We start from the raw sequence: 52399 nt of genomic DNA on the forward strand, positions 1-52399 counted from the left end.
CAAAGACTAGGCATCGGCCCAAAGTACACAAATCAGACCAAAAAACGTATGGGTAGAAGAGAAAGGAGATGAAGTCCAAAATGTTTGAAATAGCACACGTCTGAGCGCAAGCTTGAGAAAATCTTTTTGAGCGAGTAGCTGGCTGTGAGGAAGAAAGGCTGTGTGTTTTAGCTTCTTTAAGTCTCTCCACCACTCTCCATCTGTTGCTCTACCGATACAAAAGGAATACAGCAGAGTACACAAAAACCCATATTGCTTTGTGGAGAGGCAACACTATCCACCAAACTACATCGCAAACACGGATCGAAAGCAAGACATCCCGGCTCTGTGCACATCAGTGTTTACTGAAAAGATGATCCGTGCAAGTCAGGGAGACACACATGAATTCATGATGCCTCCTCATCCTCATCATGAATATTCCCAAAAAGGCTCTTCCCTGATCTGTGGGAGATTCTTTTCTTTTTGGGACAAGCGAGGACCCCCTTCCCTTTTTCACCGTCCCCCTTAAATCCACCCATTCACTGCCTGTAGGCCCTGATCTCCACATGAAATGATACCCCTCTTTCTCCTCCACTCTCGCGCCTTTAAGCGCCCATATGCCAGGCAGCGAGGAGGCTGGGAAAGCCCATAATTGATCAGTAAGTCTTGGCTGAAAAAGTGTGACCAGGGTCAGCCCCCCAACGAAGCACGCAAGAGTGGCTTAATATACAGATTTATTGGGAAATGTAACGGGAGTTCTGCAGAGCAAACACAGGGATATTTGTTGCCAAACACTGAAACATTTTGTGGAAATAAGAAAAGTACAAATACTGTATTGCAATTTTCAAAAACTTATTCCCTTAGTAAATGTTATTTCTTATGGTAATAAAGAGGAAATGTAGGTGACTAATTGTCATATTTCACATTTATTTCATTTTTAGTTACATAAACATCTATACAAATCAAACGTTAAAATCAACTGTTATAAAACACAGCAGCAAGTGTCTCATTGATTCATTATATTGCTTTAATAATCAAAACATTATCAGTCATGTACAGTACCTTAGTGATGTTAGACACTGTAATTATGTTTCCTTGCAAACAAAGAAAGTCGTATTTTGAGGAAAAGAGCATAAAGGTTTTATAATAATAATCAACGGACAAATTATTTAGATTTTCTTATGAACTAACGCACTCTCTTGCTCTGTCTTTCAGGCAACCACACACACACACACACACACACACACACACACACACACACACAATTTCTGCTTCTCTCTTCCACAGGAAGAATTTCAACCGAAGCAACTCTAAGACAGAAATGCAGCAGTGGAATGTTTTCTGTCTTAGAAATACAACAGAACCAGTTATGTTCATAAAATTGCTAAAATGTGTAAGTGTTTCATGTTTCTAAGAATCCATATGACATAAAACTGTTTTACAACTTTTAGATTTTAGCAGCAGCTAAAGATAGTGGAGGAATGTATGTTTGTATTTTCAGTGAAGCAGAAATAATTATCCAGTGCTTTCAGGCATTAAATGGACGTGGTTCAAATATTTAAAATGTAGTAATGGGTCACGTAATTAAAAATGTTTAAAACTAGAGACCATGTGGTGATGGGATCACAGCAGTCACGACGCCAAATTGAGCCAGGGGCGTAAAGTGTGTGTGTGTGGGGGGGGGGGGCTTAACCCACTTCACACCTACCCTTCTTTGAACTTGACCTTTATTTTGATGTTAACTACACACCTGTAAAGTTTCATGTCTGCTTCTTGCCGTCGGTTGTGACGCCATCGTGTTGATAAGATCTGTCCTACGACAGAGGCAAAGTTCTCAAAACTGCCTCTGTGGCAGTTTCTGCTACAGTAGGTCTGCGGTCGAAAAATCAAAAAGTTAACTCCTAACGTCTATTCCTAACCACTTTTCCTTGACCTCGATGGAAAACATCATAAGGTCAAGGAAAGATGTGAAGGAGAATTTATAAGGATTTAGGAAAAGAGAAAGAAAAAACGACTCCACTTTCACTAAACTACATCATTATTATGTAACGGTGGATGTCACTGACGTAGGTTTACGATGGCGAAACTACAACGAAGGAGGACTACAAAAAGCACAACATGACCGGATTCAACTGTTTGGTTAGTTTTGTCTTTTTAATAGTTTTTCATAGGCCGAGCTTGTTTTCTTTACTGATGCTTCTTGTTATTGAGAATGAGAATTTGTTGATTGACAGTTTGCTATATTTACTGTTCATTATATTTTGTATTCTTGTTTTGTTTTCTTACTTATTTGTTAAATGTTCGAAGTAAATAAATACATATGAAATGAAACGTAAGGATTGTCACCGTCTATTCATATTCATCAACATGAATCCCATTACTTTATGACTATATGATAATAATTGTTAAACCTTTGCAAGATAGACAAGATGTGCAAAGAAGTTTGTTTTCACGGACAGCCGAATGGTGAGTCACTTTAAATGTTGCCACCGCAAGGAATTGGGGGGAGGCTTTATCTACTTTCCTTTGGTAAAGGATGGTCCAGGGTTTCCTAAAGGAGCTAAGTAAGGAAGCATTGAAGCACCTTTCCTCAGCATTTAGAGACATCGAACAGCTCTTATCATGGCGGCCACTTAGATACTTCCGGGTCATTCCACTCAGTTAGGAACCTTCAAGCAAAAAGGACTTTTCGACCGCAGCCCTGGTGTCTCCAGGACCACATTTTGCCACGACGAGACACACAAGGAGAAAACAATACCTTGTGTTGCCGTCACGGCTGGTGACAATTAAAAGACTGATTTGATGTCATGTGTTGTTTTAGCATTTTGTATGGCACTGGTAGTAACATTTGACTTAGTAAGACATCAGGTCATCTTAAAGTAATACTTTAACATTTTGGGATATATGCTAATTTTCTTCTCTTCTCAGCAAGAGAGCGAAGAGGTGTTCCATATTTCCAAAAGTGTTGAACTATTCCTTTAACAGAAGCCTCTGGCTCCAGTTTCAGCAGTGCGACAAGTGCAGAGTGTCTGTTCATTCTGATGAAGTTAATCAAAACAAAAGAGAACTTCATGTATGAGGAGCTCACAATGTTGGTCATTCGTTGCAATAGGAAGCCTCACCTTTATGAGGCTCCCGGATTGGTCGCTGGCATCCTGCGGGTTCCACGTCCCGCACACATCATCTGAGCGTCCGTCACATCTCTGAGCTCAACTCAAGCTAAGGCTTTAGGTTTAGTCTGTGCAGTAGTTTGCTTGTTGGTCACGTTGGTGTCAGAGGGGGGCAGAGATGTGGGATTGTAGATCGCTGGCGTAGGTGACAGTGGAGTGTCTGGGAGGCCAGTCGGCGGCGTCCTGCAGCTCCAGGGCCAGGTGCATGTAGCGCACCCTCGGGGGCTTGTTTCTCAGACAGAACAACCAGGAGACGAAGGACGAGCCCCAGCGATCATTGGCCTCCTGGGAACACGTAAAGTATGAGAAACCAGGCAGCAAGTCAGCAATATGCATGTCTTTACATTATCTCTGCTGAACGCATGAGTGAGGCAGTTTTGTGACCAAAGCACCTAATGTGTTAGATTTTATTCAAGTTGCAGTAACAGATTCCTGCACTAGTGATTCCTGAAAAGACCGCTGATTGATTCAAGAGATCAGCCGAAATACATTTTTAACACAAAGACCAAATGAAATAGTCGTAGACTGAAAGATGAGCTATTGGATTATAACATTTAATATTCATTTTTTTAGATTTAGTTTTTGATTATTTATACAGCATGTAACAGGACATCGGAGAAAAAAATGAAGCAAGAGAATTTAGAGAGTTAAAAGTTAATGTACCGAAATCTTTCATTAAAGTGAAACCAGACAAAACAAAAGTGAAGTCAAAAGCTTCCCAACCTGAGGAGCGTCAGCAGAGGGGGGCTCTGCGGGGCGATTTACCCCCTGATTGCATCTGAAAACTAGCCTCCGCAAGATGATGTCAAGGATCAAAATCTACGGGAGAGTTCAGTGGGAACTTCAGAATACGCTGGTCATGAAGATTGGGTTACAGCCACAGAAACGCACAGAGAAAGAACTCAAAAGCAAACTTGAAAAAAAGAAATATGATTCATTGATTTCATTCATTAGGCAGGAAAAAAAAAAAAAATCAATGCATGCCAATGCAGTCACAGTATTCTAATCAAAAGAGGAGATCAGTCACAGAGAGCGTGCAGGGTGTGATGTCTTGTACCTCCAGCATGAAAGACACCGCCGCATTCACTATGACAATGATGACCAGTGTAACGCGCCAGTCATGGGGAACACACACGATCTGAGTGGAGGCAGAGCAGTGAATGCAAAACCACACACACACACACACACACCATCAACGTCATGCACCTTCCCGGCAGCCATTGTTACACCTTCACTCTTCTTCCAAAACGTTTCTCTACTTTCACGTATCTTGCTGTTCAAATCTACAACCGGGACATGTGTTGTATATTTCACAGCAGGCAGCGCAACAAAAACAAAACATTAGAAAAAGCAAGCTCACCTCCAGGAAGCTGTCGATGGCAGGAACAGGGTACAGCATGATGAGGAGGACAAACGTATACAGACTGATACAGGACAGCATGAACGGCCCTGATAAACAAAATGAAGTGACGCCAGCTTGAATGGTTGTTTTCAATTTGCAAGAATACCAAACATAAGTGATTAGTGCCAGTAGAGATTGTAATACATTTGTTTGTCATACTCATATTGAAGTGATAAATAAATGGCTTTAAAACAGGAATGGATGCATTTATCAAATTAATTCAAATTTGAAAAACTGAATTTAAAATTAGAGTTTAAAATTACAGTTTACTTTTCAATCAATCTTTATCATCTTTATTAATTCAAATCATACCTCTTCTAATTGTAATGCTTTTTCAGCATTGTAAAAAATACGTTCTGTGCCGATTATAATCTCTTTCCATGCGCATCGCACTGACGATCAATCATCGCTACGAATAAATAAGTCTCACAGTTCTTGTAGCTCGGCTGTCTGAAGGGCTTTCCTTTGGAGAAAATGATGGCTACAGCCAAATACTGGAAGGAGGAGACGTAGAAGAGGGTGGTGTTCTCGTAGTTCTTGATGTTTTTGTGGTCGTGGGGGCTCGTTACATTTCGGCTGTGAGAGAGACCGGAGCTGGAAACATTACAGGCACTAAAGGAGGACAGAAGCAGATAGTTATTGCAAACCTCTGGAAGGTTTTGCATTCATAAATTAGAAAACAATAAGACAAAAGATGTCAGACTTTTTGGGCTTTCTGTACTACTGTTTTTCTTGTTTGTCTACTGACCAGCTTACTTTATTTAAAATCTGTTACTGTATCTAACCACAATTTCCCCGGCAGATACTATATGAATAAAAACAAGGCAGTAGACCAGTCAGTCTAGTAATAAAACAAATGAGATGGACAGTGTATTTATTTTGCTTGCCTCTACCCCATTATGTTCATTAGCCAAGTGAACCACCCAGACAGAAGAATAACCACTATGTGAACAAAGCCTGAAAATCAGACCGAATTGTTTGTTTCACCTCATTATTTTGTTTTGATTTTTTTCTTTATTGGGGAAGTGTGCAGCAATAACAGTTTGGAACCAGCGTGAAGTGTGCAGCTGGGATAATATGTAATCATTTATTTTAAAGCTGGAGAGAAGGCCGAGACAAAAGTCTGTATATAGTAGCATTTACATATATTTAACAACCAGTGATTTACTGATTCATAATTTTTGCTGGAGCTAATTTCAGGTATGTTACTCACTCTGACTGAGGCGTCCATGTCTCATACCAGCTCTGCTGTCGTACTAGGAGGAAAGCCAGGACCTGGAAGACCAGGCAGGTGAGGATCTGGGTCAGAACTGAGCAGAGCAGCCGGCCGGATATCAGACTGGAGGGCGGGCGGTGCCACACCAGCTCCTTCCATGCCGGGTTCAGACTCACTGAAGACAGAAGTTACTGCGTGTTAATACTGCAAGTGAAAATAATCGATTGCTGTTTGTCGAACCCCACCAAATTCAAACGTTGATTAAAAGCTTTTTATTTTCATGCTGCTCACTTGTGAAGGCAATGATGAGAATGATGGCGATGTCAATGAAGAGGAACTGGAAGTCTCCCAAGTTGCTGAGAATCTACAATATCAGGAAATAAAGCATGATGAACCTTCTGTCTGTCACGTGGGAACCGTACCAGTGTTTGTAACTCAATGGCACAAACCTCGCAAGTTAACAGATGCAGGACCTTCAATAACATGTAACAAAAACATGTTGCTTTCACCTTATCACATTTAAAGCACCAAGGACATGAATAAACACCAAGCATTATGCAGCTGGAAACATCAAACATATTACATTCTCAAAGAGGAAGAATAAATTGTTACAACAAAAAGTGTTGGTTTTTTTGCGTTTACCGAATAGAGCAAAGAGACACTGAGGTACTGGATGATGCTGTAGAGAGCCATGAACTTGAACACGCAGAATGATGTTATGAGGGCAGCTCGGCCCTCTCTTATGAAGAAAAGAAATTCAGAGATAATCAGAATCAATAGAAAAAGGTTAAAAGGACAATTATCACAGTTGGCACCAAAATGTAAACGTAAAACTGAGAATGTTATTAAGTGTGTACCCTGTGTCTGTATCGTTACACCCCTGGTGGTTACTGACAGAACTGATGCGACGATGATCATACTTTGTCGTGTATTTCTGAAATGTCAAATTCTGTAATCCGTATGTTTTTTGCGAGTTGCTACCTGATAAGGTTGGGGACACAGGAGATGTTTGAGGTGGTGGAGGTGAACGGTGAAGCAACAGAAGCCTCTAGCTCAGACAGAGAGATCCCACAGTGAGCTCTCTTCAAAGCCTGAGAAAAAGTTGGTGTCACTGTTTATTACAATATTACCAATAAGAAGAGGGGGGAGTTTCAATGTGACACACCTCTATTTGTGTAATTAGATTTTTCAGACCTTTACTACATTTCCGGCGGAAATATTTTACATTTTTGATACTACTTACTAGTATCATACTAGTAACTTTGAAATATAAGGTTTTACATTAGAAACATTACATTATATTATATATGGATATATGTGGGTCTGGATATACCACTTACAACTTTTAAATTGTAAAAATATTTCAACACAAAATAATTGTTGGATAGTTGACTATTTTTCAAATGTGATAATGGATTTGTTTTTCGTAAAGGAGCAACAAACCACTGCCTTCACACTCATTTGCTTTTACAAAGTTTCAAGTGTTCTGTCAATTTTTCTGCAGATCCTGAGAGCCAATCAGACACCGGCATGTAAGCTGCTTTACAAAGGTGTCATCAGTCTTGTAATGTGATAAAGTACATTGATGTCATGATTTGAAAAAAAATAATGAATAAGCCACACTTACTCCACAGTCATTTGCACCATCACCACACATCCCAACAGTGTAGCTGGAAGGAGAACAGCGGGTGAAAGTTGTACATTTGCCAGTGGTGATGAATCTTTTTAATCACATGAACGTCAACAGATGAAAATCAAGCTCATCAACAGATTAACAGCTGAAGCCACAAACGCATGAGAGACTCACTCAATGCTCTGCAAGACTTCCACCAGCTGAGTCTTCTGGTCTGGGGCCATGCGGGCAAACACAGTGGCTTTGAGCACGAGCTGCAGCGCCCCCGTGTGGAGAGACAACGAATTACAGCAGAATCCAAACGACAGGATATCGGCGTGGTAAGACAGAAACGAAAACTGCCCCTGATGTAAACCGAATACCAAATCTGAACAGGTGTTTGTGTCTGAAGATGAACCTGTACCTTTTGGACGAGTTGAGGGAAGTGCTCAGTGATAACAGCGAAGGCTCTGCCAGTCACAGCAAAGTGATAGCTTTGTTCCTGCTCAGTAACTCTCTTGTCATATACCCCGTCCTCCAGGTTTATCTCCACAGTCTGAAGGACAAACGATGAGTCAATACCCCTCGAACACCAGAAAACTATATTATCTTACATGACTTGTGGAAGATTCAATGGGACACCTTTTGGGCATGAAAACAAAAGCCTATTGTGATCAGCTCAAATTATTTTTGGAGCAGTTTTAACTTTCCCAGGCTAATAAAGATAGAGAATACAAATATTCTCTACCATGAACAGGCTTCTGTTTTTTTGTGTTTTAACATATATTGATTTTATTTATTACTCAGTGGCCCGGAGGCTTTTTGTCTCACCTGATTGTCCTTGTTGGTCTGAGCTGGGTTGTCAGTGTCATGCCATGTGATACTGGCAGGGTGGAAATCCTTCGGAGGTGCAGCATCTGCAATAATGACCCGCTCATGTGCGCGCACCATCCCACAATCTCGAGCCACAGATATCGCTGTCAACATGTTGTCGCCTAACATAAAAGAGAGAAAAAGAGTGAAATAAGAGAACGTACTGATGTTGAAATTCAGAATGATGTCCTTTACATATCAGCTGTCGATGCAATGATGACATTAAAACAAATGTAATTAGTGGATAAAGTGACAAAACTGATTCACCTGTGACCATCAAAGTGCGGATGTTAGCTTGCCGTAATTCAAGTAAAACCCCAGCTGTCTCCTCTTTTATTTTGTTCTGCATGATGACCAAACCAAGGAACTCCATGTTGGTTTCTATCAGGTCCCTAAAAGCAACAAATATAAACAATAACAATAAGTCATAGACACCATATATTGACAACTACCGTACAAAATTCATGCTTCAAGTCACTTTATAGAATCTGAGAACAATTATTTTTCTATCTTGCCTTTCTGCTAACCTTTCCTGTCCTTTCTATGGAAGTTAAAAATGTCCTACATTGAGCAGAATGATTTAAAACATCCACAATCAGAAATTAATGTGTTGTTTTCAATGAAATGGTCACATGGGTTTGTTATCTAGCAATATAACCAAACAGCTAAATAGCATTTTACGCCCGAGTTACGCCCTTTAACATAAGATGGATTTTTCCCCGCAGGTTGTTGAGAGTACAAAATTGTAAGTCCAGCAAGCAGCAAGTCCAGCAAGCAGAAACAAGAGTTTGTTTCAGAGATAACACCACGACCTGACATTTCCGCATGTTTTAGTGCAAGTAGCACTGTAAATATTTGGACAGATTTTTAACAGTTACAGTGATTTGGGGTCTCTGCCAGTAGCTACGTGCAGTGTTATCTGTGGAGGGAAGAGTACCTGCTGAGGCTCTGGACTTTGTGCCAGGAGAGTTTTGACTCCAGCTGTCGATGTGCCAGGGCAATAACCCTGAAGCCCTGCCTGGTGTAGGTCTCCAGAGTCTCTGTGAAGCTCTGAGGGACTGAAGAGAGCGACAGAGCCATGTCAGTCTGGCCTTTGTTAAGACGAGTGCAGTATGTGGAAGAGATATAGAGGCCGTAATCAAAGACACTGAAATCCTTGTTTTATTTACTGTTCATTACTTTGTGTATCTTCATAGTGATGCCAAATGAAGGGAGGAAATATCCACCCAAACCTTTAACATAGAGAGGAAGTGTCAAACCTGTGTGCTGTTTGCAGAGGCTGGCCACAACCTCCGGTGCTCCTTTCAAGTAAGCATTCATGTGTTTTTCACCCAGCCTCCTGACCACCACACTCATCCTCTGCAGGGTGGAGGAGAAGGGGAACTGACGCACAATACCAATCTCACAGGACTGGGGAGAAGAAGACACGATGTATACATGTTCAGTGCAAAAAAAACAACAACTTCAAATCAGTTTATATTTCACCTTCAGTGTAAAACGAATAAGAAGATCGTCCTCTCATGTCTGCACGTTAAATATGGAGCAACAGCAAAGAGATTCTTAGCTTAGCTTAGCATAAAGGCTTGAAACAAGGGGAAACAGCTAGCCTGGCTCTGAAGAACCATCTGTCAACCAGGACCTGGAGTCACATCATCGCTTCGAGGTTGCCAGGCAATCTGCATGTAACCCCCCCTGTAAAACCACAATTTACAGTTTTTACACGTACAGATTGACCGAACATGACATAGCGTGTTAATTAGTGAGTCCCTGTTTCCAGTCTTTATGTTATGCTAAGCTAACCAGTCGCTGGCAGTAGCTTCATATTTAACATAAAAACATGAGATTAGTATCAATCTTTTCATGTAACTCTCGTTAAGAAAGTGAATAAGGGTATTTTCCAAAATGTCGACGTATTTGCTGTAAGAAATATGACTTACTGATAATGCAGACAGCTCCTGGGAAAAGGATTTAATAATGGTATAATTTGAGGTCAGGCAACTACAACTACATTATCTTTACAGCTATAGAAAAATATACTGAACACAAAATAATGACACGGAGAGTTACTGTACCATGTTGTGAGTTAGTGGATTGTTCTGGTTGGCTTCAGGGACGGAGTGCTTTGGAGGTCGCACCACTGTGGGCATTATGGGATTGTGGAGTGTAGTCTCTTCCTCTGTGGGCTCCTCTAGGATCTAACAAAAATGAGATCATATGATATCTTAATAACATGTTGAGCTTGTAGACTCCTTCACACTTAGTCTAACCTTAGTCCATGCTTCCTCTTGAAAGGAAGAGGCATTTTCTGCTGTTGATGCTGAAGTATCCATGGAACCAGACCGTAACCACTTTAGCCAAGAAGAGCTTTCTCTGCCAATGCGATGAGCGTGGTGCTGCATAATTCATGTACAGACCGGTATCCCAGCTAGTTGCGGTGCCGGTGACTAAGCTCATTGGGTGTAAACATTGAAAATCTTTGCTTACCCAGCCTGTAGCGCTGAACATCTTGAGGTCTAGAGGGTCTCCGGAGAGCTCGCCCTCGATCTTGGTCAGTGAGTGGCAGGCAGCCATGCAGGCCACAAATGCAGTGTTGACCAGACTTTCTTTAGCTGCATCAGCCTCTGGGGGAGAAAATCTGTGATAGGAAGGGAGGAGAGAAGGATGATACTGTTTTAAATGGCTGATGCTGAATCAAATTGAAGGGAATTTAAAAACTATCCTTTTTTCCCGGAGAGTTAAGAATCAAAACGTCCTGTGAGAAATGTTAATGGAAACTCCACATAAAAACATAGTGCTCTTTTACCGATTTAAGTAAACAAAGGTTTTGTTTTTCTTTCTCTAATGTACTAGGAAGGTACAGTCGGTGTACTGAAGGCCAAAGCAGGCACAAGTCTTTCTTTCAGATCTCTCAGGTGCGTAAACTGAACAATCAACTGAGAAACTGTTCAGAGATAGAATAGATAGAAAATGAAATACCCGATAGAAACGTCATCTCATCTCATCTGTTTTGTGGTTACTCTCAGAGAAACTCATACAGATGTTTCTGCAAAAAAGACAACAAATACAAGAGGCTCTCTTTTACCTGCCACCTTCAGCCGACTGAACACCCCACAGGTCCAAACCATCTTCTGTCAGAGTACCAGTCTGAAGGAAAACATACAGACATTTAATGCACCAACACAAACCGTATTAATCACGCCTCAGAGTAGGAAATAAATGCTAATAAGCCTCAATTCTAAGAGGTACAGAAATGTACTTTGTCTTATGTTTGAATCATGAAAGTAAAATAAATAATTGAACTTTCTTAATCTCTTTTCGTAATGTACAACATATATAGAAATATAACATTGAAGAATTAAAACTGTGAGCTTCTTAAAATAAATTTTCTGACTGCAACACTTGGCTGCTGGTTTATGCCGGAATGTTGTTGTTCTATCCAAAAAAATTAAAATGAAATAAACAGTTAAAAGACACTTTCAGGCAGTATGACACCACAGCTATGGAAGTGCTTTGGACCATCTGCACAATCACAAACCAAACTTTGATTTCAGGCTGCGACTAATTATTGTTTTCAGTAAATTAATGAATCCGTTTGTTTCAATTCATTTCTCAATTGTTAAAGATGCTGAAAAATGCCAAAGCTGACAATTTGCATGTTTAATGTGACCAACAGTGCAAAACCAAAAGACATAAATTCACATTTCACTTAAAAAGTGACAAACGATTAATCGGTTGCCAGAATGAATAATCGTTTCAGCTCTACTTTGATTGATCCTTTTGCACCAACAGTATCAAACGTATCTCCATACTCACTCAATGTGACGTAATGAGGAATGTTTCACACTATAGGAAGTTTATTTTTTAGATATTGCAAGGTCACATTATAGATTGAGATGCTTTCCAAGTGAATCGATACCATTAACATAATTTAAGAAGCATTGTGCTTGGTGCTGTGGCCAAATGGAATCAATGTTCAACTGCATCACTGCCTCAAGACATCATGACTCATCGTAAGTTGTGATTTTGACGGTCGTAAAAACACGAAGTCCTTCTCCTTGTACTTGAACTGGAAGTGGGTTTGGATGCCTCATAACTAACTTTCCCGCATTCTAAATTAGGAATTTAGTCAGTCTAAGTTAAGCAATCCTAGAAAAGATGATAGTATAGCAACATATGATGGTTCAGACTACCTTGTCAAAACAAACCAGGTTCAGTTGACCGCACATGTTGATCCTCTGAGGACTGATGCAAAAGATGCCGACTCTCTTCAGACGACGCTGCGCGTACACGATACCAGCTGTCATGGCTGCCGGTAGAGCGGGCGGCACGGTGATGGTGATGATGTCCAGAGACTCGATGATGATGGTTTTAGCTGGAACCTGGATGAGATCGATGAGGAACCATCAATGACTGACAAAGACGGATTTCTATAGGACGATAGAATCCTAAAGTCTCTTTGAGATACAGCATCCAAATGTGAGCTTCTCCTCTGGTGTCCCAGAAGAACAGGTTACCTTGTTCATGATACTGAGGACGATGGTGTAGATGAAGCCGATGCCTGCCACTCCCACCAGACACAACAAGAAAAGGTAAGCGTCACGGTACAGCTTGAAGTCTGTGGGTTTAGGGTGGAGGATGGAGCGTACAAGTTGGCCTTTCTCTGTACTGAAGCCTGTGGCAACACATAAGTGATGACATTTGATTATTTTCATCTTCTTGTGAATACGTTCAACCCTGAGGGCGATCAGTCTACAGCGAAAGCTAAATTATCAAAGCTATTTTCATAATGAAGGCCGCAAGCTGTTATTCCCACTGCGTTTTTTTTCCTCCGTCTCACCTGTTCTGACTACAACAGCCTCCACCAGCTCTCCGGCGTAGAAGCGCGTCTGAATGACGTGGGTACCACAGAACAGGGTGTATCTCTTATGCTCCTCCATGTTGAAGCTGCTGGACGCCTCCTCGCCTGAACTGGGCAGACTTGTCTTGGTAACTGGCACGCTCTCTCCTGAAGATGGACGGAGGATTAAAATCAAATAAAACACCTTAAAACAGAACAAAAGCTGCAGAGTTGTGCGCTATTTAAAATAATGCATCAACCAAAATATTGCACCAAACCAAGAAAGTTGCCCACGGAATGTGATAAAACTATTTTTTTGCTGACTTTCATGAATTCATAGTTGTGTGGATGGCACAGAGAGATAAACCACGATTGATTTCATAACATAGTTACCTTTGTTGTATTATTATTTGTGACAGATATTCATATTAGTGAAGGTCGCCAAAGTTGTAGGTCTCAAGACCACATTGTGAAGGTCTTTCTCCGTCCCCTCTCAGAATCTACCGCAGCTTTAGTAGGTTTTGTGTCAAGAACTCTGGATTATTTTTCAAGACCACAACTGTGGGGCTGTCGCTAAATTGCCTGTGAATTGTCTGATTTATTTGTTGACATCATAAACTGTGATTATTCATTGACAACAAAGGAATATTCACACACATTTAATTCACCTCTGCAATGCCTTTTGATTATTTGATCAAGATATTTGTCATGTACATGTATGGCAATAAAGAGGTGAATGTAGAGGAATCTTCATTTGTTTTCTGTGGGAATGTGAATTTTTCAGATCAATTTGAGAATTGCCTCTGGTTTGCATGTTCCACATTTTATCGTAACTGTGTCAGTGTGGGACTCGCCCTGACTTGGTCTTAGTCTGGACTTGGTCTTGACCCCTCAACGCCTTTGTCTTGTCTCGTGACTTAGGTCTCGGTTTAGGTGGTCTTGACTACAACGCTGTTAGTAGCAGCAGTGGAAGCACTAAAACACATCAGCTGGCTGTATCAGTAGTACCAATAGTACAAGCTGAGCAGCATGATCTTTCAAAAACAGCGGTAATCACTTTTGTCAAGACAATAAAAATGAAGGCCAGTTCTCTCGTGTGTGTCTAAATAATAAAACAAACGAAAATAAGACACCTTGGAAATAGTAGTTTGACAAAAAAAATCTTAACTCAAAGTCCATTTGCTAGCTTTTCCCAGGATGTACAACAGGAAAACTCCATGAAAACTGAGTAAGCTCCGTCTGCTAATGAAGACCTTGAGATGCAGTGAAAAGCTAACAAGTACACATTGGGTTAAGATTTTTTTTTGTGTGATAGTATAAGTATATACTATAAGTATAAGGATATACTACCTGTCAACATGCTCTCATTTACAATGCAGGTCCCATGTATGAGCACAGCGTCGCAGGGCATGATCATCCCATTGGCTGGAATAATGATGACATCACCGGGCACAAGATCTGTTGACATGGCCTGTTCAATATCTAGGAACAACGTTGAGCGGGAATGAGACACACTCTCTCTGCAGGGAATCATGAGGATGCTACAAGAGATCAATAACGTGTAATTCATGCATTACGGAATAACAGAAAAAAAAAAAGAATAGTACTTAAATACAATACTACATCAAATGTAAACACTATAACACCTTCAAAACATAAAGACATCAACATTAGTCATTCCTGAATAATTGACAGTCTTGTTTTCACTAATAGCCAGAAAGTAAAACATACCTTTACTGCCTCTGCACACTGAAACACGGACCACGCTGTGTGCTGCCACCATGTCATGCAGCATCACATATTGCTGGAATAAGAGAGACACAGTATCATAGAAGGCTTCTGGAGACACACAAGACGCTGAATAGAGACTTCTCTGGACAAGATTATTAAGGGCATTTCCTACAAAAACTGCTGTTCCTGTATGACTCACGTTTTTAATGGTGTACAGTGAGGTAGCTATTGAAATCACAGACATAAAAACTATGGCTGTGGCATAATAGTAATAGTCCTCAGCACTCCAAAGGATGACACTGAAGAGCTGGAAGATGTAGAAGGGATTCAACACCTGATGGAGGAGGAGAAAGAAACACGTCAAAGATTAGCATTAGTGGTTAGTATGCTAACAAACAAAAAAATGTGGTAGATGTGATATTAAAGAGCTCTGAACTTACTTCCTTTATGAGGAGCTTGAATAGAGACGGCACTCTTACAGCAATCTCATTCTCCCCGAAAAACAACCTCCTAATAGAAAAAACAGGAATTTTAAGCAGTTTGTAACTTTAACATGGTCACATGCCTGAGGGGCAGTATATTTGTGGATGCTTGCTCTGTGGTTAATAAGACAAAATGAAAAATGGTATCTGTAGGAATAGATACACTGTAAAAAAAATTCTGTGTAATATACGGTAAATTACCGGCAGCTGTGGTTGCCAGAACTTCACCGTAAAAAATAAAGTGAGAATGTATAATACATCACGGTATATATTTTTTGCAACCGTAGATTTCACAGTTGAGAACAGTTTTTTGTTTACGGTAAATTACTATAAAAAACAGAGATTTCATAAACCTGTTTAAGGTAATATGCAATTTAACGGTAAATTACCGGCAGCTGTGGTTGCCAGAACTTCACCGTAAAAAATAAAGTGAGAATGTATAATACATCACGGTATATATTTTTTGCAACCGTAGATTTCACAGTTGAGAACTGTTTTTGGTTTACGGTAAATTACTATAAAAAACAAGAGATTTCATAAACCTGTTTACGGTAATATGCAATTTAACGGTAAATTACCGGCAGCTGTGGTTGCCAGAAATTCACCGTAAAAAATAAAGTGAGAATGTATAATACATCACGGTATATATTTTTTGCAACCGTAGATTTCACAGTTGAGAACTGTTTTTGGTTTACGGTAAATTACTATAAAAAATAAGAGATTTCATAAACCTGTTTACGGTAATATGCAATTTAACGGTAAATTACTGGCAGCTGTGGTTGCCAGAACTTCACCGTAAAAAATAAAGTGAGAATGTATAATACATCACGGTATATTATTTTTGCAACCGTAGATTTCACAGTTGAGAACTGTTTTTTGTTTACGGTAAATTACTATAAAAAAAACAGATTTCATAAACCTGTTTACGGTAATTTGCTTTAGAAATAACAGCCATGTTATAAACGTATTTACGGTAAATAACCTTATAAACAGCAACTATATTGTGAAGCTAATTACAGTTTTTCTCAGTAAAAAACACAGTACAACTGTATGATACATTACGGCATTTTATTGAAAAATGCAACTTAACGGTAAATTACCGGCAGCTGTGGTTGCCAGAACTTTACCGTAAAAAATATAGTGACAATGTATAAGACATCACGGTACAAAAATACGGTACAACATAGAACGTAATACAATTGGTTGGCATAGATTTCAGTCAACTTCTGATTATTGTAAATTACAAAGGAAATATCAAATAAAGCAGATTGTAAATCAAGGTACAGACCATCATTGATATACCTTAAGAAACTAACATTCTCTGTGAAAAACAGGTTGAACTGATACAATATCTTGTACAATATACTCACAAAGCAGTGTTGAGATCTTGAAGAAACAGCATGTGTCCATATATATATGAAGGATAACCATGAATAAACATGAAAGGATTAGCCACTTGCCCTGAGTTGATCAAGAGTAATGAGTCACTGAGTCCAGACTTGACTGAAGAGGGCACTCAACATGGTATAGCGTCTCACATGGACATGAAGTTCAGGAAGCTGGAACATGAAGCGTGTATTTTCACCAGTTCTGCTTGAGGACTCGTATGTTGACCATCAGGTATTCACTGTGGACTGGAATGATCCTCTCTGCACCCAAAAACAGAAACAAAGGCAAAGTTAGATTGATGCAGTGCTTCAACATGATGCCTACAGAAACATTTACTGCCTTCTGCTGTTAAACTGAGCTCCAATGACCTAGAAGAAACCAGCACTTTATACTTAATAAAAAATAATAGTGTCACAGATTATTTTATTTTTTTTAAATATCAATAACGTTTATTTGTAAATTTTGAGTTGTTTGTTTATTATTCTCACTTTAACAGATAAAAATAAACAAGTGAGATGGGAACATTTTTCATTTAGTTGCATAATAATTGTGCACACATATATATTCTCCTAAGAAAGCCAAAACCTCACTTTTACTTTATTAAATATTCAGGTTTGAGGTTTATAACATTTTGGATTGACCGAGAGCTCTGTAGTTGTTCAATACAATTAATACTCAAAAATACAACTTGCCTTTTAATTGTGCACACAGTGTAAAGACAATCATCATGTTTGATACAACCAGGGTATCTGCACATCTTATTAATTCCATCAATTCTACATTTTTTGTTTTAATTTTTTTAATTCAATGACTTTTAAGACCTTTTAAATATCTCTAAAATCAATTACATTACTGTTGCAAAATAAATAGAGAAACTAGAATACAGTAAGCTGTATCCTGTTGTTGAGTTGTATTGCATTTGAATAACTGAGCTATTCAGTGTACAATAGCTAATATAACTGCCTTCTCGTTAACAAAAATCAAACTGTATGGCGGAGACCCAGTTCAATAGGAAACAATGACCCCCAGCATTTACCATCAAATAAACATAAGAGTGCACTGTAGGGCCCACTTGGGTGCAAAGACACAGGTGCAAACCCCTTTTGGGTGGATTTTGGAAAGATAGTACACAGAATTAATGACATTTTACTGCTACGTGAAACGTAATGTAAGGGGGATATCAGTTCAGAGCACTAAAAAACAAATAGTACTAATACAAAACTATATTCCAGTGGTTTCATCTATGTTTGCATGAAGCGGTTGGCTCAGACCGTGCACCTGAGGATGATTGATTGAGTGAAGTTTGAGTTGCACCTATCGCACTGCTTACCTCTAATTAGCCTTGACAAGACTGGTGTCTGAGTCATTGGGTCCAGACTTGACTGAAGACAGGTGGGACAGAGTCTCATACAGACAGGGTATGCTGTTCAGGAAACTGGAACTTTAGGCAGGTGTTGTCATAATTTCTGCTTGAAGACTCACAAGTCAATCTGGTGTTCGCTGTGGGCTAGCATGATCTTCCAGCCAGAAAAAAAGACAACATAGAAAACATTAACAATACTAACAATAATAATAACAGTAACATCACCAATAATATAACTTTATATAGCACTTACACAGTTGCAAAATGGTTCTCATACTTCACACAAAAAACAATCAAACTATAAAAACACAAAACATTAAAGAGGGTAAAACAGAACAAACTTACCAAAGGGTAAACAAAGAGTAGGGTTAAAGATTTCATAAAAAGGTCAAGCTACAAATATGATTCATGAATAAGAAATAGCCATAATACGTATGGTATGTCAATAAAGTCAAAATAAATTCACAGTATGTCAAAAAAGGTTATTCTGGCAAGAAGTTAAAATCACATTGGATCATGAAATGCCTAGTTTTATGCAGTACTTAACATCAACAATACATGCATACACTGTTTGAACATGAAATGGCTAAACAGTGCTTACAAAAATAGAAGACCCTAAAGCCTTCTCTTGTTAAATGAACATACATTGAACTTTACAACAACTTACCTCTGTTTATCCTTGACAACACTTGTATGTATCCGATCATAAGGTTACACTAGTAGGACAGCAAAGAGGGTGATGAGGTCCATCTGAAGTACAACCGCTGGTAGTCGTAATCACACCTGAAAGAAAGAATAAAGAGAAAAAAGACAAGGGGTGGACATACATCCTCTTAAGTGAAAGATGAAATCATGTCAAGCATCAACTTTTACTCTTTTCAATGCAAAGGTTGCAAATTAAAATGAAATGGCTAAATTCACACTCAAAAATAAAAACAGTGCCTCACCTGGTTTAGCCCGTACCACATATTGTTATCGCAGCAACAAAGGTTTGATTCCCGTTGGGCCATGTGTTGCAGATCATCCCCTCTCACTCCACTGTGGTCCCTGTCTCTCTACTTCTGCTGTCCAATAAAACACGAATGACAAAAAAATCATCTTTAAAAGTAAAAAAAACAACTGCTTGCTTTGGGCATTTAAATGGATTAAAATCCCACCGTTTTCCTGGTTGTCATAAAAGCCAGCAAGTTGTTCCCATCCAAGTCCACAACCACTAGAGTTTGAATGCAATGTCTGAAAGGTGGCAGGAGCAAATTAATTCAATGTTGCAAGATTAGAGTAAATTGTCTTAATTATCTGCACAAACTGCTCTTGTACCAATTAAAATGTTCAGATATTTGTTAGATATGTGTACAATTTACTTACTTTAAAGGAGATTCTTCTTAGCAATGCCACCTGCCTTCGACCTAGAAGTTTCACAAAAGCACTGGAACAAATTGTCTTTCTTTTGACAGACATTCAAGTATTTCAAAGAATTGAATACTGACTTGAACTTTACTCCTTCCACATCTGGTTTATCTTGGGTCTGGAGGCGATCAACAGCAGAGTTGTAGCTGTCAATGGTGCGCTCTGCTCCGCACAGATTTGGATCGTCACCCTGAAATTCAGATCGGATTATTAGGCAGTACCTACAGAAATATTGCGAGTGACTGAAATTTTCAGTGAAGGCACCAATGCCATGAGAGCCCAAATTATGTCCTGCAATGCAATATAAGGTTATTTTGACTACTGTTTCATCTGATACTACGATCCCGTTCTCCTCCAAATCCTTCAAGTCTGTTAGTAATTCAGAGAACACAAATGTTTTGAAATCTTTCTCTCTACACAATAAAACAAGTGACATGTGGTTTGTGTCAGACCTTACATGAACTGGCAAATTATCATCAGATACATAGACAGCTAATATTTTATGTATTGTCTTTGCAGAGCCTAAAGGGTTAAAGTCTCTTTCACAGGCACATAATATGAAAACATATCAGTCCTGTTCTCATCTCGTCCTAAAAACATTTTCTTAGGCTCCACATAGTTGAACCCTTTTTTGAAAGACTGAGCTCTTGAGTATGCTGTCCTCATTGGCCCTCTATGACATGCAGAGAAAAGATCAAATTCTCAAAGACTCACAAACTTTGCTGATGTCCTCATCTGATATTGGTGTGTCATTTTTAAACAGTGAAGTTAGTTTGGTCCAAGCAGGTAGTAGAAACTGTCCCTGCAATTTCAAGTAGAATAAACAGAGAAAAAGATCACTGAAGTTTTCAGAAATATCCATATCACCTTTATCTGTGCTGGTCTCTATAACATTTTCTGAGTCATGCAGGTGAGGGCCACAGTCATGTGATTCAGTTGGAACAGCTGATGACTGAGGAGAAGCAGATTCTCTGTACATGTCACTAATACTGCTGTCTGCTATTTGTGTCTCCGTGGCATGTGGGCAGTAAATGAAGATCTGACCGTGAAAACATTTGACCATCCACTCACTTTAATAATTAGCTACTTTGTGTCTGGACATGTGCTTTCAAATAACGCCATAGCCATTTATGAGCGGTAACGTTAACAGACATGGCGCACTTATGAGCGGTAACGTTAACAGACATAGCACATTTATGAGCAGTAACGTTAACAGACAGTTTATAAGCGGTAACGTTAACAGACAGTTTATAAGCGGTAAAGTTAACAGCCGTCCCAACAGTAACGTTAGCTTAGCTGTAACGTTAGCTGATAGGTTACCATTATGCCTCTGGTAGAAATGAGCCTTATAGCTCCATATCTAACAAAGGTCTGCTTGCAACCAGCTTCAACGCACTTAAATAAACAACGTGGTTCATCACTATGAAGTTTGCAATGAAGCACATAACCCCTCGATGTTTTAGCTTTAACTGACTTGCCACAGAAATGACAACTAAACATTTTCCTAGCAAACCTTTGGTAAAGTAAGCTAGCTAATGTTTAACACAGAAACCCATAACCCATGTTACATCCACGAAAAGTAAACTCTCAACTCATTTAGATAGCTAAGTGAACTTACTATTAACGTTGAATGACTCGTTTTTGCAAGGGCGACACAAAACTGCAGAAAACAAAGCCTCAAATTCAAATGTAACGTTAGCTAGCTGACATGCTTACCTTCAGAAGAAGTGTTGTGTTTCCAGGAGTCAGGCCGTTGATCATCAGTAACGTGCTGCCTGAGCGCGCAGAAAAGGCGCTGAAATGAGTTCAAAAGTTCAGCCTCCAACCGTTGCTTTTTTTAAATTGTTGTGTAGGTCTGATCACTGCCGCCTCCGTCCGTCCGTCCCTCTCTCTCTCTCTCTCACTCTCTCTCTCTCTCTCTGTCTGTCTGTCTCTCTGTGTTCCCACCACATTTGGTCAGGTTATTCACTGAGACAGGCACCTGTTGGTCTTAAAGTGTCATGAGGGAATCGCTAAACAGTGAAACAGTATGATCATATAGGGTGCACTGCACACACATTAGGAATAGATGTCACAGGGTGCCTTGAAACTGTCGCGAGATCTGCACCTGCAAGCACCTGCAATGTTACAAAATACTAACCAACAGAGATCAAAAGAGAGGTGGGGGATGGGGTGAGGGGTGAGATGCAACTTATGCTCTGCAAAAAAGGATTACAAAACAAGGAAAACGTATGGAAGGTTACTCTACTGCTTTGAATAAGCAGACTAGTTTGCATCTAGCACTTATTGTTTTGTTTGTTGGTTAAATATTAGTTCTGACTGTTGAAACTGACAATGTCTTTCAAAAATTACAGTGTTGGCCTTCAAATTTATCTTATGGTATATTTACATTATTAGCACAATGGTTCGTACATTTAACCGTGACAAAATGTATTTCTTTTTACTAATAGTACCTGCAAAAACTGCAGTGTTATATTTTATATATTATAGTGTATTTACAAAAACAGCACAATGGTTAGTGCATTTAACCTTGACAAAATGTCTTTTTTACAAATAATGAATGCAAGCAACATTGATCGGGCCCTCGCACCTTCACGCACGTCGAGGGTACTAGCAGGACTCTAGTTGCCGCGGCCGTGCTTTCTGTGACCATGAGACACTGCGTGCACGAGTTAGACAATATTTCCTGCGTGTACCAGTGGCGTAGCAAGATCATTTTGCCAGGTCTTAAGCCTCGAATGTTTTGAGTTCAGCTCTGAATACAATCATAAATGTAAGCCTGTAATGATCGACAAAAAAACAAATGTTTTTTGAATGCGCTTCAGTGTTTGTAACATAAAAGACTGTCAAAGTAAATGCAGGTGTCCAAACCGACTGTTTGTTTGTGGTGCAGCTAGCTCTGACAATCACTGCTGAGTGACTCAAAGCGGAAAGAGTCGAGGAGAAATGGCAGAATGTATAGTTCCATGTGGAAAAAAACAAACCGAAAGGTGATCCCATGTGGTCTAATCTATATCATGAATTAGGTTAAGGTGACTTCAGACGGGGCTGCTCCGTAGGTCTGCTAACGTCGCTGGACACGCTGCTCGCTAATCGCTCCAATAACAGCTGCTTCCTCTGCAGAAATGCAGACTTTAACTGAACAACAGCTGCTAGTAAAGACAACGTGGGTGTTTATGTCATCGTTTCTAAACGTATGCGTTTACGACTGTCCACAAGAAGAGGTAACTCTGGAGTTTTCAAACAAGTCTACAACATATTAAAAAAGCAGGGCTCTGACATCTTTAGAAGTAAAAGTTGGTCTGATCTCACCAAGAGTACAACAGGGTGTACGCCTTAAGGACGTGTACACCATGCTGAGGTCTGAGTGTCATACAGGCAAAAATCTTTTCTAGATAATCTAGAGGAATTCTGTTCAGGTGACCTCATTGTAGGCCTAGTCCACAATGTGTGTCCAGAATCTGTGGGTTCTGGGACCCATATTTGAGAGATTATGGCCATTCTTGCATATGTCAAAAAATCCACTCAGGGAATAAGGCATCAATTAAGCCCTTTGGGGCTGTTTTTGGGGACCTTAACTTGCAGCTACGAAGTCCAGATTATAGGTAGGTAATGGTGACGAGCCCCTCTTTGAAGGAGAAAAGGAGTCAAATCTCTACCCTGATTTAGAGTATAAAAAGTTAGAGAAAAGACTGGTGAAAACTGGTGCCATCTGGTTCGAATCATCTCTGTTGGGTGCATTTGAAAACACTTGTAAATGGCTTATTGTCCTAATATTCACATATGATGGACAAAAGAGGACCCTCTTAAAGGCTCAATTGGATTCAAGTCATTAGCATGCTGCTAACAGAAGTTAGCTTTCCCAAGGGTCTGCAGAGATCTTGCTTTAGATCCTGCATTACGTTATCACAGGGGAATGATTAATACAAAATTCAGGCAGTTTCAACCTTTCACTAAGATTTAATGGCCCGTTTCTCACTTGCCAAAAAAAGCCGAAAAATAAGGCTATATGCCTCAATTTTGACCTTTGGGGCTGTGTTTGGGTACCTTAACTTGCAGCTACGACCGTAAAATTTGGGGGAATTCATATTCACTAGCCCCTCTTTAAACAGGAAAAGGATTCAAATTTCTACTTTGATTTAAAGTGTAAAAATTGAGAGAAAAGACTGGTGAAGGCCATTTCGGATCATAAGTACCATTGGGTTAGAATCCTTTCTGTTGGGTGAAATAAACAGTCAATTTTCAACTTTTCGCACCATTTAATCTGTGGGAAAAGGTGGAATGACTGTGAAAGTTTCAGGGTCCTAGCCCATTGTTTTCTATGGGTATGTAGGCCGAATTGGGTAAAAAATCCATAGTTCACTATGGGAAAAGTGTTTGGAATTACCAATTGATTTTCATACCACTTGATCTCTGGCCAAAGGTCGATTGACTGTGAAAATTTCAGGGTCCTAGCCCATTGTTTCCTATGGGTAATTAGGCCGAATTAGGTCAAAAATCCATAGTTCACTATGGGAAAAGTGTTTGGAATTACCGATTGATTTTCATACCACTTGATCTCTGGCCAAAGGTCGATTGACTGTGAAAATTTCAGGGTCCTAGCCCATTGTTTCCTATGGGTAATTAGGCCGAATTAGGTCAAAAATCCATAGTTCACTATGGGAAAAGTGTTTGGAATTTCCCATTGATTTTCATCCCACTTAATGAATGGGCAGAGGTCGATTGACTGTGAAAATTTCAGCCTCCTAGTCCATTGTTTTCTGGGCGTATTTAGGCCGAATATGGTCAAAAATCCATAGTTCACTACGCAAAAAGTGTTTGGAATTTTCCATTGATTTTCAAACCACTTAATGAATGGGCAAAGTTCGAATTCATCCACCCCCGTCGCCTTGCCAGCAAGGAGCTTTTTGAATACCTTAGCGGCCTCCACCAGGGATATGGGTAATAGATAATATTTGCAGAAGTTGCAGAGTTGGCTGTTAGCTATATTATGGTGTATATCTGTAATTAGTACAATGGTCCGTACATTTAACAGTAAACAAATATATTTTTTTAAAGTAATTAATGCAAAAATCACGGTATGGATTTTTGTTCATATTACGGTGTATTTCCTTTACCAGTACAATGTTTAGTACCTTTAACAGTGACAAACTGAATATTTTACGAATAATAAATGCAAAAAATACGGGGCTGGCTGTTGAATGTATGATGCGTTTTACCTCCATTGGCAGTGCAATGGTCCGAACATTTAACAGTAACCAAATGTATTTTTAAAAAGTAATCAATGCAAAAATCACGGTATGGATTTTTGTTCATATTATGGTGTATTTCCGTTACCAGTACAATGTTTAGTACATTTAACAGTGACAAACTGATGTTTTTACAAATAATAAATGCAAAAAATACGGGGCTGGCTGTTGAATATATGATGCGTTTTACCTCCATTGGCAGCGCAATGGTCCGTACATTTTACAGTAACCAAATGTATGTTTTAAAAGTAATAAATGCAAAAATCACGGTATGGATGTTTGTTCATATTACGGTGTATTACCGTTACCAGTACAATGTTTAGTACATTTAACAGTGACAAACTGATTTTTTTACGAATAATAAATGCAAAAAGTACGGGGCTGGCTGTTGACTGTATGATGCGTTTTACCTCCATTGGCACAGCAATGGTCCGTACATTTAACATTAACCAAATGTATTTTTAAAAAGTAATGAATGCAAAAATTACGGTATGGATTTTTCTTTCATATTACGGTGTATTTCCGTTATCAGTACAATGTTTAGTACATTTAACAGTGACAAAATGTATTTTATACGAATAATAAATGCAAAACATACGAGGCTGCCTGTTTAATGTATAATGCGTCATATCTCCATTGGCAGCACAGTGGTCCGTACATTTAACAGTAACCAAATGTATTTTTTAAAAGAAATAAATGCAAAAATTACGGTATGGATTTTTCTTTCATATTACGGTGTATTTCCGTTACCAGTACAATGTTTAGTACATTTAACAGTGACAAACTGATGTTTTTACAAATAATAAATGCAAAAAATACGGGGCTGGCTGTTGAATATATGATGCGTTTTACCTCCATTGGCAGCACAATGGGCCGTACATTTAACAGTAACCAAATGTATGTTTTAAAAGTAATAAATGCAAAAATCACGGTATGGATGTTTGTTCATATTACGGTGTATTACCGTTACCAGTACAATGTTTAGTACATTTAACAGTGACAAACTGATTTTTTTACGAATAATAAATGCGAAAAATACGGGGCTGGCTGTTGACTGTATGATGCGTTTTACCTCCATTGGCAGAGCAATGGTCCGTACATTTAACATTAACCAAATGTATTTTTAAAAAGTAATAAATGCAAAAATTACGGTATGGATTTTTCTTTCATATTACGGTGTATTTCCGTTATCAGTACAATGTTTAGTACATTTAACAGTGACAAAATGTATTTTATACGAATAATAAATGCAAAACATACGAGGCTGCCTGTTTAATGTATAATGCGTCATATCTCCATTGGCAGCACAGTGGTCCGTACATTTAACAGTAACCAAATGTATTTTTTAAAAGAAATAAATGCAAAAATTACGGTATGGATTTTTCTTTCATATTACGGTGTATTTCCGTTACCAGTACAATGTTTAGTACATTTAACAGTGACAAACTGATGTTTTTACAAATAATAAATGCAAAAAATACGGGGCTGGCTGTTGACTGTATGATGCGTTTTACCTCCATTGGCAGAGCAATGGTCCGTACATTTAACATTAACCAAATGTATTTTTAAAAAGTAATAAATGCAAAAATTACGGTATGGATTTTTCTTTCATATTACGGTGTATTTCCGTTATCAGTACAATGTTTAGTACATTTAACAGTGACAAAATGTATTTTATACGAATAATAAATGCAAAACATACGAGGCTGCCTGTTTAATGTATAATGCGTCATATCTCCATTGGCAGCACAGTGGTCCGTACATTTAACAGTAACCAAATGTATTTTTTAAAAGAAATAAATGCAAAAATTACGGTATGGATTTTTCTTTCATATTACGGTGTATTTCCGTTACCAGTACAATGTTTAGTACATTTAACAGTGACAAACTGATGTTTTTACAAATAATAAATGCAAAAAATACGGGGCTGGCTGTTGAATATATGATGCGTTTTACCTCCATTGGCAGCACAATGGGCCGTACATTTAACTGTAACCAAATGTATGTTTTAAAAGTAATAAATGCAAAAATCACGGTATGGATGTTTGTTCATATTACGGTGTATTACCGTTACCAGTACAATGTTTAGTACATTTAACAGTGACAAACTGATTTTTTTACGAATAATAAATGCAAAAAATACGGGGCTGGCTGTTGACTGTATGATGCGTTTTACCTCCATTGGCAGAGCAATGGTCCGTACATTTAACATTAACCAAATGTATTTTTAAAAAGTAATAAATGCAAAAATTACGGTATGGATTTTTCTTTCATATTACGGTGTATTTCCGTTATCAGTACAATGTTTAGTACATTTAACAGTGACAAAATGTATTTTATACAAGAAATACATGCACAAATTATTGTTTTGGCTGATATATAGATTTACGGTGTTTCACTGTCAGATAAACTGAATATAACCGATTTACAATTTACGGTCTCTTACTGTTGTGATTTAACAGTTTTTCACTGTAAAATTCACTGACTTTTCTTACAGTGTAGAAATCTGTGTGTACCTGTAGTCCTGCAGTGTTTTAGAAAGTCCAGAGCTGTGGTCGGAGTGGATGCTCGCACAGCTCACCTTCACATCCTCCAAGCCTCTAGAAAAGTCACACACATTCATTTCTACTGGGCAACACACAAAGTATGCATACTGTACCAGCTATTCAATAGCAGACATTTAGTTTATTTAGCAAAGATATAATAAACTATTTCCAAATACAAGCACGTTGTTTTTCATCTGGACTCTTACTTGTACACTTCAAAGTTCTGTATCACATCATTCCAGTAGTATCTGGTGCTGTGGTGGGTGAAGTAGTGGATCTAAGAGGGGGAAAGAGATGGTCACATATTGACTGTGTAACAACTTTACAGACATACTTCAAAACCAGCCAATTAGTGATCGGGACACAAAGCTTAAATGAATGTCTTTATACCAATCAGTTACTCAGATTACTGAATATAAATCTGGAATTAGCATCAGATGAGCAACTGAGGCACCTGAACAGGTTGTCTAAATTGTCCACGATGCTCCACGCGCTCAGCGCTGATGCCGTGCTCTCCGTCTCCGTTCGGCAGCTGGGCAGTGGACTGAAGATCCAAGCTGTCAAAGGGTTTATTCCCCGGAGCCGACATCACATGCACTTTGGCTCGAAACCACTGCTTGAACTCATCCTGTTTAGTAATATAAATTTCCTCGGCTGTTAGACCACGCTGAATCTGTAATTTGGCGCGTAATTCTGTGTGTGTGTCAAAAAATGTAACACGTGTCAGACTGATTTATGAGCGGCAGCACAAGAGCAAACTCACAATTCTGTGAAAGAAGAAGTGGACTCACCCACAAATAAAGCTAACGTAAAAACATTTTCTTCTTTGTTTCTTTGTTTAAGCGGAGGAACACAGCAATAGCCTCATTTACAAACGCTGAATTTACTTTAATTATTTTCCTTGTTTGAAAAACAACTTACAGAGAAAAATTGTTGTGTGAAAAAAGAAAGGAAATTCTGCCGTTTTCCTACCGTGGTCCTGAGCAGAAGTGTGTGTGCGTTCCTCAGCGAGGTGTGTGTGCAGGTGCCCTTAACGCCCCACTCAGGCAGCCAGTAGAGCAGGAGCAGCAGGAGACCCCCAGAGAACACAGCACCTACACCCACCAGGATCCTCTTCCACAGACAGGGCTGGTAACCCCACACCTCCTGCACGGCCAAACACTCACGTTATCACACTGAGGAGTGGGACGAATATACTGCTCAGTGGCTTTGTGATGTGGGACAATTAAATACAATCTTAAAATAAAGCTGGTACTTTTCTGTATTTCTCTTATTGACAACAAAGCCCATGACCCATTTAGCGCATCAAGTCTTTTTCGACAAAAGGAAAAAAAACTCTTCAAGGGAGCGTAAAACTTTTTTTCACATTGACATTTCAATAGAGCTTTTCTGATGCAATACTTCAAAATGTGCAAAAAAATATGTGAATGAAAATACGGCAAATGTAATTGTCCATCTCTCTCAACAGACCTTTTTAATAGCAGACATTTTGACTTGTTATAGTTGGAAAGCAAACACGGGTTAATAATAATAATAATAATAAATAATAACATCAACGATCTGTTCTATATTCTAGAGTCCCAGTAAGCCATGACAGTGAGCCAGCATGCACATCACCAGAGAGCAGCTAATCTGTGCTTTTCCTACTGTGACATGTCAAAATGTCAATGTGAAAAAGGACAATATCTTTCTACGGTCATTGCCGAGGTATTTTTTAGGTGTTTTTACAAAGAAAAAGCTTGTATATTTTCTTAAACAGATGAGCACTGTAGCCATCAGCAGACGTTACTCATACAGGAGTAAATAAATGAATATTTACAGTAACAGGATGTCGTATGTGGGTTTGAATTAATAAAATAAAGCGCTCTTGTTCATTGTAATGAAGGAGCATGTTATCAGTAGAATTCATCTGTTGATCTTTTCATGGGAGTTGACAATAAGAAAAATAATAATTACTCCTGCCTTTTTCTTTATAGCTGACAACATGCTGATTGCCATCTTGTCTTAGTAGTGACACACTGCAGCTGCCATAAATGAGGTAATATAAATCTAATGGTGTTTTTGGTGTTTATCCGATCTACAGTAACTCTGATGATAAGAGGAATTGTTTATTCCATTTTAGGAAACACACATGATACTCTCGTGTCCGTATGTAAATTATATGGCTACAGCCAGCAGCTGGTTAGCTTTGCTTAGCATACATACTGGAAACAGCCAGCTTGGCTTTGCTCTGTCTGAAGGTAAAACTGCACCCAACACAAATAATTGAACTTTAGAGCACCTGATTGGTGGATTTTATTAATTTGGGACAGAGTCAAGATAGCCGTTTTACCCTCTATTCTGACTTGTGAAATTACCAAATTCTCCAAGTTACTTTGTGTGAGTTCTGTGGCTGTCAATTGAAATCTAATTTAATGCGACATTATTTTTAATCCACACTGATACATGTACAAATGACTTATATCATTTAAAAGGCAAAATGCTACAAACCCCCTAATGTTATCATTTGTTAACAATATAAAAACATTAGCATTGAATGAGTCAACGGAAAAGACAATGTTGACAGGGAAAGCATTATTAAAATGAGAAATTATATTTACCATCTCATCCTCCAGACCCTGGTTTATAATCTTCACCTCTCTCGTCTGCATTGTGTCACAACTACTGCAAAGAAAAAGATCGAGCGATTACTTTATTTCCAACAGGCGCTTAACTCGCTGAAGCTTTCTTATCACAGAAGTCTTCGACTCTGTCTGGTCAGCTAAGATGTTACAACTTCTATCTAGGTCACGGGTATGAAAATATTCAGTTTTATGACTTCAGAAGCAAAAAAAAAAAAAAACACAGATGGAGAAAGAAAGTCAGTCACTCATTTACTACATATAGCATTAAAACAGAATTTTCCATATCTACTTGGTAAATAAAGGACATTAGCTGAGATTGAAGTACAGCCTCATTTTGGCTTGATCATATTAAGTCCAGGTATGATCTGTAGGATTGTAAACTGAGCCTCGCAACTTGTTGTTGAGCGATGACGCAGTGCAGGATAAGCTGTAGTTCAATGAAACCGTTGCACCAGAAACACATGTTTATGTTCAATAACAGTCACACCTGCAGTAATGTTCGTCTCAAAGTCCATTAGACCTGACCTATCAGCATCCCAAACATTAAGGCTGGTTGTGTGCAGTGATGCTGCTTTTCATGGAAGAGTGGAGGTAAGATAGTAAAATAAATGCAGCAAAAACAAAAAGAAATCCTGCTCGAAACCCTAATGTGGTCTGCAAGCCAGTTAGGGCTTTGGATAAGATTTATTTTTCAGCCGGACAAAGACCTCAAACATAGAGCCAACGCTACACAGGGCTGGCTTTAAAACAACTATGCTGCAGTGCTAGAGGAGCCAGAGGAGTCCAGATTTCAGACCAATCCAGAAATGATTGCAGGGTCACCTATTGCAACTTGCCATAACTTTTTTAGGTTTAGATAAGAAATTCCAGATGTGCAAACTTATCCACAGACTCAACTATCGCACGCTGACCTCGGGGAGCAAGTACATCCCTGGTTTGTGTTTAGTGAATTAGATTTGTAGAGATTTCACACCGACAAAACACTTTTGGGTGTCAAGTAATCAATTAACCCAGCATAATAAAAGTTGTTACACATTAAGTCAAATGAGGTGGATACTTTTTACAGACACTGAACAGCCTCGTGTACTGTTGATCTGGTTTTAATTGCCAAAACAGAGAAACCTCAAATCGGACGTTTCTTATCAGAGCGTAAAACAAACATTTCCACACTGTTTCAACACTGGATCAGCATTAGATAATGAATGAGGAGCCATTTTCAGTCGCAGTTTGAACCACTTGTTACATATTCGTGTAACTGTTTCGCAAGTCGCGGTTGAGCTGTGATCAAACTTAATATTCTCACGAGACAGACGTGAATATAAACACCGTGTCATTAAGCACTAATGCGTCCGCATTAACTTACCGACGACTCCGCTCTATCAATGCACGAGACGTTGCACAGACAGGCGAGTGAACCGCTGCACTAAAAGTTTGCTCGCATGCCCTTCTGCTGTCGTGCAACACTGTGGATCTGACGTGTGACGACACGCGCCCACACAACACGGATCCACGCTGCGCTGAGATCGGACCGTCCTAAACCGGTCCATTCAGAAGGAAGTGGGGGGGAAACAGGATGTGAGGTCACTAAAGGACACCGCGTTTGGGCTGAATTTCTGCAACTTGCAACAAACCGGAGAAGACGGAGACGTATGCGAGGAGCAGTGGCGGGTGCTGAGCCTGCCATTGGTTGGAAAACGCGGCATGTTAATGCGGTGATGGTATTTCGTGTCGGTGGCAGAGAAGAAATAGTCCGTCTTGGCTGAGATTTCAGCAAGTCTTTGGAAAACCTTCAGGGTCTTCATCACAGATGTTAGAACATGACTCAAAGACACAGCTGGTGTGGTTTTCAAATTTATTTGTCTTCACATTAGGATCATATCTTTATCAAATTTTCACATGAAAAAAAACGACATGATGTGATAACAAGTCAGAGATATTTCATGACAGTTATGAAGTAAAAAGGTTTAAAGTACAAAATATGTCAACTAAAATAACAAGAAGTCACGTGTCCTGTAGACTAACATTACTGTGCACATTCAACCTCGAGTTTATACATGTTTTCAGATTGTTGTACGTTTATAAAGAGGAAAATATCTACATGATAACTTTTCCCATGCAAGTCAGCCTTTAATTTCCACTTCTTTGACAGCATCCTGTGGTTTGCCAGCTCCATGTTTCTTACCTGGAATAAATAAATAAATCGAAGTTTTACTTTTACTCAAAAAACATCGAAACAAAAGAACCAAAGTAAGACGGTAAAGTCAAGGCGTACATCAATTGACCTTTGTCGTTTATGGAAACCACACACAAATGCAAAATAAAGAAATACCCAGATAAAACCAGCTCTCCCTGTATCAAACATTTGATGGACTTGAGCAAAACATCAGCTGAATATTGCAAACCATCAAATGCGAGGATTCAAGAAATTCTAAAACAAGCTGCGAGAGAATAGAGGGAATGCATTTATTAAAGCTGAATTAACCGATTGTTTAGGCCACAAGTGGGCAGCGCAACAAGCTGTAAACACTTTGAATCCTCCACTATGTTAGCTATTTGCTAACTGTGTCTGTAATGTAATCAGTTCTGGGCAGAAGGCAAAATGTGGTTTTATCAGAGCAGTTGCCTGCTGATCTTGGGGTTGAGAGAAAAAAAAAAATACAACAATGAGACTTTGATACACTAAACTCAAGTGTTACCTTTTTTTTTGCCTTTTCCTCCTTTGCCAGCCTCCTGGCCTGCAGGCTGTCCACCAGGTGTCAGAGGAGCTGCAGCACCCTTGGCTTTTGCATAAGCCACAGTCACTTTGCTGCCATCGATCTTGCAGTCCTCCATGGCTTCTTTGACAGCTTTGCAGTTCTCGTCACTCTCAAACTCCACAAAGCCAAACCTGAGGAACACGTAACATAAAACAAGTCAGTGTGAAGCATGACGCAATTATTACAATTGTGACAATAAAAAGATAACTTTAGGCTACCCACATTTTTGAAACTCCTTTCTTTTTAGTTACAGAGACTCTTGCAGTGAAAGCCCCTTCAAAGGCACTTTTCAGAGTCTCTGCGGTCGTCTTCTCGGCGAGGCCCATCACAATCAGTGTTTTTGTTTGGACTAAAGAAAAAACGCTTGTTTTCATTACTCATGAATACAAAACTGACTTTTGAAACACTTGAAATGTATGTTTTGCAATTGAATATTAGACCTTCATGAACAGTATGATACGAACAATCCTACACACATTTTTGCTGCTCTGATTTTGCTTGCATTTTGCAGAATTGTACTCTGGTATCCCTTTTATCGATTTTCATGTTTTTGGATGACTGCAAGGCCTTTTCAGCATCTTCCACAGCTGCAAACTCGACAAACGCAAACCTGCAGAGGATTACAGATGTTTCTTTAGAATATTTAAATACTCTCTTCACTGGAAACAAAATAAAGACCAGTGTACATGTTCTTACCCCCTTGATTTGCCTTCGGATCTAGGTACGTTGGCACTAACAGCTGTCTGAAAGAGTTTCTTGAGGGTTTTTTCTTTCACATTGAACGGCAAATTGCTCACAAATAAGGTTTTACTTGGAGGAGCGGGAGCTGTGAGAAAGAAGAGAGATCTTTTGTAAACACAGGTAAATCACAAAATCCAGATTTATTGATTGATGTACAGATTTTTTTAAAATAACAATTCAATAGCTATAGTATGAGGTCATCCATCGACGGTACATTTCTAAATGTTCAGTGATTTACCTTCTTCTTCGTCAGGATTAGCGTCGATGACTTTAGGAACATCTGGTTTTTCGACAGAGTCCACAATCAAAATCCGGCCTTGAATCTCGACTCCTTGTTTTTGTTGGCATACATTATGAGCAATCATTTTGTTTTCAAACTCCACAAAGGCAATGCTGTTGAAAAATAAGGACATTTCAAGTAGTATTAATTATAAATATCCAATAAATGCATGTTTAGATTATCATCATAACCATTGCATTCCTAAATATAATACTTTTAAAACTAATTGAATCTTTTTGCACAACAATGTATAGTGAGGAAGTGGACCTTAACGAAGGTGTTTTTAGTCTCTCACCCTTTCTTTGGGCCATCAGTCCCACCAGGAAACCGAACATCGACGGCCTTTTGGAAGATTTTCAGAAGGTCTTCTTTTGTTGTGTTGTACGGGATGTTCTTCAGAAACAAACATTTCTCATCTTTGGTTGCTAAACACAGCACAGTACTCAAGTTAGACATTTCATCTTTATCACCCTCCTTGGACAATATTATGTTTTGTATTAATTGTTTTACATTCACAGATCATTATATCATAAATCCATTATTCTAGCAGTTAATGAAAAAAATAGTTTTATAGACTAAACGATGAATTTCCTTCTTGTAGATTTAACATACAGTACAAGCTGCACCGTTATCTAATATGGCAAGTTAGACAGAAGTTAAATAAATGTGTGATCAAACGATTATATTTAGTCGAGTTACCTTTTTTGTTTTTTGCTGGAGCTTTCTTCTGAACCATCTCCTCACTTTTGACCTTTGCTTTGGCGATCTTCATTGGCTTATCATGCATCATTTCTCCATTTAGCGCCAAACCTTTGGTCAAGTCCATCTCTGAGGCCAAATCTACATGTGCATGTTTTCTACAACAGCAAAACATTACATCAGAGTTTATTTAGTATTTAAAGCAGCAGCAATATTACTTTGAAATGAATGAGACAAACGACATCTAATGCACCTACTAGAGGGTTTCCTGCCTAAAGGGAGCAGACAGTAAAATGTTAAACAGCATACTCACTTGGACCGGTGTACTCTGATGTCTTGAACCAGGAGACTTTGTGTCATGAAGTAACTTGCTAATGAATCTTTGACTTCATCGAATGTTTTGGAGTTGTTCAGGTTGCCAACATAAAGACAATATCCTACAACAAAATAAGAGAGTGAAATGTGTGAGGGCACGAGTATAAGTTACAGGACGAAGCATTTAGCAGTCTGTCTGATTCTGAGTTCATACCATCATTGATGAGCTTGGTTTTCTTTGCCGGGGAGGCCTCAACAGAAGAGGGGGCCTTCCGTTTCCCTTTTACTGCAACCGAATAAAAAGTGTTATAACTACGTCATAACTAACTAAAGTGAGTTCAAATGGTAAACAGCGTTCACAATTTCTAGTCTCTCCTAACTTTTTCGTACTTGACACCTATCATTAAGACTTTATGCTGCACAAGAACACCTTTTTTATTTTTACAACTTCAAGATATATACGCAATCTGCCGCGTTGGTATTTGTTTCAGTTTGGTATTTTAATGAATGTTCAGAGTTTCAATGTTAAATGTGTTGCTGTAGTGCCAGAAGGAGGAGACTCATCCTCATTACACATCATTTGACACCACTCGCACTCTCACTCACACACTTTTGTGTGGTGTCATTTTTGCAGTACCTCCAGATTCCTGCACCTCTTCCTTCATCTCTGTATCTGCACTCTGAACGGGAGCGTCCTCTGTGGAGTTGACTGCATCAGCTGAAGAGAAGATCTGAGTTAGTTTTTCCGGCAAAAACAGTCATGATTTGATTTAAAGACAGTGGAAACCAGGTTTGCAGCCTCCATTGAAGCCTAAAGAGGGCGAGTGTTTCACAGGTGAGAAAGATAGAGTATCATCATCAGCGTTTAGACTAACATAACACCTGCAACTTAAATGACAAGACACATACCCGTTGATTAGAAAAACAATACGATTTATTAGCTTTCTTTTTGACCTGAAGAGTAAGTAGGATCTTTAAGATTAAAAACATAAAGACTAACATATCACCTGCAAAATGAATGATGAATATTTTTCAGTGGAGGACTAATATTATATTTTAAAAAAAAGATAATGCAATAGTAACTTTTTATTGTTGTAAACATCCTTACCACTGTCCATCATCTGATCACTTGCATTAGTTCCCTTTTCTGTATCATCAACTTCTCCTCCCTCGTTCTTCTTGTCCCAGGATATAGTCACAGTGGATGTAATTCCCTTTACTTCAATGACAGTGTCCATCTGATGATCTAAAGATGCAGCTTTGTTACTGGCACAGCTCAGAGTTGTAATCGGACATCTTGTGTAATGCATTTTTCTTGTACAGTACCTTGTTCAGCTTGGTCCTCTTTAGGAGCACCCTCCACTGTTAATATATTGAATTATATAATGTTATTGTCATTATTGAGTTGTCATATTTACTGTAATTTTTCAATTGTTTTAAAGATATTACTTGCCAGTTTTGACATTGTCCACTTCTTCTACATCTTCAATGGTGTCCACTTTGCTTTGTCGTTTACTACGTCTTGTAGCCTGAAAAAGACACAAACACGTTAATCAAATAATGAGACTGTGTTCTTGTGCGCAAGCCTAACACCAAAAATGTCAAATACTGATTAACTTGTCAATTCGTTTTTAAGATTAAATTACCACCATGCCTTAAAGTAATGGAATATGAAAATAACCACGCGACAGGGCCCAAAGGCCCTCACATAGTCAAATTATACGTGTAGTGAATGTAAGCAGCAAATACTCACATTTTACAGGCTTAAACCAGTGAACGTATTTTATTATCCCTTAGTAACTTGTAAATGATTATCAAAATTGATGAAAACTAAAATTAGCTTCTGTCAATCGACTAACAAATTTTAGTGTTAAATGTAATCAAGTTACTGTGACGATGTACCCACTTAAAAACATACAGACACGTTTTCCAGTTGTAAGTTACCCACTTGAAACAGTACTTGTAACGTTTGGCATAACCGTTCATAACCAGTTTATCGCCAGCTAAGCTAACCAACTGTTAGCTAGCTTGTTAGTTTGTAGATATCGTTAAAAACACATTTAGCGTGGAAAAATCTACTCGGTGCCAGTTGGAGCCTGGTTAATATAAAAGTAAAGTAATGTAAGACTTACGTTTTCCTTCGCCATAGTTTTTGTTAGAACACCACGAGATCGTAAGCGTCGCAGCAGAAAATACACGTGTGTTGAGCTCAAAACATCCGCATGAGACCGGTTTGCTCTACGCAGTGCGCAAGCGTGGTCCTGTACTACGGGTGCCCACAGGAATTTCAGCTTTAGGCGATTCACCCACGAGAACTTTCGGAATTTCCCCCTGAACAGATAGTGACACTACAGTGTACGGGACCACTGCTATGAGCACATATGTGGTAAATATTTGGGTAGCAGTTTAATAATGTTAAGAGAGAAAAGGCTTAATAAGGAAGTTTTTCTTAGCAGCTAACCGCTAAATTTGTATTTTCCGACTGCTAGCTAAGTAGCTAATTAGCTTAAACCGACTCATGAGTTGGTCAACTCCCCCATCAGCTCGCTTTATGTGTTACAGTACACAACTATGTTAGACTTATACTGTTATCCAAAGACGAAAAACCAAATACAATATTGTCATTACAACAACAAGGTATGTACTGTTCCCGTCTTCTCTTTTGTTATACACGCATGAAGTACACGCGTCCCCAATCTTACAGTGTCAGTAAAAGGTAAGAAGAAGAAGAACATAAACCTTGTTGTGACTTTGTATTTACGATACTGTAGTATAGTATTTCGTCCTCTGATGACTATGTAAGCCTTCCGTAGTTGTGCACTTGAGAAGATAAAAACATTACATTTGTGGATTGTGGGTGTAGCTTGCCAAACGAAAGCATTTCCTCTAAAATTCCTAATTGTTACTCCCTTGTTCCACTGCACCTACATTTAAGTACCTGTGGGAACTGGTAAGATCGTATATGTACTCATTCATATAACAATAGTCCACTGTAAGTTAAGTGGACTTACACAGTAAGTGCCAGGTAATTACACTGTAAGTTGCAGGCTGTATTATGTTACCCTTCTTTTATAGCATTGTTGAAGGGAGCCTGAGATCTAAGATTCCCATTGCTTCTCTGTAATTGTTGTGCAAAGGAACATGGAGAACTTGAAACTTTTAATCCGACAGGTAGAACTGGAACTGGACAAAGAATCCGCGGTACAAAGGTTACGTTGCAGCCTCAGCACGTCAACTCACTTCATGCAGATACGGTATCGATTCCGGTCATACATTCAGGCTGTAAACAAGACCAATATGAGCTGACCATGGAGGATGTGGGACTGATTTGAGGACCAGTAGGACATACGTTTCTACAATGGGAAGTCAGAGGAACGGTTTTAAGAAGGAATGCTTCATTTTGTCAGTGGACGTTGGGACAACAACAATCAGATGTCACGTCTATGACAAGGAGGCAAATGTCCGAGGATCATGCTCCACCAAGGTATTCTTCACCCTCTCGCTGTCCATTTGGCTTTACAATTCTCAAGTACATCGCCCACTTTCATCCTGGTCTTTATGCAACATACACACAAACTAGATTATTTTGAGGCTAATCTTTTTGTTTCTTATTCTGGTAAAACTATCCAGGTTGTTCCCTTGTATCCAGAAGTAGGACATGTGGAGATGGACCCAGATGCAATTTGGGAAGGTTTTATCACTGTGGTCAAAGGAGCTGTGCGAGGTACAATTGCACCATTCCCTGTTGCTACAACTATATCAACACGTTATAGGGATGTGAGTCATTGGAGATGTCAATAGGCATTAATCATTACTAAGTGCAACATACTAGTATTTTGTTTTAACTTTGATTTAAGGCTGTTCTTATTTTCAAGGCTGTATCCTGTGCTGTTCTTTTATTGAACTACATTATTTTAACATGGAAAAGGCTGTTTTGTCCACAATAGATAGAAACACTTTGATATCCTGTTAAAGGAAGAAAAAAAAAACTTTCAATGCAAATTTGAACAGCTGACCAGACTGAAATGATTATATCTTATATTGTCATTGAAAGTCTGTTAAACTCTGTTCTCACTTAAGAAAGTTATCAAACCCAGGATGCTACATTGATTTACACTGGTCTCTGCCCTTAAACAGCAAACAACAATCCTAATGTGTGAGTGCCTGTTTCAAAAACCTCGTCCTGTTTCTCACCATACCCATTTGAATGTGTGTGCTCATGATTATAGATGCAGGAATACAAATGCGTCAGGTAGACGCCTTGGGCATCTCCACTCAACGAGGCACCTTCACAACATGGGACAGGTAGAATATCCTTTAAAAAAACATAGGACTTGTAGGAGAGCTGCTGTAGCACACGTTTTGAACCTGCCTTCATATTGGTTTTTCTCCATCATGCATTATCTAAGGTTCATTTTACTTCCTCTCTTTCACTTTGACAGGAAAACTGGGGTTCCTTTCCATAACTTCATCAGCTGGCAGGATCGGAGGGCTGCAGACCTGGTGAAATCCTGGAACAGATCCTGCACAATGAAAGTGAGTCTTTTCCTGCTTTGCATCGCTGCCTGTCAAGTACGTTTAGTGAATACGTTTGGAAGTTAGGAGACAAGATGAAATACTACAACTTCTAAGTTATTTGAATGCAATCGTAGGATCATTGCTGAATATCAAGACCCTTCGTTCAATATGGCTTTGATTGTATTCATGACAACTGCAGGCAATCCAGGGCATGATGAAGGTGCTCTACTTCCTGACCAGGCAGAAGCGGGCGCTTGCAGCAAGTCTTATTGTCTTCTCCACTCAACATGTCACCTTCCGCCTCATCTGGGCCCTAACACACTACAAACAGGTGTGTATCAAATTCAAACCGGTTAACTGACAGAAACTCACACCGAGAGCAGACGTCCCAGGCTGTGGGGGTTTAAGGGTTAATTATACAAAAGAAAAACCAAAGCATTTATTTACAGCAAACGGGGAGAGGCTGTATCACATTATCAGCACAATCCTCACTTGTTTACTTCTCATTTCGGCCTCGTCATGTTTCTTTCTTCTTCCAGGTTCTTCAAGCAGCAGCTGAAGGCAACTGCTGCTTTGGAACAATAGACACCTGGCTCCTGTTCAAACTCACAAAAGGTGGGTGTGGCCTTTTTAATGTAAAGCTCATGCGAATGCCATCTCCCTATGAGCATAATGTCATTTGAGAACAGTACAGTAATATATAATTTGGCCAGTGGATCGCATTTCACATTGTCTAACAGGATTTTAAGACCTGGACAGAATGTTCTTTGTGGTTCCAATCCTGTTGCATCACTGATTGGCTGAAATGTTTCAGCTAACTCCCGTGGGAGAGGAGGGGTTGGAAAATAACTGGGAGCTCATACACGGGTTTCTTTTACCTTTTGGAAAGGGATTTTGTGAAATATTAATTTGTGTCCCTGAATCTGTTTTAGGGCGGGTCCACGCCACAGACTACTCGAATGCCAGTTCAACAGGAATCTTCGACTCTTACCAGGTCTGGTGTATATCATGTTTATTTACGGTTCATTCCTGTTTTTGGTGTAAGGTTGTTTTTGTCATTTCACTGTAATGTGATTTTTTTTCACAGATGTGCTGGAGTGGCTTTCTCAGCTCTCTTCTTTCTCTGCCGCTCTCTATTTTCCCCAAAGTAGAAAATACAGAGTGAGTCAACCATTCCATCCAACACTTGAATCATGCCTTAGCCAGTAAAAGTCCTTTAATATAAATGCATACATTTTATTGCAGTTACCACAATTTTTTATTTTTTTAATGTTTTCGACCCGTTACCAAGATGTCAGAAGTAATACTACACTTTAAAGCTCGGGTCGGTAATCTTGAGAAGCTCCAAAAGTTGCTAAATCTAGCAAGGAAAGTAGGCAACACTGACATCCTGTCCCTAGAGGCCTCCCTCCAAAGCCACTCCCCCTAAATTATCGTTATAAACGTTGATTTTGTGTAGCAGAATTTAGTTTTTTAAATTAATTATTATGTTTTTTTGGCCTGTTTTCTAGTCCTTCTTTTAATCTACTTTTTACTGAAATACTGTAAACTTTTACCTCTTCAAGCCTCAAACTAAATCATTCTTCAGTTGAACTGCTCACAACAATACTTATTGCTTTGTATTAAGCGGTTTAACTTACTTAAGTGAATGTAAACTCATGTTTCAGTCATATGAAATCATCACTCTTTAAGAGGTTTTTTAAGCTGCTTCAAATATGTCTGATTACGGACGTGTCCGATTTATTTATGCTCTTGAAGAACTCTGATAAAAGCACATTTCTGTCACATTATCATCATTTCTGGGTGTGATATGTTATTTGTAATGATTTTGTAATGATTTTGGATGAATGAGTGTGACATGATGCATTGTCTCTGGTCTCTCCCTCATGATGCACCAGCCATGACTTTGGTTCCACAGACCCGTCCATCTTCGGAGTGTCCATTCCCATCATGTCAGTGGTGAGTTGTCGAGGTCTGTGGCGTCACGCACTCCGCTATCTGTGTGATTAGGACTAATCACATTGGTTGCAACCTTTTGATTCTATTTATGCCAGAGTGTCCAAGTTGATGTCACCGTCATTATGTTGTAAATCGAGCCGAGATATTTAGTTAATCATCAGCAAGGAATGTGTGGCAGGAGGATAACGTAACAGGAAGTAGAGTTCATGCTGCTTTGAATACAAAGGTATTGAAAGGGGGTCTTCCTCTGGTCAAACTTGGATTGCCCCTTATTACACACCATCTGTGTTTTAGACATTTCCAGTGTTGCTCAGACGAGACCAAACGTGCTTCGGGTTTTGTTTTCACAAAATACAACCGGCTTCCTCTGTCCCTTTGCCATAGATGGCGGACCAGCAGGCAGCCATGTTTGGAGAGTGCTGCTTCGACGTCGGTGATGTCAAGATCACTATGGGAACGGGCACCTTCATGAACATCAACACCGGGAACAAACCGCATACGTCCGGAGCGGGTAAAGCAAAATACACAGATGATAAGATGATTCTATGCAGATTTGTCCATACAGGCACATTACAAGCCAATGTTTCTTCTCTGTAGGTCTGTATCCTGTGGTGGGTTGGAAGATTGGCTCAGAGGTGGTGTATCTGGCGGAGGGCAATGCAGCCGACACCGGGACTGCAATCAAATGGGCTCAGGAGCTCGGTGAGCGATGAGCAGTACGGAATAGCTCTGATGAATATTTGTTTTTCATATTATTATAGAAACTGTGGCCGGTAGTTGAAGGGCTTCATAAAGTTGTATCAAAAAACACAATGCTGGGACCAGTTAAAGTTGTCTATGTGAAAGAGATCATGTTTCAGAGGGTGTGTGTGTGTGTGTGTGAAACCTGTGTGTGTGTTATTGCAGAGCTCTTCTCTGACGTCCAGGAGACCAGCGACATGGCTTACAGTGTCAGCGACTCGGACGGAGTGTGTTTTGTTCCTTCCTTCAGTGGCCTGCAGGTAGATGTGTACGATGTCAGTCCATCTGTGTCAGAGTAACTTTTATATGCAGATGTGTAGACAATCATATATATCGTATTCATTTTAGCACATATAACCAATACAGGCATGGATTTAGTTTTTTCAGTTGGTCTCTGTGTAACATGGTTATGTGTCTATTTTTTTCTCTGCCCTCCATTGTGAGCTGGTCTTTGTAAGTGTGTGCCCTGAATGTTTGTGGTTTACATGCATGTGAATATGATGTCTAATGTTTTCTAATGATTGTATGATTAAGAGCTTCATATAGTATACGTGTAAAATAGCATAGCTGCGCTCTAGCTGACCAGAAGCTGTTGAGTTACACTTGAGGACCCTTTCATACATTAATTTACAAGGTCTGGTTTTCAATTAAAGACATCTGACAGGTTGTGTTTATACTTTATTTAACCAAAAGGCTCCTCATAATGATCCCAAAGCGTGTGCCTCCCTCATGGGCCTCAAACCTTCTACCACTAAAAGTCATCTGGTCCGAGCCATTCTGGAGTCTATCGCCTTTCGGTGAGTCATTTTGAAGTGTTTCTGTTTGACCTCCTTTTCTCATCCATGCCAACTGATATTGTCTCCTTGTACGCCTCTTATTCTCTGCAGGAACAAGCAGCTATATGAGTTAATGCTGAGAGAAACTTGCATTCCCATCACAAAGATCAGGTGCAGTTTCCTCATCCACTGTGTGAATTAAAGAGTATGTGATTGTAGTAATGTAAGCTCGCTGTAGAAAGACTCAACATAGGCATTTGGCTCTCGTAGTCGCCTCACAGCCCTTCGATATTCCAGCTTACGGTGCAATATGTGATTGTAGGATTTGGATTTCCTCCAGAAAATTGGACGTGTACTGTTTAGTTACCCAGCCTCTACTAATGCAGTTCAGCTTTTATTGGCAATGCATTATGGGTGGATATTTCTCTGATACTGTTACAGTTAAGTGAGTTGCAGTTTAATTGAGTGCACTCATCTTTCTTTCTTTCCGTCTCAGGGTGGATGGCGGTGTTTCATCCAACGACTTTGTCGTGCAGCTGACTGCAGACCTGTTTGGCAGAAAGGTAGCGAGACCCCAACACTACGAGATGTCGTGTTTAGGGGCTGCTTTTCTCGCTGGACTTGGAATGGGTACGCAGACAATAACTTGCACATGAAAAGTACATTATGCTTGTGTATGCTTTCCAAATTTCTGTGTTTCTTTCAAATTTCAAATTTCTTTCCAAATTGCTGTGTGTGTCTTAGAGAGGCTGCTCAGCACACAAACTAAGAGAAGCAGCTCTGTCAAGCAGTTAGACACTTCAACGTTACTCTTTACTTCCAATGTGGCTCTTAGTCTTTCTCTAAAAATATCACAACGCTTGATCATGACATCGAGTTGCATTGAAAAGTTATGATCAAAAGCCCTATTTTTATATCTGGCACAGGCAGAAGAAGCCAACTGAAATGATGCTGTTTGTTATGTAACCTGTTTTCCTCTTAATTATTCACATTATGTAATTAGATTGTTATACATTAGTCAGTGCTTAATCAAATCAAACACACAGGATGGATTTGTTCTTGTTGTTTTATAACAGGCCAGAAGCAGGTGGTGCTGATGACTGAATAATAATGTGACTCATGTGAGAAACATTAGTTCTTAGTGGATCAGTAGCCAAAAGTGTTGAGTGATATGTAAACACAAATCTGCACCACTTTCAGCCATTGATTGGTACTGTGTTTGTGGGCATGGACTCATTTTCATCCCTCGCAGTGCCACATTCTGGATTTATAGGACTTCTTGTGTTCTTGTAAAGGGTTTGTGTTAATGTTTACCTAAGTCTGCCTCTGTCCTCCGCTGTCACTGCAGGCTTCTGGAGGACCAGGGAAGAGCTGAAGAAGCTGCAGAGCACCGAAAAGATGTTTTTGCCACAAGGGGCACCCAAGGGCGGTGCTTGCAGCCCGAGTCGGGAATACATCCCTGCCCTCCATAGCTGGGAGAGAGCTCTCCGGCGCTCCATGAATTGGTACAAGCCTTGAGACCGGGCACACACACGGGGAGATCCTAGGTTTGACAGAGACATGAGTTTTTGGTTCACAGCCTTGAATTGTTGTCCACATACAGACTACCTTTTACTTGATTTTTTCATGCCATAGCGTCCTCGTCCTTCCTTCAATCCACATCTCAGTATGTTATCCAGCCGGGATAATATTTGTACATATTCCCACACGGGGGCACTAATGACTGGCTTCATTTATGAACCGCCATAGTAACCGCATGCCACATGATATGAAGGACATTGATTTCCTTAACTGATCCACTGTGGAAAAAAGAGATAAAGAGCTCTCTAAATAAGAAACAGAATTTCAACATAAATACGGTTGGTATTTGTCTTTTTAACATAGTTGTATCTTCTTAAATTAACAGTATTTTCTCTTTGTTATTTGAAGGAAATATTTGTCCTCTAGAGAAAACATACAGTCACACATGTCGCCTTTTGGAAATCTGGAGCAGCTTCATTTTTATAATCATATATTTTAGCTGCAGGCTACACAGCCCTCATCCTCAAACACAATCATGAAATGTGAGGATGTTGTTTAAATGTGACTGGAACATGAACAAATAGCATATATGCTTCGACCTGTGTCAGGGAATCCTACTGGATTTTAGCACCTTGTTGTCAGAAATGCTTATTGCCGCGCTCCTCACATCTCCATTGGAAATAACTAGAAAAGTGTGTTTGTTTAAGTTGACTGTGAGAGGGATTCGTTTAGGTGTGTGGGGATTTGAAGATTAAGCCTTTCTGTTATATCTGTGGTGTGGTTTGTCTCCGCTTATACATAAGTTACAGATTTTGCATGTTCTGTTTAGATCAAGTTGATCAGGGATATAAATATGTACTGAACTGGCATTAAACACAATAGGAGAACATGAAAATCTGTATTTCTTTTCAATCCATGTTTTGTAATAATTTCAGTTATGAGTTTGTTAATTGAATTGTTCAATAGTGTACAGCCTATGATAATATTTTTACTCGTCTTTTACATGACCTGATGAACTCTGATGACAAAGATACGAATTGTAATCATGTTATAATACAATGCTAACAAATTACTAGGAAAATGTAAACTAAAAGATGTATTCTACTTTCTGGGTATTGTTCAATGTTTTTGCCTTTCCCAATACTGTAATATCTTTTGTTTCTTATGCAACGTGACCTTATGCATAATGCAAAAATTAACACCTCAGATGGAATCGACATTCCATTTCTAACACTTGTACTTCGTTCAGTTGTTGAATGGCAGATGTCGTCCCCGAGCTGCTGGGGCAGAACAAATGATACATTTGTGTGATCAAAAATGTTTGTAAGTTTTTTGTATGATGTTGAAGAGCTAGTATTAAAAAACCCGTAAATGATCAGCAGTCGCTTGTGGTGATTTGAGTGACTCTCGGCTACAGAAGGTTTCACCGACATGGTGAGCGAACAGACGCTGCCAAAAGGGTTTTACCTCCACATGGACTCTGGGGAAATGCTGCTGTCTTGTCCCCGGGGAATTATCAGGAACACGGGCTGTTGGATGAGTGTAGGGATGGCTTCCCATTGATGTGCCCAACCTCACTGTGAGGGTTGCTATGGTAGCTTGCGGATGGAGTGACTGAGAACAAATGGGGTGTGTTTTCCTGCTCATGGTGCCGGTATGGTGAAGGGGGCGCTAATTGAGTGCACAGAAAGGGGGTTTTGCTAAACAATGGGAGGATTGTGTGCTTGTCCTCTAGGAGGAAGAGCAGACATTTTGTGTACATCACACAGATCCATACTCTACAGCCTTTCTGCATCAAACCCCACTTCCCGCATCCCAAACACGTCCTCTAGTCTACATGTCAATCGCAGCTTTCTCACTCAAACATGCGCAGTTTCTTGCCAGTGGGTTTGGCTTGCAGTGGGGTGACTTCGCAGAGAAAAATGTGTTAGAGTGAGTGAGACTGACAGGACTAGCCCATGAATCAGTGCTGCCGGCTTTCACACTAATCAGTAGAATGTGTGTGTGTGTGTGCGCTGCTGGTTTTGTGCTTGGTACCGCATTGTATGAGTTGTAGTGGACTCTGCCTTGCAACAAATTCAATCTGACAGCAGGAACTGGATGCAATGCGACCACTACTCCAGTCCCCCTCCCCCACACAAGCTGAACCCTGCATCAAGGGTCATTATATAACTCCCTCTTCTCTTTCCTCAATCTCTTTGAGACACTGGGATTGTTCGCTGGGGGGGCCGAGGTTGGAAGTTAAGCTTTTGTCTTACTTTTTTCTGTCAGTGTCTCAGTCAGTCCCCCTGCTGCCTACACCTAACTCCTCTCTCGGCTCAGTTCATTTCAGTCATTGCCACAATCTGCATCATGTGTACAAACTGGCAAAGCAGAGACTAGGATATACATAAAATTAAATATATTTGTTGTGCAGTTGAAGCTTATTTATTAAATATGAATATAAAGAAATGATGTAATAATTTCCTTGCCTTACTCCCGATAAAATGTTCTGTTAACTGTGACACATCTGTGACACATCTGTTTACAGACAAGCAGTCTCTCTCTCTCTCTATCTCTCTCTTTCTCTCTATCTCTCTCTCTCACACACACTCTTGCGCGCGCACACACACGTTTCAGTCATGCTCAATCGCCATAGCAACAAGGATTGGCAAATGCTCCAAATATCTATGCTCAACCAGTCAGTCACAAATGGCATCTTCATGGGCTTCAAGTATGCTGATCACTGGCATGTATATAAATAACAGCATATTCTAAACACACGTGTGTGCGCGTGTGTGTGTGCGCGTGTGTGTGTGTGTGTGTGTTGCGCAAACCAGAGCTTTCTAGACTGAATCAGTGCATCCATTGCTGTCAAATCACACTTTCAGCCTTTGGGTTTGGTTACTGGTTTGGTGAATCAACGTGTACCACTGGTGCGCAGAAGAGCTGTTGTGAAGAACTGTGATAAATCACGATGACGTGTAATATTATTGTGATACCATAGAAGGCGACCGTCGCTGTTTTTTCTCACTGAAGGATCCCACAGCCTGTAGACACTTTGTATCAAATGGATTTCCCAGCCTGTTCCCAAACACATGCAGCCATTATAATATAATATGTGATAGAAAATATATTGTGCCCTCTATTTATAATTTGTGCGCGTAACGGTGCGTCTCCGTGCGTCCCTCCGTCACTAACCAGTACATCCATCTGGTCGCACTGCATCAGCTGCCACGGCGGGGCTTGTGTCGACGTCACAGATTTTTTTCTTCGCTTTTCTTTCCTTCCCCTTCTCGGTTTTTTTGTTCCACCAGAGCATCTCTCTCTTTCGGCTCTCCCTCTCTTTACGCAGCCCACTCCACTCACTGCCGCCTCGCCAGCTTCTTCGCCTCATTATATCGCCCGCTCCCCTTTTCTGCATTTTATAAGGGAAAGGTTACCGCGCGTTTTGGACCAAAAGAGTATCACCATGGCGAGCACCGAGGACAAACCCGCCAACAAGGAGAACACGTCCAGCTGGAAGGACTCCTTCTACAACCCGAGGACCGGGGAGGTGCTGGGTCGCACGGGCAGCAGCTGGGGTAAGGATCCCCGTCACACAGCAGTCAAAAGATGCAGCCACATGCGTGCCTCCTGATCATATAACATGCTATATATGTCTGTGCATGGATGAATTAAAAATAACTGCCACATATTGGGTTAGCGGAGGAGCCATCATAGGCCTACATGAAGGTGTAAAAGAGAAGCCTGTAACAATGATGCTGTTAAAGGGGTTCACCATACTCTCACAAATGACCAACCAGGTGATGATCAATCATAACAGCAGAGATTTTTTTTTTTTTGGGGGGGGGGGGGGGGGGATATTTATCATCTCAATTAATAGTATTATCAGGAAATTGTATTCACAGTGCAGCCCCCAGCTGTTAACCCCCCACCCCCCATTACCTAATCATATCTGAGGAGTGTGCTACAGCATTCCTGAGCTGTATCCATAGCTGATCAGGCCATACATTTTATATAATGATTCCCCAGTTATTTCCAGAGTGAGGGAGTAACACACCACCCTCCCTCCAGCAGCCAGCTCTTACAGGCTAGCGCGGGCTGTCAGGCTGCCTGGGCCCCTGTGCTGCTGTGCAGTGGGATGCTCCATTGCAGTTGCATGGCCGCCCACATTAGCATGCCTGTCAAGGTCAAATGGGATTCCCTCTCTCCTCTTTCTGTCCTTTTCAAGCACTAGGCAGGTGCATTGTGGGATACTGTTGGAGAGGAATGAGAGAAAGGGGGGATGTACAACAGGATGCTGAGGGGTCCATCCCTTTTTTTCTTCTTTTTTTTGTTCAACTTAGAGGGCATCCGTGCTGTGCAAGCTGGATGGTGGTGAACCATTTTGAGTCAGATGTTTCCATAACTGTGGCTCCTTTTCTTCGCCCTGCATTGTGCTTAAATGAGGCTTTCAGCACTGCAGCATCATCCCTAAATCTTGAGTGATTTGAAACCGAGGGATCTCCAGCGAAAAATGGCCTCAGATTTGTTAGCAGCAAGTAGCATTTCCCTCTTGATCCAAAATGGTTTCTCTCAAAGGGGTTGTACACTCAAACGAGAATTTCTGAAGGAAATCTGAATTTTGTCCGAAATCATGTGTGGTTAAAGCTTGTAGTTAATCATGACCCCTGTCATTATATCTCCTTTCTTTTCTATTTCTGTTCCTCCACCTTGCTCCAGGCCTCATCCTGTTGTTCTACCTGGTTTTCTACTGTTTCTTGGCTGGCATGTTCGCCCTGACCATGTGGGTGCTGCTGCTCACTCTGGATGACTACGTGCCGAAGTACCGAGACCGTGTTCCCTATCCAGGTTTGTGTCTCTCACCAAACAGCACACAAAGGAGGACCGGGCCTTTCAGCTACTGTAACTGGCAGCATTGCTCTTTGGGGCATTCACTATTTATACTCGCACCAATGAGATGCTTTCACAATAATGTGCTTCATTGCAGCTACTTTTTGTATTGATCTATTTTGAAGTCTGTTCCTGTGTGATGTCAGCAGTGGGGCTTGTTTGGATCAGAGAATGCTTTCTGTCCAGCTGTAATTCGAGACAAACGCCGATGAAGGCTGTGCATTTGTTTCTCCTGCTGGGGATAATTTACTACTTTACTCTATGTTTGTTTACTTTATGTCTTTGTTGCAGGGTTGGTGATTCGTCCAAATTCTCTGGATTTATCATTCAACAAATCTGACCCCCTCAAGTATGTACAGTATGTCAACCACCTGGAGTCTTTCCTGCAAAGTAAGTGCACTTCCCGCTGATACACTAAGAAATTAATATTAAAACGGATTGAAAGCAGCACGTAATAAAACAAATTCCGCTCCATTTCTCCCGGAATTTTTTCCAATAATTCATTCCATTAACTTGAATATATCTCTGATCATCTCTCTCTCTCAGGATATAATGATTCACAGCAGGACAGCAACGAGGACTGCACCCGCGGAGAGTATTTTCTGCAGGACAACACCGAGGACATGACAAAGAAAGCTTGCCTCTTCAAGAGGGGCTTCCTGAGTCTCTGCTCCGGCCTCTCTGACAACAACTTTGGATACTCTGACGGGAAACCCTGTGTGCTGCTGAAAATGAACAGGGTAACTCCCACTTTCAGTGACCTGAAAATCACTGAAATTTGCTTTAAAAATCGCTTTACAAATGAATTTTCTTTTTCTTTTCATCTCTGTCTTTTAACCTTTCATTCCTTCCCACAGCTTCTAATCTCCATTTGTTCACTCACTTGCTGACAGTTCCAAAAATAAATGATTAATTTGATTTATTCCTAATTTTGGTTCTGCACATGCTGCAGCCTTTCGACACAGTCTTCAACCTCTCCTGTTTCCCTCACCTCCTAGATAATTGGCCTGAAGCCTGTTGGGAATCCTTACATCAACTGCACAGTAAAAGTAAACACTTTTTCCACACTATACTCTACATGTTGTTGTTGCTTGTACGTGTATTTTTTTTCATTTCGTTCATATAAAGAATCCCTGATGACCATAACAGTGTCAATATTTTTCTTTCTGTTGATCTTTCATTTTTTCCTTCTTTTTGTTTTTTTTTGTGTCCGATTTCTTTCTGCATGCTGTCACTGACGGCGTTAGGGTAAGATAATATGTAAATTATCAGGATAAGGCCATTAGGGGTGTTAACACATTTTTATTATGTAACAAGTCATTATGCAGGTGCCTCTAAACCCATCCTAGTGCCATTTTCAAGTCATACTAATCTAATAGGCGCAATTTTCTGTCAAAAATGTCCTTTTGAAGATTAACACTACATGTTTTCTACTTCATTTAAATCTCCTCACTAACAAACAGAGGGCCATTGCTTTTCCTTTTTTTCAAGTCCTGTCTCGTGATCTTGGAAAATGTCTCATTTGCTATTCATTTACCATAATAAGATGCATTTAATTTAATGTATACTTTGAATTGACTAACACGCGTTCTTCTGTGCAGAAAGAGAGCCATATTCAAATGCAGTATTTCCCCAGTGAGGGGCGCATTGATAAGATGTATTTCCCATACTATGGCAAGAAAGCCCATGTAAGTATTTAACCCCGGTCAGATCAAGTGCGCTAACATCCTCACCTCGATGTGTTATTGACAGACAGCTGTCTCTTTCCTGATACAGGAGAACTACGTTCAGCCCCTGGTGGCTGTGAAGCTGCTGCTCACCAAGGACGACTACAACAAGGAGCTGCCGGTGGAGTGCAAGGTAGAGGGCACTAACCTCCGCAACAACGACGAAAGGGATAAGTTCCTGGGTCGCGTTACCTTCAGGATCAAGGTGGTCGAGTAAAAGAGAAGACAGCCGGTAAAAGGAAACCAGATGCAGAGGCTGCCAAGTTTGCTAAGAATTTGTGTTTAAAATGTTAAGAAAGGAAGGAAGCGTCAAACATGTCACAAAGACGGCATTTTGGGACGTGGCCAAACAGTTAGGTGTAGATAGGAGAGCCAGTTAGATACAGATGTTGAATGTTGCTTTGCTGACATTTGTGACCCTTCTTTCCTTCATGATCTCCTCAAAGATCAAAGACACAGGCTCTGCTCCTGACCCCATCCATTCTTTCATTCACCCGTTGCACTGTTCATTCTTCACTCCGTTTATTATTATCGTTATTATTATTTTTAGTATTGATGTGATTAGATAACCTTTAGCCATTGCAACCAAGCCATTTGGAGCTGTTGTGAAATTGGTGAGACAACTTTTTTTTTATGTTTTATAGATCTTTCTGCCGTCAGGAAGAGAGTGTTGTTTTCATCTCTCCAAACTGTGTGAACACAGATTATCGCTGGTGTTGAGAGGATTTTTATCTTGCTGTATAGTATAATTGAGAAAGTAGAATATTTCCGAACACATCTCCAGAGTATTTCACATATCACATCACAAATAATTCATGGGAACGTACCTTGATAATCAAGTATAGCCACTGTATTCCTGTATATGAAATGCCAATTACAAAGTCCCTTTCTACATATAAATACATTGTGATCCTTATCATAGTTAGGGAATTATAGATAGATCTTTGTGTTGTGGTCTGCGTGGCCACAACCCAGTCTTGTGCTGTCTGTCTGTCTGCATGTCCGTCTGTCTGTCCTCCCGTCTTCCTGTTTACTCACCTCTTTACTGCAATAGCCAACATGTGGGTGAGCCCTCAAGGACTAGATAAGTTGTCCCGCTCCACCTCGCAGGCTGCTGCGTATGGTGGTGGCTGAGGTGACACACACAAACACACACAAGAAGGTACAGTTTGAAAATAAAATGCTTTTAAGGCGGAGAGGTGCTGAGAAAGCGTTGCAAAAATAAAAAGTTCACTGTAACTATGTACTGTATATCTTTATGTGATCTGTATATCTATCTGGGTCTCAAAGATTGTTTGTTAGTTTTCTCTCTTCTTCGGCCTGTTGATCTGATTGTCTGCCAATCTATTACTCTTCAATGTATATACACTATCTATCATATTTACTTAATTCACACTGTATTTTTGTCACAAAACACAATGTCTGTGCACTGTAAAGAAATAATTTAAGCAAAGATTTACAGGAAATTATCTTATTCAAAGCTATGTTTACACAGTCTTAAAAGGAACCTGCATTTGAAAGACCAACTTGTAACATCTCTTCAGGGTGCCTTAAGACCTGATTAAATAAATTGTGGAATAAAAGTGATTTTGAAGAAAAAAAACATTCTTT

The 52399-nt window shown here is 39.8% G+C and overlaps 4 protein-coding genes and 1 long non-coding RNA gene across 8 annotated transcripts; 2 read left to right on the forward strand and 3 right to left on the reverse strand.

Annotated features, from left to right (window-relative positions):
* Window positions 1-900: 900 nt before the first annotated feature.
* On the reverse strand, window positions 901-30788 carry LOC142956576 (polyamine-transporting ATPase 13A3-like). The gene is made up of 31 exons (XM_076098230.1): window positions 29857-30788; window positions 28229-28402; window positions 27711-27884; window positions 27463-27533; window positions 27227-27310; window positions 15261-15330; window positions 14821-15154; window positions 14440-14571; window positions 13090-13257; window positions 12767-12924; window positions 12443-12631; window positions 11335-11396; window positions 10737-10887; window positions 10325-10447; window positions 10190-10207; window positions 9512-9662; window positions 9190-9310; window positions 8520-8644; window positions 8211-8374; window positions 7804-7935; window positions 7575-7654; window positions 7395-7437; window positions 6749-6858; window positions 6410-6506; window positions 6059-6131; window positions 5765-5942; window positions 4982-5163; window positions 4510-4598; window positions 4207-4287; window positions 3873-3968; window positions 901-3434 (listed from the first exon to the last, which is right to left on the reverse strand). The coding sequence occupies exons 1-31, from the start codon at window positions 29905-29907 to the stop codon at window positions 3252-3254; spliced, it is 3864 nt and encodes a 1287-aa protein (XP_075954345.1). The 5' UTR covers window positions 29908-30788; the 3' UTR covers window positions 901-3251.
* On the reverse strand, window positions 16354-21683 carry LOC142956577 (uncharacterized). 2 transcript variants are annotated; one of them, XR_012956034.1, is made up of 9 exons: window positions 21178-21683; window positions 20176-20263; window positions 19542-19651; window positions 19420-19460; window positions 19212-19287; window positions 19002-19115; window positions 18722-18837; window positions 18022-18208; window positions 16354-16951 (listed from the first exon to the last, which is right to left on the reverse strand). It is a non-coding gene; the product is annotated as an uncharacterized LOC142956577 (long non-coding RNA). The 2 variants fall into 2 exon arrangements; XR_012956033.1 differs by having other exon boundaries at window positions 19002-19118.
* Window positions 30789-31718: 930 nt separating the features above from the next.
* LOC142956273 (nucleolin-like) lies at window positions 31719-36942 on the reverse strand. The gene is made up of 15 exons (XM_076097775.1): window positions 36804-36942; window positions 36125-36200; window positions 35998-36033; window positions 35780-35917; window positions 35309-35389; window positions 34886-34957; window positions 34670-34793; window positions 34357-34514; window positions 33953-34082; window positions 33616-33770; window positions 33333-33462; window positions 33113-33246; window positions 32859-32985; window positions 32577-32767; window positions 31719-32062 (listed from the first exon to the last, which is right to left on the reverse strand). The coding sequence occupies exons 1-15, from the start codon at window positions 36816-36818 to the stop codon at window positions 32001-32003; spliced, it is 1629 nt and encodes a 542-aa protein (XP_075953890.1). The 5' UTR covers window positions 36819-36942; the 3' UTR covers window positions 31719-32000.
* On the forward strand, window positions 36921-45564 carry gk5 (glycerol kinase 5). Of its 3 annotated transcripts, none has more exons than XM_076097776.1 (17): window positions 36921-37057; window positions 37843-38155; window positions 38302-38395; window positions 38901-38976; window positions 39114-39207; window positions 39389-39520; window positions 39729-39804; window positions 40122-40183; window positions 40277-40350; window positions 41088-41148; window positions 41533-41659; window positions 41746-41850; window positions 42055-42149; window positions 42583-42686; window positions 42777-42836; window positions 43162-43295; window positions 44014-45564. In XM_076097776.1, the coding sequence occupies exons 2-17, from the start codon at window positions 38030-38032 to the stop codon at window positions 44181-44183; spliced, it is 1590 nt and encodes a 529-aa protein (XP_075953891.1). In that variant the 5' UTR covers window positions 36921-37057; window positions 37843-38029; the 3' UTR covers window positions 44184-45564. The 3 variants fall into 3 exon arrangements, with proteins under 3 accessions (XP_075953891.1, XP_075953894.1, XP_075953893.1); XM_076097779.1 differs by having other exon boundaries at window positions 36924-37057; window positions 37847-38155; XM_076097778.1 differs by lacking the exon at window positions 36921-37057 and adding an exon at window positions 37064-37308.
* A 2073-nt stretch (window positions 45565-47637) lies between these two features.
* On the forward strand, window positions 47638-51931 carry atp1b3a (ATPase Na+/K+ transporting subunit beta 3a). The gene is made up of 7 exons (XM_076098119.1): window positions 47638-47749; window positions 48891-49019; window positions 49353-49451; window positions 49608-49801; window positions 50060-50110; window positions 50663-50749; window positions 50838-51931. Exons 1-7 carry the CDS (start codon window positions 47638-47640, stop codon window positions 51003-51005), a joined length of 840 nt encoding a protein of 279 aa, XP_075954234.1. The 3' UTR covers window positions 51006-51931.
* Window positions 51932-52399: the final 468 nt, after the last annotated feature.

The sequence above is a fragment of the Anarhichas minor genome, unplaced genomic scaffold (assembly GCF_050575085.1).
Source record: "Anarhichas minor isolate MPS153535 unplaced genomic scaffold, ASM5057508v1 ptg000024l, whole genome shotgun sequence".
Taxonomy (NCBI): domain Eukaryota; kingdom Metazoa; phylum Chordata; class Actinopteri; order Perciformes; family Anarhichadidae; genus Anarhichas; species Anarhichas minor.

Bases quoted from the DNA above. Each gene is read 5' to 3' on its own strand.
- LOC142956273 (XM_076097775.1), bottom strand. The intron at 34,794-34,885 runs GTATGAACTCAG...ATTTTGTTGTAG, and splicing joins AACCAAGCTCATCAATGATG to GATATTGTCTTTATGTTGGC. The intron at 33,463-33,615 runs GTAAATCACTGA...TCTTTCTCACAG, and splicing joins TAATCCTGACGAAGAAGAAG to CTCCCGCTCCTCCAAGTAAA.
- gk5 (XM_076097776.1), top strand. From the start codon at position 38,030: ATGGGAAGTCAGAGGAACGGTTTTAAGAAGGAATGCTTCATTTTGTCA. The intron at 39,208-39,388 runs GTGAGTCTTTTC...TGACAACTGCAG, and splicing joins ACAGATCCTGCACAATGAAA to GCAATCCAGGGCATGATGAA. The intron at 42,687-42,776 runs GTGAGTCATTTT...TATTCTCTGCAG, and splicing joins CTGGAGTCTATCGCCTTTCG to GAACAAGCAGCTATATGAGT.
- atp1b3a (XM_076098119.1), top strand. From the start codon at position 47,638: ATGGCGAGCACCGAGGACAAACCCGCCAACAAGGAGAACACGTCCAGC. The intron at 47,750-48,890 runs GTAAGGATCCCC...ACCTTGCTCCAG, and splicing joins TCGCACGGGCAGCAGCTGGG to GCCTCATCCTGTTGTTCTAC. The intron at 49,452-49,607 runs GTAAGTGCACTT...TCTCTCTCTCAG, and splicing joins CCTGGAGTCTTTCCTGCAAA to GATATAATGATTCACAGCAG.
- LOC142956576 (XM_076098230.1), bottom strand. From the start codon at position 29,907: ATGCAGACGAGAGAGGTGAAGATTATAAACCAGGGTCTGGAGGATGAG. The intron at 12,925-13,089 runs GTGAGACGGAGG...GTGTTGCCACAG, and splicing joins GGCTGTTGTAGTCAGAACAG to GCTTCAGTACAGAGAAAGGC. The intron at 6,507-6,748 runs GTAGCAACTCGC...TTTCTTCATAAG, and splicing joins TGTGTCCCCAACCTTATCAG to AGAGGGCCGAGCTGCCCTCA.